Source organism: Rosa chinensis, chromosome 5 (assembly GCF_002994745.2).
Source record: "Rosa chinensis cultivar Old Blush chromosome 5, RchiOBHm-V2, whole genome shotgun sequence".
Classification (NCBI taxonomy): domain Eukaryota; kingdom Viridiplantae; phylum Streptophyta; class Magnoliopsida; order Rosales; family Rosaceae; genus Rosa; species Rosa chinensis.
The window spans coordinates 85,061,756-85,122,703 of NC_037092.1; the positions used below are offsets into that span (position 1 = coordinate 85,061,756).

The window sequence follows — 60,948 nt, forward strand, 5'->3', positions numbered from 1 at the left end:
CAAGGAAGAATGCTTCCAAAGGAACGTATCTGCCCGGTAAACACCGTACGGTAGCGGCCCTGAGCTACCAGCCGACCACTTACGACCCTTATTATCATCGCGGTACTGGAGAGGTGAGCCAGGACGATGAAGAGGACGAGGATAATGATATAGCAGCCTACGAACTGACTGGGAAGAAAAACTCGTCTTTGAAACAGTTGAAGATTTCCAAGGAGCCTGTTAAGCTCAAGTCGATGGCCTTCACTAAGCCGGAGTTCGCGGCATATACTTACTATGCCAACAAAGCTCACGAGATTCTCGACGAAATGATTGCTGCGAAGATGGTGAAGACTGATTTTGGGCCGTTTCCGCGGCCAGAGCAGTTGAAAGGAAAGAAATACTGCAAGTTCCATAACCTGTGGAACCACAACACTGCGGACTGCGTAAAGCTCAAGGACCAAATTCAGGTATGGCTTAATAACGGTAACTTGCAGGTCGAAGCTCCAGTCACCGCGACGGCACTGGTGGATGTGGACCCCTTCCCTGATACTGGGGTCAATATGGTCAACGTAGACTGGAACAGAAAGTAGCAACGGAAACCAACGCTGGATTTGGCCACAAGCAAACAGGGTCATAAATCCGCCACAGTTGAGGCATCTGGTAAGGATAGAATTGCGACGACCAACCAGGCCTCACCCGTGGTTCTGTGCTCGCGATGTAAGGAGGAATGTGGTATCCAAATACCGCATGAAGAAGTCGAGCAGACATTTCGCTTTGGTTCCCTGCCACCAGTCAAGTGGGCTTCCCCGTCGCGGAACTATCAGCCTACCAGCCCGAGAGAACGGGAGAAAGTGACATCACCACCATCCCCCAGAGACTCCAATTTATTCCTGAAATTAAAAGCAACCGCGAGCTAACCAAAGCAGGAAAAGGTTAGAAGCGGCTGCAAGGATGTTTTGACCAAGCCTTATATACCACCTGCAGCAGCTAATCCTATCAAAGAAGGCAGATGGTACACCAGGGAAAAGGGGAAGGCAGTGGAGATTAGCCCGTCCAGGAAGAGGAAGCTACAGCGCAGGTTCGGTGAAGCCAAGCGCACTCTAGAGGCCTTAGACCAAGGCCTAATCAGACCTTCCCAATTGATCAAGTCGCCTGAACAATACCAGAAGGAAATGGAGGCGCTGGCCGCCAAACCACTGAGACCTCCCCGTGGTCTTGACAAACAAACAGATTCGCTAATGGGGGCTGCGAAGCCCAGTGTGTTTTGCAGGATTACTAAAGAGATCTCACCACCGCCTACCCGAAGGAACAGCTCGCCAACTCAACGACCGCATGTCAGGCGCAGGCTCTCCCATGAAGCATCGGCGGCCAAGGTTTCAGTCTTCGACAGGCTGGGGGGCAAGGACAGAGTGGTTAGCACCTTGCAATGGCGACCTAAGAAAGTCCAAAGTGTGATCATTTCCGCCCCAAAAGAGCATAGGGAACCGGAAAACCCTAAGCCGTTGGTAGGAGAGCAAGAACTCTAGTCACGAGGGCCTGAACACTGCCAGGTAAAAGGTCTTACAGAAGAGTCGTTAGTAGATCGCTTGGCTCGGCAGTTCCAGACTGATATCCCGTTGGAAGAACCCAAGATTGATCTGGATGTCGACGTGGAGGGGACTGAGTCAGAGAATGTTTCTTGCAACATGGTTTACGTGCTCCCCGCGAAATATGCCTTGCCGGTCGCTGCTCAGGATTGCGTGGAGACAGAAGAAGAGGGTGCGCAACCATTGCAGGTCACTTCAACAGCCGCAACACCTGTAGAAGACGGGGCTTTACCAGAACCAGCGGGGGTTCCAGACAAGGCGTCACTCATGCACTTCTCTAAGCCAACGCCAGCCATGGTCCAACACATGCGACCGCTATACATTACGGCAGACATTGGTGGTATCAAAGTTAGCAAGATCATGATTGACACCGGAGCGGCCGTTAATGTTGTCACTAGTCGGACCATGCACTTGCTTGGAATCAAGCGGGAGAAAATCATGAATTTTTACGTTTTCGATCGATTTCGATAATCCAATTAATGTTTTGTGAAGATCGGACCGTCCGATGGACTTGTAGTTTTGATATGTTGATCGTATAACTGTCCCAGTGACCATGTGTGGTCATGGGAGAAGATCCGACCGTTGGATCTTCGTATAATTGCTAAATAGTGATTCGGAGTGTGATTCGTGAGAATCCGACCGTCGGATTTTCATGAAACTTTGTGGAGATGTTTATAAGGAAGATTCAGGAAGATCCGACCGTTGGATCTTCGTGATAAATTAGGAGGATGATCCTAATGGCGATCCGTGAGGATCCGACCGTTGGATCATCATATTATTTCGATCTGACCGTTGGATCGTCGTTTAAATTTGTTTTATAAGTTGTGGGCTAAGTTATGATCATGTTTGATTAGGTGATTGACGGTCTTCCTTGGTGAGCGGTTTTGGTGTGTATTGTGAAATTGAAGACGCAGCGGGATTAGAGGTGAGTAAACCTCCCGCGGTTCATATTACGAACCGAGTACTTTTAATTACTTTATTTTGTCGTAATTGTGTGAAAATATTTATGAAATAAATATTTGTTTTTAATCACATGGACTTGATCAACTACGGTCCATAGGTAAGTAAAATGATTTTATTTATACAAAATGAATTTCACGATTTTTATGCTTGAATTATAGTTGGTATTAGTGATTATCCCTACGCGGATGATTACGTATATATATATTTACGTGGATATATATATATGGAATGGTGTGACATTGAGGTGTGTGTGGAATTACGATAACTTGGTTATGATATGATATTGTCTTAGAAATTGCCATGATTATTTATGATAATGTTAATCGATAAATGTGTGTGATAATCATGTTGACCTTCTGAGTTGATTAGAGGGTAGAAATGTAGTGCTCTGAGGACGGGAGAGTCCGAAGAACGCCGGTTAAATAATAACCGAGATGTAGTGCTCTGAGGACGGAGAGTCCGAAGAACGCCGGTTAAATAATAACCGAGATGTAGTGCTCTGAGGACGGAAGAGTCTGAAGAACGCCGGTTAAATAATAACCGAGATGACAGATAACGATGTTGTTAGAAATCTAACGTGTCATTAGTGTTGGGTCCAAAACAGTTGGGATGGACTAAAGTGGGGATATTGTGGTTAGAGTATTGTGGAAATGTATTCGTTGTGGATTTTCCGTGTTTTGTTTGATGTTTCCTCACAGATGTTTTGATTGTTGGTTGTTTACTTGAGTTAAAATAAATATGAATTAAAATCAACAGTTCTTTCTTGTTTACTCATACGAGCTGTAAAGCTTACCGGGTTTGGTGTTGTTGCAATCCCGGTACACTATTCAAATTGTGTAGCGGGTAGTCCTGCAGGTCAGGAGAATCGAGAAGGTGATCAGGCTGCTTAGAGTAGTGAGATTGGAGTTACAGCTTTGTTGGGAGGTTGTTATGCTCATTGAGCTTACATTTAAATTTGGTGAGATTATGTTGTAATATTAAATTCTTGAGGATTTGGTTTATGTATTAGTGAGTGAGGCTAGGAGTGTTTATCTCTGAGAAAAAAATTCAGAACGTTTATTTGATTAAGTTGTTTATTTCATGTTTCGGATTTGAATTTATTATTCAAAATTCGGGGCGTGACAGAGGCAGTAGAGCTCTAGTCTGTCAGTCACCGTATTTGTATAAATATTCTTTCGGGGTTTTGGGAAGAAAGATGTGAGTTTAGATCCCGTATTAATCTTTGGTGATTTAGAGTGGTGATTTTAGTGACTGATTTTGGGGATTGTGGATTGCTTTGTGGATGTTGTGATTGTTGGTTGTTTTGCTTGAGTTAAAAGAAATATGATTTAATAAATCAACCGTTCATTTCTTGTTTACTCATACGAGCTGTCAAAAGCTTACCGGGTTTGGTGTTGTTGCAATCCCGGTACACTATTCAAATTGTGTAGCGGGTAATCCTGCAGGTCAGGAGAATCAGGGCGGTGATCGTGCGGGTTAGAGTATTCGTTATAGTTTTAAAGCAATTGTAATAGTGAGGTGAGTTAAGCTCATTTGAGCCTTACAATTTGATTTGGTGAGAGTGTGCTGTAATAAATAACTTGAGAATTTGGTTTATTGTAATATTGAGAGGTGTGAAGTGTGGTTGTTTGTGAGAAAAAAATTCATGACGTTATTTGTTATTGTTATTTTTTATGTTTCGGACTTTGAATTGATTATTCAAAATTCGGGGCGTGGCATCCACGCTGATAATGTGAGTGCAGTATTCTGTTCTCCGTCATATTGTGATTATTGTCAAATTGTGCATAGCTTGTGCTTTGTTATTGAACATGTCTACAGTAATCAATATTTATATTTCTTGATCTTGAGTAATCATAGTTTGCTGTGCCAACCGTAACGAGTTTGGTTGCTTCGGCTAGTCATGATGATAAGTGGGTTAAGCTCTGAAAGTGAAATGATCCAGTACTCTTTTTTGGTCAAGGAAATATCGTACACTGATTAACTGCACTCGGTATATAGGATTAGTTTTCTACTGATCATGATTCAATGCTCGTAGTTTGTGTTTTTTGATTGCTTGATTAATCACCGTCCTTTGCCTTTGTGGATCTTGAACGATTCCACATGACCACTGAAACCAGCTAGAAATTCTGATCATGGTGCAAAAGATAAGCCCTAAGCTAAAGAACAGCGGAAGAAGAAGAGGAACAGAGGAAAGAGAGACAACTGATATTGATTTTCTGTTGTAATTTTACGATTTGCTGCAACTGATTAAATATTGCTTCTCCACGAATCGAATCGGGAACAAAATTCCAAGCCCATACTTTTGTTTTTTCTTTTTCGTTTTTTTAATTCATTTCCAAACCGATACTTTTGGTTTGCATTGTATGACCCCCGTTATGTAAATTAATTAACCACGGTTTGTTTCCAATTCCGCCTTATCTTCTAGCTCCAGCTCATAATTCCAATTTGAACAGTTTGTTTAGGTTGGTACATCGATGCATCTCATCTCGTAATTGTCACTTGCATATTGGAAAAGTTTGTTTTGAATTAGAATCATAGACTTCTAATTCATGATAAGTGTATGGTTTTCTTTGAGTAATTTTAATATTTTTTATTATCAAATATATTTCGTAACGATTATCAATTGAATAGTTTTGATCAAAATAGATATTAAAATTTATGTAAGGGATTCACAGCAAAAACTATGATGGCGACATCATTTACTCGAACAATAATCACTTTACACCGTTGACAACCATAGCATTCAATCCACTATGCTAATCAACGGTATGAGATTAAACTGCTCAAGGCATATGTAATATACCCACAATTTAATTAGACAGAAAAATAAAAAGAAAAGGTTTCTGATCAAAAATTGGATACATGCATTGATCTATTGTACAAGAAGATGGTAAGAAAGAATCAGTGTACAAGTAAAACCAGGCCTCAACCTGTCAGGTTGTGTTCCTGAAGAAGTGAACTAACAAATACAATGATTTTGGGTGTCAAGGTAACTTAACATACATGCACACACTGTTCTACTTTCCATAGGGTACACCGTACACTGTTCATACATTTGCCCTGATAATTGTCCGCTTCCTGATCCAAGTCAGCTAAATTTGCCACAATGCTCATAAGCTTTTCAAAGGGCATACATCTTCCCATACCATTGCTCAATCACCCTAACTATAATTCTCAACCAACTATGGGAAAGTCAATCACAATCCAAGAAGTTCCGTTAACTTATCTATATTGACTAGGACAAGTTTGATCTACCGTGTAATGTAGTGTTAGCATTCCTGTGGAAACAGACATGGTGTGGTACATGTTTGAACCCAAAATTAACATTTTTTCCCGACAAGGGGGACTCGAAGAAAACCGGGCCAATATCCGTGGTCCAAGCTATATATTTTCGATAAACTCGGAATATATTGTTTGGAGGCTAAATAAAGCATACTTGGAGACCAAGTAATCTAAAAGCAGATATCGGTATTTATCGAATCATTATTCATTATTAGTTATCAAATATTTGATAATTAATAATGGTTGGTTTGCTATGAGTACTGCACAAGTTGGCATGAGATTGTCCAATCTGAAATTTGTAATCTGGGTCCTTCTGATGAAAGGTTCAGCCGCGAAGATGATGCACAGGCACTCTTTAAAGCGGAGCTTTCTTTGCAGCACACCATGCTTCGAGATAAATCTCGGGTAGGTGGCTCAAGGATGGTGATCGTAATACTGCATTTCTGCATAACTTGGTAAGGATTCGTCGCTCAAATAAATCCATCACCTCTCTTTTTGATGGGAGTGCCATTTTGCAAGATCATGATTCCATTGCCAGTTATATTGTTCAACACTATACAAATATGTTTACTAGAGACCGGAGCATCACTGATACGGGCCTTGTCGAAAGAACCATTCCTCATCTAGTTACTGCAGCGGACAATGAGATTCTTACTGCAATCCCTACAGATGAGGAGATTGTGTTAGCAGTTCAGTGTATGGATGGTAGTTGCTCCCCTGGCCCTGATGGGTTTGGAGGTGGCTTCTTTAAATTCTGTTGGGATATAATTTCCAAGGATGTGATTGATGCTGTTAGAAGCTTCTTTGCAACTGGGTTCATTCTTCCCCACTTTAACTCCAACCTTATAATTTTGGTTTCAAAAGTTCTTGAAGCAGAAGGCTTTAGTGACTATCGTCCGATTGCTCTGGCAAATTTCTCTTTCAAAATCATTACCAAAATTATAGCTGATCGTCTACGTCCAATTGCTTCAAGGATTGTCTCCAAGAATCAGAGTGCTTTCATCAAGGGAAGATCAATTGCGGACCCTATTATTCTTACCTCTGAATGCATGAATCTCCTTGACCATCAGTGTAAGTATGGGAATATTGCCATTAAATTTGATATAGCAAAGGCATTTGACACAATTGATTGGCATTTTCTATTAAGAGTTCTTAGTACCTTTGGGTTTGACTCGGTATTTGAGAGGTGGGTTCATTGCATTCTTCAGTCAGCACATCTATCCATCCTAGTCAATGGCCAGTCTTGTGGGTTTTTCACTTGTTCAAGAGGAGTGCGCCAAGGCGATCCTTTATCACCAATCCTTTTTTGCCTTGCGGAAGAGGTGTTAAGCAGGGGTTTGTCCTTCCTTGTTTCTCAAAGAGAGATTGATTGTATTGCTGCTCCTGGTGCTTGCAATCCTCCTTCACATGTGCTATTTGCAGATGACATAATGGTTTTTATGCAGGCTAGCCCCCTTGGCCTTAAGGCCATTACCGAGTTTATAGAGGAATATGCAGTTAATTCTGGCCAGGTTGTGAATAAAAACAAGTCATTGTTGTTCTTAGGGGCCTCAGCTCGTCCTCGACAGAGTATCATTATTCAATCATTGGGCATACAGTTAGGCACTCTTCCTTTCAGCTATCTTGGAGTCCCCATCTTTCAAGGCTGTCCTACTAATGCCTTTTTACGACCGATAGCGGATAAGGTCCGTTGTAAACTCAGCTCCTGGAAGGGTAAGTTGTTATCTCAAGCTGCTAGATTACAACTTATTGACTCTGTAATTCAAAGCTTACTCATCTATAGCTTTCATATCTATGCCTGGCACCGTTCTCTCTTGAAAGTGGTTCAAAGGTGGATTTGTAACTTCTTTTGGAATGGGGACTCATTGAAAGATGGAGGAGCTTTGGTTTCTTGGGATCAAGTATGTCAACGTAAGGATCGGGGTGGGTTGAACCTAAAGAACCTTTTCGTGTTAAACCAAGCCTTGCTTCTTAAACGTGGGTGGGAGGTTGTTTCTGACGTTTCACCTTCTGCGAAGTTTCTTCATGCTCGTTTTCTTTCGAATGGGTTTCAACCTTGTTCTTACTATAAAAAATCCTCAGTTTGGCTAGGTTTAAAAAGAGTTTGGCGAGTTCTACTCTCCAAGCTTCGTTGGATAATTGGAGATGGCAATTCGATTAGGTTGTGGAAAGATAATTGGATGGGTGACATATTAGGTGAGGCTTTTCATTTTGATTCCCAAACTTTGGGGCAACTTGACAATAAGATCAGTGACTTCATTATGCATGGAAGATGGGATTTGCCAGATATTTTCCTCCAGGCCTTTCCTGATGTTGCAGCTGCACTCACCTCTTATACCCTTCCTTTCGAGCCTATGAGGGATCAGGTTGTTTGGTCTGATACCTCATCGGGCGTTCCAACGGCTAAGGATGCGTATGGCACCCTATCCCATTCGCTTCCCAAGTTACATTGGGGTTCACTGATTTGGCATAAGGCAATACAACCACGGAAGAGCATTTGCACTTGGAAGATTCTTCACAGGAGGATTCTTACTGATGAGCGGCTACAAAGGAGGGGTGTGGCTCTTCCATCTAAATGCAGCTTTTGTGGGTCGGCTGGGGAATCATGGGAGCACCTTTTTTGGAGCTGCATCGTTTCGAGGGAGATTTGGAGGTGGTGTTTTAGCATGTTCAAGTTCCCTTCCATGCAACGACACTCTATTCATCATCCTTCATCTCTTCTCTCTCTCCCTCAGTGAAATTGCTTTGGCGCATCACTCTTTGCAATCTTCTTTGGTGCTTTTGGTCAGAAAGGAATTGGTTGAGACATGAGGGTAGCACTTTCAACCTCATCAGATTCATGCGCTTTTTCTTATTGTCATTGAAAGAGTCTGCAGGTATGGCTTTTGTCCATTCTCTCCCAACCTCAACTTATCCTATTTTTAATATCTTATCACTTTCATCTTTGAGAGCAACCGCTCCTCGTTTCATAAAAGTGACCTGGACGCTTCCCACTCCCCCTTGGGTCAAGGTTAACACCGACGGTTCTTTCCGAGATGCGGACAATGCTGGATATGGTGGTATAGCTCGTGATGCTGAATGTGCTTTTGTCCATGCTTTTGCTTCTAGGGTAAGAGTTCCTAGTGCCCTTGATGCTGAGGTTCTTGCTTTCTTGGAAGCAATTGGGGTGGCTAGGTCACGCAATTGGCGCCATTTGTGGATTGAGACGGACTCAGCGGTAGTGGTCAGATATTTTGCGTCCCCATCTCTTGTCTCTTGGAGGCTGCGCATTGAGTGGCTAAACAGTATGGTTCTAGCAAGACAATTGCAGTTACGTGTCACTCACATCTTTCGGAAAGGGAATGTTGTGGCAGATGTGCTAGCTAACTATGGTGCATCACATGAAGGTACTCACAGATGGGATTCGTTACCCCAGTTCTTGTCTTCTGCCTTTGGTCGAGACTTTGTTTCATGGCCGGCCTATAGATTTTCTTGTTGATTATTTGTTCAGTCCTTGTTTTCCTTTTTCTGGAGTTTGCTCTGATGTCCTTGTTTTACTGTTTCCTTTGCTTGTTTTCTCTTTGTTGCATGGGATGAAATATTTTGATGGTCATTGTTGTTGGTTAGTAACTTTGTGTATTGTTCCATGGCTGGCTTTGGTCTAGTCCTCCAGCCAGTTTGTATTCTCCTTTTTTCTTTAATAAACTTTCGAGAGGGGACGAGGAGTTAGTCCCTCTCTCGCTTTTCCAAAAAAAAAAAAAAAAAGTTGGCGTGAGATTGTATACATTTATATAATTACTTACAGGGGGCCAATTAAGGAAGGAATATTGGACATTGGGCTATGTAAGTTAATTATCAAGCTACACTCATATGGCAATTAAGACGGTGGACATAGACCAATCAGTAAGGATGTCCTCCATTGTTTTATATATGCAAGCGATTAAGGTGTCCCATGCAATTATTGCTGGATGTGGAATGTATGGAAGGAAGCAATCATCTTTAATTGCAAGGAATATATACATGATCTTATTATACATGCATGATTGTATGCTTACAGTAGTGTGCTACTGAGCTCCAGAATGATCGCGGCGGGCATATCCTACAGTTCGTTGAAGAGGAAGATTACGTCCAGGACTCCAAAAGGTAATTAACCTTTCTTAGAAGATTGCTACGACAGAGTTAATCTTTTATTGACTACGATATATATCTTAACTATTAAGAGTTTTGATTTGATTCAAGGCCAATAATTGTGGCCTAAAATATAGTATTTCATTCCTATTAGGAATGTGAATCTGCAACAGCCTATATATAGAGGCTACAGAAAGAAGACCTCTCTCAAATCAATCAATCCTAGCGATAACAAAGCCTCCCCCGAGCAAACCTTCAACCTCGTTGAAACCCGGTGACCGCGCGCCAGTCCTAGTCTCTCCAAGAGCCGACTGCCAGCATCACCAGATCAACCCGGTGACCGTACTCCCAGTCCTAGTCTCCCTAGGAGCCGACTGCTAGTGCTACTGCCACCGTTACTTCCAGCGAAGCAAGGGTAACGCCCTCGCAACCCAGCGAAGCTAAAGTCACGCTTTAGCAAACCCCGTGCTTTCTCAGAACTTCCCAGTGATTGATCTGCTCAACCTACAACGTTGAGTATCGATTCGGTGACGCGAAAAGATCACACCCAAAGTCCTTATCCGTAAGGCAAAAAGTCCTTTTCCGGAAGGCAGAGAAAAGAACCTTGTGGCGAGGTTGGTGCTCTCCTCGTCCACAACGCTTGAAGAAGAAGTCAGGTCAAGGGATTACCCCGATGACTGCACCCCACGGTGCTGGCACGCCTGCGCACACTATCAAAAGAGACAGTTTGCACGCCAACTAGTTTTGGAGCCAAACAATACATAAACCATACCTGACGGCAGAAAGTAACTTCCAAACAAATGGTTTTCAGCACCCTAGGGTCCTCAGTATACGGCTAAGGTTGTCAACAACAACTGACGAAGAGGCATACAAACCCCCAAGATTAATGGCATGATATTCCAAAACTTTCCATTGGCCAATTAAAGCCGTCTATATTGGCTGCTAATAGTCTCCAGAACCATGGTTTTCGGCGATGCAGATACTATATGCGTGAGACCTGCACCATGAGCACCAATAATAACAGAAGCATCTTGAATGGCCCGGACTTGTTCTTTCATCGACATGCATGTGTGCAAACAATCCATTCAGTAGGTTTAATTTGCATTCCTTGTGATTCGACACCCAGCTCTTTAAGGCATCAAAGAGTTCTTGTTCATTGCATAACCTTGATTCAACTCTACCACCGTGACGTGGATGTGGTAGATAATCTTCACGCAGAACAAAAAGGATATTGAGACCTGAGGCTTGCTTCTCAATATGCTTCCTATGCACTTGTCACGCCCCGAATTTTGAATAAAAAATTCAAAATCCGAAACATGAATAAACAACTTAAACAAATAAACGTTTCTGAATTTTTTTCTCACAAACAACCAAACTTCACACCTCTCAATAAAACAATAAAACAAATCCTCAAATTACTTAATATTACAACACACTCTCTCCAAATTTAAATGTAAGCTCAATGAGTATAACAACCTCACAATAAAGCTGTAACCTCAATCCCACTACTCTAAGCAGCCTAATCACCTTCTCGATTCACCTGACCTGTAGGATTTCCCGCTACACAATTTGAATAGTGTACCGGGATTGCAACAACACCAAACCCGGTAAGCCATGACAGCCCGTATGAGTAAACAAGAAGGAAATGTTGATTTTAATCAATTTTATTTTAACTCAAGTAAACAACCAACAATCTCAACATCTGCGAGGAAACATCAAAACAAAACACGGAAAATCCCCAACGAATACATTTCCACAATTCTCTACCCACAATACTACCACTTTGGTCCATCCCAACTGTTTGGACCCAACACGTTAGAGTTCTAACTACCTTGTTGCCTGTCATCTAGGTTATTATTTAATCGGCGGTCTTCAGACTCTCTCTGTCCTCAGAGCACTACATCTCGGTTATTATTTAACCGGCGTTCTTCGGACTCTTCCGTCCTCAGTGCACTACATCTCGGTTATTATTTAACCGGCGTTCTTCGGACTCTCCCGTCCTCAGAGCACTACATCTCGGTTATTATTTAACCGGCGTTCTTCGGACTCTCCCGTCCTCAGAGCACTACATTTCTACCCTCTAATCAACTCAGAAGGTCAACATGATTATCACACACATTTATCGGTTAACATTATCATAAATAATCATGGCAATTTCCAAGACAATATCACATCACAACCAAATTATCGTAATTCCACACACACCTCAATGTCACACCATTCCAAATATATATACACGTAATTATATATATATATATATATATATATAAGTAATCATCCGCTCAGGGATAATCACTAATACCAACTATAGTTCAAGCATAAAAATCGGGAAATTCATTTTACTTACCTATGGACCGTAGTCGATCAAGTCCATATGATTAAAAATAAATATTTAATCCATAAATATTTTTCACAAAATTACGACAAAATAAATAAATTAATTACGACATAATATGAACCACGTGAGGTTTACTCACCTCTAATCCCGCTGCGTCTTCAAATTCACAAAACACACCAAAACCGCTCACCAAGGAAGACCGTCAATCACCTAAATTCAATATGATCATAACTTAGCCAACAAGTCATAAACAAAATTAAACGATGATCCAACGGTCGGATCGAAAATAAAGGTGATCCAAAGGTCGGATCGAAAATAAAGGTGATCCAACGGTCGGATCCTCACAGATCGCAGTTAGGATCATCCCCCAAAATTATCACGAAGATCCGACGGTCGGATCTTCATATCGTCCTTATAAACATCTCTACAAAATTTCATGAAAATCCGACGGTCAGATTCTCACGAATCGCCTTCCGAATTACTATTTCACAATTATACGAAGATCCAACCGTCGGATCTTCGCCCGTGACCTCACAAAGTCACCGGGACAGTCATACGATCAACATATCAAAACTACAAGTCCATCGGACGGTCTGATCTTCAAAAAACAATAATTGGATTATCGAAATCGATCGAAACCGTAAAAATTAATAACTAAATCATACGATATCCAAAAAATGAGTATAATATATCGAAATGATCGTATTGAAATGTAGAATCTAAAAATGTAAAGAAATCACATTTTTGACCCCCGGAGGTGGCCTGAAAAGGGCCGCCGGAATTTGGACAGAGCCGCCGCCGACCACCGCCAATCGTGTCGGGGCCTGGCTGCTCCTCTTCATCTCATCAACCCCAACAATTTTCATAACTAGCATGAAGTTTTGGTGATCCTTCTAGTATGATGATGTAATACCCTGAAAATTCAATTTATTTTCCGAGGACATATTAGAATGATTTCGTGGTCATGGAAGGAAGTACGAAGCTTTGAGGGTTGTGAATTTAGCTCGAACAATTTTATTTCGAAAAGCATACGTTAATTAAGGGCACGCGAAATCGACTTTTTATACGTACAGAATTTGGGAAAACTTCCTTCATGAAAGTTGTAGAGCTCGTCGATACGATCGCGTGCATATGCGGAACGCAAAAATCGGAGTTCGTATGAATTAATTATGATTTTTTGAAAAAGTTTCCAGTTTTGTATAAAGCTTCCATTTTCGGAAACTTCCAAAATTATTTTTCATTTCTTACCCTTTTGGGAAACCACCGTCTCTCTCTTCCTCCCATGTCCGAGCTCGACCGGACGACTGCAAATTCTTCTCCGGCTTCGTTCTTGCTCCACAGACCACCAAATCACTCCAAACTTCTTCCATCGTGTTCGCCTCTTCCTTGCGCAGCCATTTGTGGCAACCTTGCACGGCGGCGCGGCCTGTAGAGGCGGTGGTGCGCCAAAAATTGATACGCCCAAAATAGGCGCTCAACTTAACCCTGCAAGATGTAGTCGTTAGCAATATAGAGTAAGCAGGGATCGTTCTAGCCGGGGATTGAGGGTAACTTTATAATTCACACAAAAGAAAACAAAACTAAGTTAAACTAACTAAAGTACAAAACAAATAAACAAAATCTGAAACTAAACAAAAACCAAAACGTCAAACACTAGAAAAGATAGAAAAAGATGACAGGAAACAGAAGGGGATAGAAAGGTGTGTTGCAATCCTAAGTTGAAACAGATTTGGGGTTTTTGGTTTTTAACGAAAATAAAAGATAATATAAAAGAAAAACGATTTTTATTTTAGGTTTTGAGAAAACAAGATGGAGAACATGTTAGAGACTTGGAAATCCACCACCAATTACTTTCAAACAATGTTAAGTTAACCTAGTTTCAATTACTAAGGTATGAACAGAAATCAACCAAGAAACAAGTCGGAGCAGATCATGTCCCTTATTAATGTTTCCCTAATTACTTAGTCTACGTGAACGCACAATAGCTAAGCCTATCAAACATGCAATCAAGGTATAGAACGCTATCCTATCAACAACACATATAGTGTCAACACATTTGAAGCATTAAGATCTCATGGAAACGATTGATTATAGAGTTGCAGTCTAGTGTGGAACGCCTACCTAGCATGCTCTTCTAGTTGTTTAAAACATCAACTTTTGTTCAAAGCCTTGCATACTTGTGGATTAGAAAACAAGACGATTAGGTGAATTATTTTCTAAACCTAGCTCCAATTACATGCATAAATCCTATGTTGGCCACCATAAAACAAACACATGTAAAAGTTTTCAATCAAGCAGAAATAAACAACCAACTCACACCAAAGATCAAGAAACTAGATTTAAACAAACATATGTTCTACATAATTGGGGCTTCAAACCTTGCCCCTAACAAAAAGATAGTTAGTTACACATTGTTTTAAAAACCAAAATAAAACAAATAGAGAAAAAGAAGAAAAAGATGATGGCGGATGAATGAGAATGAGAGATAGAAGAGAAGGTGAAAGGCGTGGTCCTCTTCAACGTGTGCAGAAGCTCAATATATATAGGAGAAGTTCAGCCCTAGTTTCCTTCTTCAACAATGCTTTTAAAACCTTCCCTTGTTGCTTGAGGATTCCTTTAATTGGTGCACAATTAAATGATTTTCAAGCTTTGGTAATCTTGTTGTAATCTTGTAGAATTATTCTAGGACTCTCCTTAATATTTTCAGCAGCAATAACCTTCCAAAAATTCCCTGGAAATCCGTCCAAAGAAGAATCTCGGCCAAAATGCCCTGTTTTGACTAGGATTCAATTTCTGACTCTGAAGCTTCCTTCTTGGACAAGGAACGACTTCGTCTTGACAAGTTTCTGGATGGTTCTTGACTCCCACGTGCTCACGACCTTTGGAGATGACAACAAAAGACCCCAACCTCAAGACCATAAGGTCTTGACTTCCTAACGTAAGCTCCATGCGAAGTCTTGTTGCATCTTTGGAAACCATAAGTTTGTGTCGGCAGCCCATGTTCCAGGTCCCATAATGTTTCTATGCAGCTTCAGATGACGATTATACCACTGGGAGGTGAAAGTGGACATTGCGAGCTCTCTTTCCCCACTCAAACCTTTATTCCGAGAGCATCACTGGTCCAATGGACGAGATTTTTGGCCTGAAGGTAGTATACATATAGAGCTTTGAGTCCATGTAAAGAACTCCTCATTTCATCCACGGAAATATGCCCAGTTTTTCTTTTTCTGTGACACAACTGCACAGTTTTCTGTTTTCCTGAGCTGACCTTGCTGCATTCAAACTGGAACTGGGAACACATATAAACTCCGAATCCAGTTCTGTAAAAACTTACAGAAAATAGACTCAAAGATATTTCCATTCATGTATGGTATATCTTCTGGTTCCATCTGAGCGAAAAACGGCAGCAGTCTAAAGTAGACTGACTGTATGGTCAGCACTCTGTTTTTACAGAAGGGACAATTTTCACACTTGTCTACAACCTTATGACCTGCACACAAACTAAAAACATAAAAAGAAACTAAATAGAAAATGAAGAAAGAAAGAAAACATCCTTTGGGTTGCCTCCCAAGAAGCGCTTGGCTTAAAGTCTTTCAGCCTGACATAGCAGCTCTTCATCTAGAGTAATCAGGAGGTGTAGGCCGCGGTTCGATCAAATGCTTAAGCCTCTTCAAAGATGTTTCATGATCCCTTGACAGCAACTTGGGTAACTTGGGAGCAACGGAAAGATAGGATTTGATGCTTCTCTTTTTCTTTCGCTTCTTCCATTGCCTCGTTCTTCTCTTAAGTTCAACAATCATTGCTATAATGATCTCCTTATGTGATTTGAGATGTTCACTTATGACCATCTCCACATGATCAACAAACTCAAAAGTTGCTTGGATGGGGAGAACATGTGTAGAGGTTGAATGAGGCATTGCAGGATCAGATGGTCTTCCATGTGCTAGCAATAACGGCCCAAATGTAGGAGCTTTGATGGACTCCTCTTTTAAGCAATCCTCCCTTGTGGTCTCATAACCTTTTGGATCTTCATGTGATACCATGATTGTTTCAGGCACTTGGGACACACTTGCATGAAGATCATCCTTACTTCCTTCATGATAGGATTCATCATCATCAAACGGATCTTCCATTTCCTACTTTTCAAGCTCGGTCATGTAGTGATCCTCAAAAATCTCAACGTTGAGTGGCTCTTTATAAGACTCCTCCAAATCCATTACTTCATCCTCATCAAATGTTGAATCATGGAATGCATCATGGGGTTGGCACAAATCTGTAGTTGTCGGGAGCTCCTCTAAAGTTTCCATCGGTTTAGAAGGGTGCTCCTGAGATATTAAGTTCTCCAAACGCTTTAGTTTTTCTGCCAAATCATCATCAAGAGCTTGCTTTTCCTGAATCCAAGCTTGAAAAGAAGCATCTGAAGCTTGTTGTCCCTGAATCAAAGCTTGAGTAGCAGCATTTAGTTCCTTAATAATCTCATCATCATTATTAGACATACCTGAGTTTTGAGGAGGTGGTGCTTGTGGACAATAGTCATGGTATGAATATGGGGAAGCTTCGAACTCATTGAAAGATCCTTGTTGCACGTTTGGATGGTCATTCCACGAAGAGTAAGGAGGATTATCCCATACCGGATTGTATGGAGGTGAATAATAATTATTCCAATGCCCTTGGTTGTCATGAAATCCTCCAAGCATGGTATTTTGATCATAGTATCCTTCATATTGGTTGCTTGGACATGTCTCCATTGAATGACCAACCATGGAGCATATGGAACACACCTCGTAAGATTGATGCCACATTGAAAAACAAAACAGAAATTTAAGTTAGTAATATATACAAAAAGAATGTGTAAAATCCTAAAAATCAAAATATAAACAAAAATAAACCAAACAATGTGAATGTGAAAAATAAGTATTTTTCAATCCCCGGCAACGGCGCCAAAAATTGATACGCCAAAAATAGACGCTCAACTTAACCCTGCAAGATGTAGTCGTTAGCAATATAGAGTAAGCAGGGATCGTTCAAGCCGGAGATTGAGGGTAACTTTATAATTCACACAAAAGAAAACTAAACTAAACTAAACTAACACATAAAAAAGAATAACAAAAATCTGAACTAAACTAAAGAAAATGTCAAACACTAGAAAAGAAGAAAGAAAGACGGAGGGTCAGAGAGGGGATAGAAGAGTGCGTTGCAATCCTAAGTTGAAACAGATTTGGGGTTTTTATGTTCCTACGAAAATAAAAGAGAAAACAAAAGGAAAACAAATTTGATTTTTGATTTTGAGAAAATAAGATGGAGAATATGTTAGAGACTCGGAAATCCACCACCAATTACTTTCGAACAATGTTAAGTTAACCTAGTTTCAATTACTAAGGTGTGAACAGAAATCAACCAAGAAACAAGTCGGAGCAGATCATGTCCCTTATTAATGTTTCCCTAATTACTTAGTCTACGTGAACGCACAATAGCTAAGCCTATCAAACATGCAATCAAGGTATAGAACACTATCCTATCAACAACACATATAGTGTCAACATATTTGAAGCATTAAGATCTCATGGAAACGATTGATTATAGAGTTGCAGTCTAGTGTGGAATGCCTACCTAGCATGCTCTTCTAGTTGTTTAAAACATCAACTTTTGTTCAAAGCCTTGCATACTTGTGGATTAGAAAACAAGACAATTAGGTGAATTATTTTCTAAACCTAGCTCCAATTACATGCATATATCCTAAGTGTCGACCCAAAGAACATAAACACATAAAAGTTTTCAATCAAGCAGAAATAAACAACCAATTCACACCAAAGATCAAGAAACTAAATTTAAACAAACATATGTTCTACATAATTGGGGCTTCAAACCTTGCCCCTAACAAAAAGATAGTTAGTTACACATTGTTTTAAAAACCAAAATAAAACAAATAGAGAAGAAGAAAAAGATGATGGCGGATGAATGAGAAAGAGAGATAGAAGAGAAGGTGAAAGGCGTGGTCCTCCTCAATGTGTGCAGAAGCTCAATATATATTGGAGAAGTTCAGCCCTAGTTTCCTTCTTCAACAATGCTTTTAAAACCTTCCCTTGTTGCTTAAGGATTCCTTTAATTGGTGCACAATTAAATGATTTTCAAGCCTTGGTAATCTTGTTGTAATCTTGTATAATTATTCTAGGACTCTCCTTCATATTTACAGCAGCAATAACCTTCCAAAAATGCCCTGAAAATCCGTCCAAAGAAGAATCTCGGCCAAAATGCCCTGTTTTGACTAGGATTCAATTTCTGTCTCTGAAGCTTCCTTCTTGGACAAGGAACAACTTTGTCTCGCCACGTTTCTGGATGGTTCTTGACTCCCACGTGCTCTATGACATCTTATCTTCTAGATTGATCAACAACCTTCTGGAAAAACTCCAAGTAAATCACCGGAAAAGATCTCCCAAAAAGCTTCGTGAAAAGCTGACAGTTTCTGCCTTATCGGGAAGCATACTTCGCGCTTGGTTTCCTACTGCCTTGTTGATGCTTATGACCAGTTCTTTGGCTTTAGTTGAAGTATGATATCATGTATTCATGGATCGCTGGCCCTTTCTTCAAAGTTGCAGCTGGAATGATGCAAGAATTGCTCCTCAAACCGTTCCAGAAAGCTGATTCTGAAACTGCAGTTTTCTGCTTTGCAGCAACTGTTTTGCACAACGATTTCCGTGGACTTCCCTTGTAATTTCTGGCCAAATGGTTGATCAAAATTGGTCCTCTGCATCATTACTTCATGATTCATGGCTCCATTGCTCTCTTTAAGCTCTTATTTCTCTTGAATCACTCCACGAACTACCTAAAAAGAAAACAAAGTTAAAACTGACTTTTTAAAGGAAATAGCTAAGAAAAGTATAAAGGTTTCACATTATATTTATCGCATTTTATGCTCCTATCAACCACCAAATCACTCCAAACTTCTTCCATCGTGTTCGCCTCTTCCTTGCGCAGCCATTTGTGGCAACCTTGCACGGCGGCGCGGCCTGTAGAGGCGGTGGTGAGCTCGTTTTGATTTGAGTTCGATTTTAGTCAACGTCGGTTTTCTCCTAGCTCCGGCCACCAAAACTTCTGATCCTTAGCTCCATGAACTCGCCTCAACTTGCTGATCATCATACTAGAAGGATCGCACCTGGAGTGACCGGTTTCACGTTCGTCGGAGCTCGACCGGTTTTCGATCCGAAACCAAAACCTTTCGATCGTGATATCTCGAGCTGTAGTGCATCGTTTTGATTGATTCTTGAACCAGTGAGTTCGCCTTGATGTTCTTAACATCAAGGCCTGAAATTGAAGTTTTTACGTCAAAAATCAAGCTCGCCGGTTTCTGGAAAAATTCTGGCCACCTTCATACTGTTCTAGGTAATTTTCGACCCCTTCCGGTCATTTTCAGACTTCATGCTAGCTATGAAAATTGTTGGGCTTGATGAGATGAAGAGGGGCAGCCAGGCCCCGACACCATTGGCGGTGGTCGGCGGCGGCTCTGTCCATTTTCCGGCAGCCCTTTTCCGGCCACCTCCGGGGGTCAAAAAAATTGATTTCTTTACATTTTTAGATTCTACATTTCAATACGATCATTTTGATATATTATACGCATTTTTTGGATGTCGTATGATTTAGCTATGAATTTTTACGGTTTCGATCGATTTCGATAATCCAATTAATGTTTTTTTAAGATCGGACCGTCTGATGGACTTGTAGTTTTGATATGTTGATCGTATGACTATCCCGGTGACTTTGTGAGGTCACGCGCGAAGATCCGACCGTTGGATCTTCGTATAATTGTGAATTAGTGATTTGGAAGGCGATTCGTGGAGATGTTTATAAGGACAATTCAGGAAGATCCGACCGTTGGATCTTCGTGATAATTTTGGGGGATAATCCTATGGGCGATCCGTGAGGATCCGACCGTTGGATCATAATATAATTTCGATCCGACCGATGGATTGTCTTTATTTTTATTTATGAGTTGTTGGCTAAGTTATGATCATATTGGATTTAGGTGATTGACGGTCTTCCTTGGTGAGCGGTTTTGGAGTGTTTTGTGAAATTGAAGACGCAGCGGGATTAGAGGTGAGTAAACCTCACGTGGTTCATATTACGAACCGAGCACTTTTAATTAATTTATTTTGTCGTAATTGTGTGAAAAATATTTATGGAATAAATATTTGTTTTTTTAATCATATGGACTTGATCAACTACGGTCCATAGGTAAGTAAAATGTTTTAATTATACAAAATGAATTTCCTGATTTTCTTGTGTGATTTATAATTGGTATTAGTGATTATCCATGTGCGGATGATTACGTATATATATATTTACGTGGATATATATATGGAATGGTGTGACATTGAGGTGTGTGTGGAATTACGATAATTTGGTTGAGATATGATATTGTATTGGAAATTGCCATGATTATTTATGATGATGTTAACCGATAAATGTGTGTGATAATCATGTTGACCTTCTGAGTTTATTAGAGGGTAGAATTGTAGTGCTCTAAGGACAGGGAGTCCGAAGAACGCCGGTTAAATAATGACCGTGATGTAGTGCTCTGAGGACGGGGAGTCCAAAGAACGCCGGTTAAATAATAATCGAAATGTAGTGCTCTGAGGACGGGGAGTCCGAAGAACGCCGGTTGAATAATAACCGAGATGTAGAGCTCTGAGGACAGAGAGTCCGAAGAACGCCGGTTAAATAATAACCGAGATGTATATCGTTTATTTAAGCCTTAACCGAGGTGACATATAACGATGTTGTTAGAAATCTAACGTGTTATTGGTGTTGGGTCCAAATAGTTGGGATGGACCAAAGTGGTGATATTGTGGTTAGAAGAGTGTGGAAAAGTATTCGTTGTGGATTTCCTGTGTTTTGTTTGATGTTTCATCACAAATGTTTGATTGTTGATTTTTACTTGAGTTAAAATAAATATGTTATAAAATCAACATTCCCTTCTTATTTACTCACGAGCTGTCAAAAGCTTACCGGGTTTGGTGTTGTTGCAATCCCGGTACACTATTCAAATTGTGTAGCGGGTAATCCTGCAGGTTAGGAGAATCAGGGCGGTGATCGTGCGGGTTAGAGTAATTGTTATAGTTTTACAGTGATTGTAATAGTGAGGTGAGTTATGCTCATTTGAGCCTTACAATTTGATTTGGTGAGAGTGTGCTGTAATAATTAACTTGAGAAATTGGTTTATTGTATTATTGAGAGGTGTGAAGTGTGGTTGTTTTGAGAAAAAAAATTTAGGACTTTTATTTGTAATAGTTATTATTCATGTTTCGGATTTGAATTGTTTATTCAAAATTCGGGGCGTGACAGATGATCAGCAGGTTGAGGCGAGTTCATGGAGCTAAGGATCGGAAGTTTTGGTGGCCGGAGCTAGGAGAAAACCGACGTTGACTAAAATCGAACTCAAATCGAAACAAGCTCACCACCGCCGCTACAGGCCTCGCCGCCGTGCAAGGCCACCACAGACGGGTGCGCAAGGACGAGGCGAAGCCAATGGAAGAAGTTTGGTGAGAATCGGTGGCCGGAGGAGGAAGAACTCGGCCGGCGAAATTTTTGCAGTGGTTCCGGCCGGGAAGAGAGAGAGGAAGCATCGGGCTTCCGGAAATGGAAAAATGATATTTTTTTGGAAATTTTCCAAAAAAGGAAGCTTTATACCAAACTGAAAACTTTTTCAAAAAATCATAACTAATTCATACGAACTCCGATTTTTACGTTCCACATATGCACGTGATCGTATCGACGAGCCCTACAACTTTCATGAAGGAAGTTTTCCCAAATTCTGTACATATAAAAAGTCGATTTTCACGTGCCCCTAAATAATAAACGTTTTCGAAATAAAATTGTTCGAACTAATTCCACACTTCTCCAAACTCCGTACTTCCTCCCATGACCACAAAAACAATACTAAAATTTCCTCAGAAAATAAATTGAATTTTCGGGGTATTACAATCTACCCTCCTTAAAGAAATTTCGTCCCGAAATTTAATCGTGAGTCCATGTCTCCCGATTAAGGTTTTCTGTAGTTCATACAGAAAACAATCAACCATCAAATCTCCATCTTTACTGACTGTAGTAATCGACAAAGCTATGACACTATGTATAAAATTACAGCCCAATAGCCACTAAATCAATTCAACACTAAGACATTCTTTCGCAATCCACTTTTCTCAAAATTTCAACACAACAATTGCCTCAAGCAACACACACCCAAATCACCACGTGGTATTGCACAAAAAGCTATTTTCACACTAATCGTCACCCTGTACTAGCATACAAGTATAGTGACCACTCTCACAAGGCAATGTGTAGAAACACAACGCTGCACTAAATCAAGAATTTAAAGAAGAGAAAAAAAAAATTATTTAGACACTTCCACCACGTCTTCTTATTCAATATGGGCCACTTGGGCCAAAGAAACCGAACCAATCACATTTCGAACCGGACCGGCCCAACCCAAATTGGGCCCAAAAAACTCGGCCCACTAACCTTCTACTCGGCTTGGCTATAGTATGAAGCTCTACATATTGTACATATACTATACTGATCGTATATACTTCCGTATATCGAGCATATACGATATCCAAAAAAATTATCTTTGTAAGGGGTAAGGTTCGAACTTCAGACCTCTTACACCAAGGTTTTGCTCCCAACCACTGAAGCAAGAGCTGCTTCCATTAATATATGCACATGTGTTATATTTATTATGTCAAAACGAACATAATAAAATAAACGAGAGGCGAGGTTCGAACCTCGGACCTCTGGTACACAAACTCAGCCTTCAACCACTCGAGCGCAAGCTGCTCACGTTATAATCCATACCAATCCTTCTATTTAAACTCAACCGTTTCGGCAATCAGGCCCAAAATACCCAAAACTGTTGCAGAAATCCGTCCCATGAATTTCGCCAAAACTATTTCAGAAACTCGGCCCATCGGGCCTCCACCCACAGCTACAATGAAGGCCTTGATCCGAGACAAGCCCAAGTACGGCCCACCTGCGCGGCTTATCCCTTCCGTGAATTACAGAAATCAGATCTACTTTCGGCTAAAGTTGTCTGCCACAGCGCCTCGAGATTCATCCTGTCCCCCTACGCGCTCTACAAGCGTCAACAACTTTTCCGGGTTTTAGGGCGACTTTAATCCAACGCGTAGATTTAATCTCAGAGATCGTCCATCCAACGGTGGAGATCTGCTCACCTTGCTCTATAAATAGGTACATTCTGAGGGAGCAACTGTTCACTCCAAGGGAAACGAAAAATTCCTCTCGAGTTCCAGCCCTTCTCTCTCAACTCTTCAGCTTTCTTCTTCTCAATCTCCAGTCTTTTCCTCTCAATCTTCAATCCTTCTCTCTCAGATCTTTTCTTCCATCTGAAAGATTCGATCTCTTCCTTCATCTGAGAATTTTGGATCCCCAACACCACTTCATCAACTTCAATCCTTCTAACAACAATCTCCCTCAAACACTCAACAACTTTAATCTTCGATTTTCACATCCTCTTAACCCATCACCATGGAACCACGAACTCTGCAACTAATGGAGCTTCAAACCCAGCAACAAATGGAACTACAAGCCCAGCAACAAGTCGAGGATGGAGGAAACAACCAAGCAGCCGGGAGTAGTGCCAACACGCCTATCAGGTCGACCAATAACCGGTGGACTCCCACACCAGCTCAACTAAGAATCCTTCAGGGGCTCTACTGTGACAAGGGTCACAAGTACCCAACCCCAGAGTAGATTCAAGAGATCTGTCTTCATCTGAAACCGTATGGGCAGATTGAGGACAAGAACGTCTTCTTTTGGTTCCAGAACCTCAAGGCTCGTGAGAGGCAGAAGTTGAAGGAATTACGGAACGTTCGGGTTGGTGGATCTCTCGATCTCAAATTTGGATCCACAAGTTCTATAGATGATGGTAGGTCCATTGATCTACACTTTGGTTCCACTGGTTCGACTGGTACAGACGGATCAATCGATCTAACCCTTGGGTCATGCATCGGCTATGGTGTTGACCCATATTCCTCCTCACCCTTCAACGCTAATATCAGTACTACCTCTTTTGGCCCAACAGGAGGACAATCTTCCATGGATCAACGAGGAGGAGATCACCAGGAGGTCGAAACTCTTCCTTTGTTCCCCGTGCACGGTGAAGACCTCCTTGGTAACTCGAAGACTACATTCGAGGAATGTAGCGCATTTGGTTACTATTCCGGTGGCTCAGGCGGTTACAACAGTGGCTCTCCTTGTTTCCCTTGAGCTCAGCCTCAATCCATCCGGAGCTACTGACTTGGCTTAGCATAATGTAGTTTTTTTTTTTTTTTGTAAACTAAATCAATAAGATTGAATGCATGTCGTCTTTTCCTTAAACAACCAACAACGTCACCAAGGGTCGAACCTTGGTCACTCCTTTGCTCTTTCAAGGCCTTAGCCAACTCTGCTGTACACGTCGTTCATAAAAATGTATCACAAACAATCAATTCAAAACCCAACAATCAATTCAGTCACACAATGGTCTAGCTAGCATCATTTGAGTCAAAACAAACACAAAAACAATTTCGTTGCTAAAATCAGGAATTACCAAAGCTAAACTCATCCTGAGTCAACTGGGAAAAACCTACATCTTATAAAATCTCAACCATTCCATCTATCAATTCCTTCATCAAAAACTTACCACTAGTTCCGTTCCTAACAACAATCCTGATTTCAAAACAATTATAGAACCCAGAGACCACCCAAAAATATTGTCTCATTCACTCAAACAAAACTTCGAACTTTGGTTTCCACACCTAAATCCCTGCCCCAACAACTTCTTGGTATAGAGGAAAAGACACTCACAACATTTTCCTCAAATCACATTTCGTAGTACAACTCAAAACTGTAGAATATGTTTATTCTACCATCACTAGGGATAGGCGCAAGACAGTTAACCAATCGAATACGTAAATAAAGTTCTAGGAGGCCAGTGTACAAAAGGCATAGCACTAGAAGAAACCAACTAGCTTGTACCATACACACTTAATGAATACCACAAGTCAAAGCCACTTTAAACATATACCACAAGTCAATTTCTAAACTCCACTAAGACATCTCGATACAAAACAAGATATCGAATCCTATATACGTACCTCACATCCAAACTTCTATACGTCCAACTTAAGAAAGCAAAATTTCTATCAATTTATACTCATAACCACACAAGGTACGTGCATAGGCCAACATCATGCCTCCAACCAAACACTTCAACATCCAAAAGAACCTCACATCCATAAAACAATTCACACTGACTCATCAGAGTTAAATCTAAAGGTTTCTATTCCTCAAAAATTACAACCTGCGGAAACTAAACTTATTCTAATACGAACCTACAAGACAACTCTACGGTCCTAAATACTACTCCTTCGAATATCCATCACCTAAGAAGTATAGTATGCTTGGCTAATACACATATAACACTTAAAACACAGTATAAGTCAAATACAAGTCCATATTAACCAAGTCAATACTACAGGGAAGGTATTCACGTTCCTAAAACGACTCCCAACACTCACACATACCCAATGACTTAGTCAATACCGAAGAGCACACGATGGGGATCCGCTGCAGACGGGCCATCACTCGGAAGGTATTGGCACGTCACCAAATATGTACCTTACGCTCTGATACCAAACTGTCACGCCCCGAATTTTGAATAAAAAATTCAAAATCCGAAACATGAATAAACAACTTAAACAAATAAACGTTCTGAATTTTTTTCTCACAAACAACCAAACTTCACACCTCTCAATAAAACAATAAAACAAATCCTCAAATTACTTAATATTACAACACACTCTCTCCAAATTTAAATGTAAGCTCAATGAGCATAACAACCTCACAATAAAGCTGTAACCTTAATCCCACTACTCTAAGCAGCCTGATCACCTTCTCGATTCACCTGACCTGTAGGATTTCCCGCTACACAATTTGAATAGTGTACTGGGATTGCAACAACACCAAACCCGGTAAGCCATGACAGCCCGTATGAGTAAACAAGAAGGAAATGTTGATTTTAATCAATTTTATTTTAACTCAAGTAAACAACCAACAATCTCAACATCTGCAAGGAAACATCAAAACAAAACACGGAAAATCCCCAACGAATACATTTCCACAATTCTCTACCCACAATACTACCACTTTGGTCCATCCCAACTGTTTGGACCCAACACGTTAGAGTTCTAACTACCTTGTTGCCTGTCATCTCGGTTATTATTTAACCGGCGGTCTTCGGACTCTCCCTGTCCTCAGAGCACTACATCTCGGTTATTATTTAACCGGCGTTCTTCGGACTCTCCCGTCCTCAGAGCACTACATTTCTACCCTCTAATCAACTCAGAAGGTCAACATGATTAACACACACATTTATCGGTTAACATTATCATAAATAATCATGGCAATTTACAAGACAATATCACATCATAACCAAATTATCGTAATTCCACACACACCTCAATGTCACACCATTCCAAATATATATACACGTAATTATATATATACGTAATCATCCGCTCAGGGATAATCACTAATACCAACTATAGTTCAAGCATAAAAATCGGGAAATTCATTTTGTATAATTAAAATCATTTTACTTACCTATGGACCGTAGTCGATCAAGTCCATATGATTAAAAACAAATATTTAATCCATAAATATTTTTCACACAATTACGACAAAATAAATTAATTAAAAGTGCTCGGTTCGTTATATGAACCACGTGAGGTTTACTCACCTCTAATCCCGTTGCGTCTTCAAATTCACAAAACAAACCAAAACCGCTCGCCAAGGAAGACCGTCAATCACCTAAATCCAATATGATCATAACTTAGCCAACAACTCATAAACAAAATTAAACGATGATCCAACGGTCGGATCGAAAATAAAGGTGATCCAACGGTCGGATGGAAATTATATGATGATCCAACGGTCAGATCCTCACGGATCGCCATTAGGATCATCCCCCAAAATTATCACGAAGATCCAACGGTCGGATATTCCTGAATCGTCCTTATAAACATCTCTATAAAATTTCATGAAAATCCGACGGTCGGATTCTCACGAATCGCCTTCCGAATTACTATTTCACAATTATACGAAGATCCAACCGTCGGATCTTCGCCTGTGACCTCACAAAGTCACCGGGACAGTCATACGATCAACATATCAAAACTACAAGTCCATCGGACGGTCCGATCTTCAAAAAAACAATAATTGGATTATCGAAATCGATCGAAACCGTAAAAATTAATAACTAAATCATACGATATCCAAAAAATGCGTATAATATATCAAAATGATCGTATTGAAATGTAGAATCTAAAAATGTAAAGAAATCACATTTTTGACCCCCGGAGGTGGCCTGAAAAGGGCCGCCGGAATTTGGACAGAGCCGCCGCCGACCACCTCCAATGGTGTCAGGGCCTGGCTGCTCCTCTTCATCTCATCAACCCCAACAATTTTCATAACTAGCATGAAGTCTGAAAATGACCAGAAGTGGTCGAAAATTACCTAGAACAGTTTGAAGGTGGCCGAAATTTTTCCAGAAACCGGCGAAGAAATGCAGAAACCGGCGAGCTTGATTTTCGACTTAAAAACTTCAATTTCAGGCCTCAATTCCTTATAGAGAGTTGTTAAGAACATCAAGGCGAACTCACTGGTTCAAGAATCAATCAAAACGATGCACTATAGCTCGAGATATCAAGATCGAAAGGTTTTGGTTTCGAATTGAAAACCGGTCGAGCTCCGACGAAAGTGAAACCGGTCACTCCAGGTGCTATCCTTCTAGTATGATTATCAGCAGGTTGAGGCGAGTTCATGGAGCTAAGGATCGGAAGTTTTGGTGGCCGGAGCTAGGAGAAAACCGACGTTGACTAAAATCGAACTCAAATCAAAACAAGCTCACCACCGCCGCTACAGGCCGCGCCGCCGTGCAAGGCCACCACAGACGGGTGCGAAAGGACGAGGCGAAGCCAATGGAAGAAGTTTGGTGAGAATTGGTGGCCGGAGGAGGAAGAACTCGGCCGGCGAAATTTTTGCAGTGGTTCTGGCCGGGAAGAGAGAGAGAGGAAGCATCGGGCTTCCGGAAATGGAAACGTTTTCAAAAAATCATAACTAATTCATTCGAACTCCGATTTTTGCGTTCCACATTTGTACACGATCGTATCGACGAGCCCTACAACTTTCATGAAGGAAGTTTTCCCAAATTCTGTACGTATAAAAAGTCGATTTTCACGTGCCCCTAAATAATAAACGTTTTCGAAATAAAATCGTTCGAACTAATTCCACACTTCTCCAAACTTCGTATTTCCTTCCATGACCACGAAAACAATACTAAAATTTCCTCGGAAAATAAATTGAATTTTCGGGGTATTTACAGCACTGGAATTCCAAAAGCAGCTCTAATCATTTCTCCAAACTCAGACAGTCGTGCAGTTTTCTGGTCATCAGGGTGCTGCCAAAGCTTCTGGTGCAGAAGCTCCCTCACACTTTATATCTTCAGTGAGCCCCTTAAACCATGCAGTCTCATATCCAAGAACTGAAATACTAGCATGACGAAAAACAAACTGGACCACTAAAGTTTTTCGCATACCTAAGGCTAGAGAACAACGCTTTCCATGTTTCTTCCAATTGTGTCTGAAAATGACAAATGCAAGAGAGATAAGAAACAGGAGATTGGACCAGCATTCAGACCATTTTAACTATAAACAATAAAAATAGACAAAGTATAGCTGCATTTTATACCCTAAAGTAGAGATCTACTAAGGAAGATGAAGAAGGAAAAAGAATAATATACAACAGAAGAACCAACAAAACATGTCATCCTATCCTTAAGAAGGCATCCTAAATTGCTTATGTTTTGGGGAAAACCCATTCTTGGAATGATATTTAGTAAGACTGTAAAACCAAAATCTAAAAAGAGTGTAAAATCCACTTGTAAAACCTTTTCTAAGGCCCACCAACAAAGTCCCTCCTATTATGGCCAATAATATTTAATTCATCTCAACTAACTGCAAGTATTAAGGCATCTCAGTCCTGATTATCATGGTTGATACAGGTCAATGTTGTTGGATCACCATATTGTCAGTTTTCCTCAATCAGTTCATGATATCTCCATGTAATTTGTTCATCATATCTCCATGTAATGTGTGGAAAACAATTGCATACTCAAACCCTCAATAAACTTCCAAACGCACCGTTTCGAAACTCAAACGCACCGTTTCGAAAGTCAGGCAACTCCTCCTCCTCCTCCCCTCTCCCAATCACATCCTCCAAAACTTCGCCGCCAATCGGCATCTTCACCCTTTTCGGCACCATCCGGATCCTCCGTCCCTCGCACACCGAGCTCCTCAGGGTCTCGTGGAACGCACACCGGAACCAGCTGCCGGAATCTTTAGTGGGCTTTAGGAGATTGACCCGGCGGGTGAAGCCGTTGCCAAAGTAGGCCTCGGAGGAGTGGAACTCCGCGTTTGGGGTTTGGGGGTCCGGAATCTGTGTTGCATATTTTAGTCTACCTATCGCTATCTGTTTTTTATTCATGCACTTCATCCAGAACCATCATTATCAAAGTTCTTATATTTATTCTGTAGTCTGAAGAGTCTTTGTCTATCAGAAAAAACCAGTTTTAAAAACTAAAATTAAGATAAGCAGCAGTGATTCCGCCTGTTAAAGTATCCGTTAGGCAGTGAGCCGTTAGGAGAAAAACTTGGGCATGTTGAAGGCTAGTCTTATTTTCGTTTTTGTTTTTTTTTATGAAGTTTTTAAAGAAAGACAAACACTCTAAGGCTCAGGATAGCATAGGAACTACCCCATTTTAGTCTTTTCACAAGAGAATAGTAAGATACATAAATACGTGTGCAATTGGAAAAAATACCTGAGAAATCTGGGTAAACGGGAAATAACCCTTTATGATTAGATCATTTTTGTAAATTTTTAGCTAAATTGAAAAACATTACAGCATTATTGTAATTTACCATTATCAATATAAATGGTTCTAGTTGGACAGGCGTGGTTGATTAATTGAAGTGATCTAGTTCAGTACCTTAACAATATTTCAATTTGATGGAATATTCACAAAAGTGATATACTCATGAAGATTTAACAAATGAAAAGTCGATTTGCCAAGTTGTGATAAATAAATGTGTCCCACTACCAATCCCTTAAGTTGGCGATTCGATTATGGACGAGCCCTATGTATATATATATACACATGGCTTCTTTGCTAATTGCTTTCTCAAAAGTACGAACACCCTCGATTAAATGTTAAACACTAGACAATTAAATGTGATATCCCCAAAATATAAGTCAAATTGATAACTATTTAGTAGAAGATCCCTCGCTTATATAAACCATCCACTTGAACAGTGGCCATTAAGTATATAAGCGAGGGTGTTTGCACTGATAAAAACGCCACAATTTTGCACTTTTAAACATTAATCGCACATATTAACGGTTGCCATCAATTTTTTTTTTCTCAGTTTAAACAAACATAGATAAAATCGATATGCTATTACATGCAATTCTCTCTCTCTCTCTCTCTCTCTCTCTCTCTCAAACACACACGTATATATACTATATTGCTATATATGCACCTCGTACAGTATACTTACAGAAAATGTAATTAAATCACACAAAGCCTGCTATATTATCTAGTTTTGGACACCACAATAAGTCTTCAAAGCAGATTGAGCTATCTGACCAGCCTCAGAATAGTAAAATCCAAGAAACTCGACATGATCGAATGGCTTGAAAAGCAGAGGATGCTCTTCATCCACAGCCTCCTCTGGGGCTTTTATTATGTAACCTGCTTTTGGGATAGAGAACAATCCAGTGGAGTACCTAGCCTCATTTCCGGTCATCATCACTCGATGATGTGGAGAATGTAGTCGACCATTTGTCCATGCCTGCAAATCAAATCAGAAGTTTTATTATAGTTAAACCAATTAAATACATAGCAATTAGTATAGTTCTGACTTTTATGGATCCAAGCATGTGTGTCACACGGAACTCACTGTTTCTGTTGAAATCAGAGTATTCAACCCAAACCAATAGGCAATGAGTGAAGACGCAGATGATGTATACATGGTTTGATCTCATATATAAGCATTTGGCAAGACCATATATATATGAAGCACTGATTGTGGAATTCTTTACGTTTAGAAAATTACTGTGATAGTATTTTCACAATCAAGAACATATAAAGAAACTCACATAGAGAGAATCGCCAATCATGGCGATAAATGACTCCGGCGAAGGTTTAACATTGATCCATTTCCCATCTTTGGTTTGCACCACTAGTCCTTCAACTTGGTCTTGGTGCAAAATGGTGACAATGTTCTTATCTGTGTGGGAGTTTAGGCCCAGCTTAGTCTCGTTGGTTAGAGGGCCCTTATATTTCATGACTCGAAGAAGGTAGTTTGTTGACCCTATGTGTTCCTCCAGGTATTTCTCAAGTCCCAAGCTCTCCAAAATCATTCTCCTTATAATTTGATCCAGCTCAGATAGTTTCTCCGAGAAGGAATGAACAGTTTTGCTGCCATGAAAACCAATATTTGCAAGATAAGCATTTGATAATCAACTATTAGCTAAGTCTCATGAGTTCAACGGCCGGAAATTAAGTATTAATCAATGGTATATGTACTAACCTAAGTATTTTTCTTTTTGGTATATGTATTAATCAATGGATTGTATGTATGATTAAAGGTAACAGTTACGGACAAGATAATATAGCAGATATATTTGTTGTTGCCACGATATACAGTCGGGGGCCTGAAAGAATGTACTAACCTAAAATTTGGGTTTTGTTGAGGCCAAAAAATGTTTGTGAAACTTTGAACTTGTCCATCGACGGTTGCTTCGTCAATACCCATGCTCTCATATAGGGGCACCATGGGGTATTGCCCGACATAGCCATCAAAGGGCTTTTGAGAAACGTTTCGCAATTTGGTTTGTAAAGGGAGGTCGAAAAGCTCTTCTGTTGCTTCAAATATGCCTTTTCGAACGTCTGAAGGAACTTTGTTAAACAAAGCCTCGAAGCAACCATACTCTTAGAGTGCAAAGTGGACTCGAGCTCTAACTGAGTCCCACTCGGTGGTGCCCGGCTTGAGGTTTTGCATGGAGAAATCTATGGTGGGAAGTTTGAGAGGTGTTTCTGATCCCATTGTTATAATTGGTTGGGTTTAGAGAGGAAGATAGAAAAGCTACCTTATTTGAGTGCGTTTTGGAAGAGATCTTCGACTTGTCCATCTATTTATACAACTCGATCTGACGATGTTATTATGAAGAGTGATTGAAGAAGTTGAAAAGAAAGGGAGTATACTTTAATTGGACGTAGAAAGAAGTCAAAGGTTATGAAGTATGAACTAACTAGGAGATAATTACAATTGGGTAAATGAATTCTACAATATGTTAACGGGTCCGGATCAAGGGACACCAAATTTTACACAAATTTTGACACACCTTGTGAGCCATTAGATTTTAAAATGTTCAATGGTTCAGATTTATTCTTTGAATGATGTCAACACAACACCAAGTGATGTGGAAATTATATGGCATTACATATTTCTTAAAATTAAACTTTTCATCATTAAAAGATAAAAACAAAATTAAAATTTAGAAAATCAAAATCAACAAAAACTAAAAAGAGAAAAAGAAGAAGAACGAGCAGAAGAACAAGAATTCCCAGTTCCCATCAAAATTCGGTTCAATTACATTCCTCCTTATTCCGATCCCAAGTCCCTTGTAACGTGTGCAGACCTTCAATTATATTCCTCCTTATTTCAATCCCAAGTCCCTTGTAACGTGAGCTGATTTGCTGAGGGGTTATACTGTGTGGTCATGCCCAGTAGACCCATGAGAAAAATGTCATAATTGGAAAGAGATAGCCATGGAACAAATAATAGAAAAAGCTTGTTGCAAACTTGCAAAGGCAAACAGGAAAATTTTCATCTGTGTCATGTCTTTTGCTGGCTTTGGTCAGCTTTATCTTTTGGAAGAAGAAAGAAACAACGAACAGCGATGAAGAACCTATTGGTGATGCCATTGACGATGAATTTGAACAAGGGACTGGCCCCATAAAGTTTTTGTACGGCGATCTAGTTAGGGCAACTAGTAACTTTCAAGAGGAAGAAAAGCTTGGCCAGGGAGGATTTGGTGGGGTTTATAAGGGATTCATAAAGGACTTGAACTCATATGTAGCTGCGAAGAGGATATCCAAAGGAGGAATATAATTGAAGGCCTGCAGAATTTTTCATGGGAACTGAGAATTCTTGTTCTTCTTCTTTTTCTCTTTTTAGTTTTTGTTGATTTTGATTTTTTAAATTTAAATTTTGTTTTTATCTTTTCATGAAGAAAAGTTTAATTTTAAGAAATATGTAATGCCATGTAATTTCCACATCACTTGGTGTTGTGTTGACATCATTCAAATAATAAATTTGAACCATTGAACATTTTAAAATCTAATGGCTCACAAGGTGTGTCAAAATTTGTGTAAAATTTGATGTCCCTTGATCCGGACCCATATGTTATACATATAATTATTACTTTTAGGACTTAATTGCTCAAATGAAAACCTACTATAATAACTACTTTTAGGACTTTATTACTCAAATAAAAACCTAGTTTACTCCAATGAGGACCTTAATTATTTACCTTAACAAGATTTTTTTTTTTAGTTACCTATTTTACTCTAACGAGAATCTTATTTATCTTAATGAAAACTTTTTTCTAGTTATCACATGTATCCTCAAAGTAGTAATATAAGTCCTCAAAATGGTAAATATTATATGAAACATGGCTTGTATGAAAATATTAATATACCTTAGCTTTACGCTCCTTGGGTGGATATATTTTTCTAAGAATATCTTGAACGTACCAACTCTATTTCATACCTAATATTTGGTCTATATATTTGTTCGTTTGTTCTTTTGTCAAATGATTCAATGCGTGGTCCTCATTTTTGTTTTATCTTTGTTGCTAAATTTATTTATTTGTGTTCTAAGGTACAATTATTACAACTTCACAACCTAGCCGCATAATGAATCTATTCTCTTCGCTGATAAGTGCTTCTGCATAATCTACTTCTGGTAGTACTTAATCAATATAAAAGCACTGGGGATTTGTACAAATGTTCTAAATGGTAGCAGGTACTGACTACTACCAATCACATAATATGTTTTTTTGCAATTGCTAAAGTTTTAAGTAATCAAATAAGGGACGTATAGAAAAACGCTCTCGTTCTCTCTCATAGCTAGGGTTTCCCTCGACAAAAATCTTCCTCGTCCGGCGGCGCACCCGCGTCGGCGTGGGCCTCTGGTCTCGTCGGCGTTTGGCGCGTGCAGCCGGACGGGCACTTTCCTCCTCGGAATTCTCAGATTTCTGGCAACTTTGGCAGGTTTCAATCTCAAGCGTGGTCTAGGAGAGATGGAAGGGAGGTGGATGTCAGGGTGGGTAGATCGATTTCGATCTGACCTTCTATGGTCGTGGGCGATCGTAGGTGCAGAGTGGTACTGGAGTGGGGTTGATCGGCGGCGGGATTGGGGTTCTCCTATCAGTGGTGATTCCAAAAGGGATATGCTGCTCTTTTGGGTTCGATCACTGATTTGGGCGGAGGTCTATGAAGGTTGGTGGTGTGGTTGGATGGCACCGGATCGTTCGCGGCGCGGCTGGCGGAGGAATGAGCGATCTGCAGCTCTGACGGTCTTGGCTTGGAAGATTGGTGGTTGGGCCGAGCTTGGCGGGAGGGATCTTGGTAATTCGCTGGAGGTTCTTCTAGGCAATTCTATGGATTCCGATGGTATTTTTTTGTTTTTTAGTGCTATTTCAGTTTTTAGTTTAGGTTTGTGGCTTAGTCTAATAAGTCCCTACTCCTTTGAGCTAGGGTTTTGGAGTATTGTTATGGTAGGTGTGTCGTGTTATTCCCAGGAATTCAATTTACCTTTTTGTGGTCAAAGTAATGGGGAGAAGCTCCTGCACATGGTCTGGCGGTTTTGGGCCATGGTGTTGAAGGGAGTATCTTTCCTCTTGAGATTGGCTGTGAGGATGTACTTTGTCTCTTGGGTTAGTATGGATGAAGTGCCGTTGATATGGCGTTATGTCCGGGGACTACATGTTTTACTCTCGGTGTTTTCTTGTTGTCAATGTGGTAGTGACTTGCTCTTGCACGTGGTCTGGTTGGATTGGGACACGGTGTGGATGAAGGGGAAGTGGCTGTTTGTTATGTTGGCTGCAGGGATTTATCGTGACTCTCGGAAATTGTCTTATGCTGTAGCCCGAGTTGAGGGGCGATTGGTTTGGTTAGGGGTTGGGCCCTTTCGGCTCATGGAGGTCATTTTTGATGACGGACCCGTAACTGGTTTAGGTTTTAGGGAGGAGAGTGGGGAGTTTATGTCCACCACCGGTCATTCCCGTATGATGTAATTTTGGTTATTATCAATAAAGGTTTCTTATTCTCAAAAAAAAAAAGTAATCAAATAAGGGACCCTTCATTTTTAAACTATTAAATAGAAGATCTTTTCTGATTAATTAAGACCATTTTAAGTATTAATATTAATGGTCCATGCATGACACATGAAGTTAGAGCTTTGTTTACTAGCTAAAATATATAATTCTCAAATGTGATACACCGTACCATTTCAATTAATTAATATTGGTGGTCCATGCATGACACATGAAGTTCGAGCTTTGTTAACTAGCTAAAATATATAATTCTCAATTGTGATACACCATTTCAACTTTCAAGTATTAATATTGATGGTCCATGCATGACACATGAAGTTCGAGCTTTGCTAGCCCGCTAAAATATATAGTTCTCAAATGTGATACATGACTGCTTAAAATATAGGGCTTATATATTATAATTGAGAGGAATTCGTACAATAAGTCTCTAAATTAATTTGAACGCTTTATGGTAGTACATATGTACTTTGTTTAAAAGGGAGGGGATCGAGTAAAAAATACAAAAGGCTCCCAGAGGAACCCTAAGGCCGCGTTCGTCGTTGTTGCAAAGTTGATCTCGTCCGGCGGCGCCCGGACGTCCGGGGTGGCCTCCGGCCTCACCGCTGTCTTGGGATGTTGCCGGACGGGAGATCGATAACTACTGCCCTTGGAAATCTGTCGGAGAAGGTTTTTCCCGGTTTTGTCCGTTTGGTTCGGCTGGGCTGGAAGCAGAGGCAGTGGGTTGTGTTGTTACAGACCGGTTGTCAATCCCGTGGAGTTTCTTGAACCGACGGCGCCGACATGGATTTCTATCGGTGGCGGGGCGGGGCTGTGAGTGTCACGCCCCGAATTTTGAAATAAGGATTCAAATCCGGAACATGACTAATAACATTACAAATAACGTTCTGAATTTTTCTCTCAGAAACAACCACTAGTTACACCTCTTGATATTACATAAACCAAATCCTCAAGCTACTTATTACAGCACACTCTCACCAAATCAAATTGTAGAACTAAAGTGAGTATAATTCTCCTCACAAAAACAAATGCTGCAAATCTAATACTACTACTCTAAACCGCACGATCACTACCCTGATTCTCCTAACCTGTGAGATTACCCGCTACACAATTTGAATTGTGTACCGGGATTGCAACAACACGAACCCGGTGAGCTTGACAGCCCGTATGAGTAAACAAGAAAGAACTGTTGATTGATTAAATTACAATTATTATAACTCAAGTAAACAATCAACACACTCACAAGGTAACTCCAAAAATCACATAAACATAAAAGTAATTATTTTTCGATACTCTCTTTTAAAACTCAACCAACAAATATTGCATCAATAATATGCGAAATAACATTAAAACAATGCATGCTTGATTTTCTTTTTCACATATTCAAAATATATCATAGATAGATATTTGATCAATTTCACTAACACCTTCACATATTCAAAATATATCATATATAGATATTTGATCAATTTCACTAACACCTTCACATATTCAAAATATATCATAGATAGATATTTGATCAAAATAACATAAGTCTTTTTAGTGAATTTTCAGATTAACTGGTAACAAATCACAAATCCACGTGTTAGGGTCCGACGTACTATACCCAAAACACGGGAAAACCAGGTTGACTGGTATCAAATCATAAATCCACGTACTAGGGACCGACGTACTATTCCCAAAGTACGGGTAAGCCGCAGCATACCAAGGACACTTCCAAGGCATGTATACTCAAAGTAAGCACCCTTCCTAAGAGTATAATAGTGCACTATCTGAAGGGACTAGGGCCCACAGCTTAACAACCACGAAGCATAACCACGAAGCACCAAAACACATTTACCAGTAATTTTGTAACGTCCCGAACCCAAATTCACCGGTTTACTAGTCATTTGGATAGTAAACGGTAATTTGTTTTACTTTTACTTATTTTCAGCAACTTTAGTGGCCCTAAAAGTTGATTTTTTGGTCGGGTCAAAATTTGGGAAAATGTTCTTCATGGAAGTCGTAGAGGACGTTAAACCGAGCGCGTGCATATGTGGTGCGTAAAAATCGGAGTTCGTATGCGAAAGTTACAAGCGAAATAGTAAAGTTACTGTTCATTGGTAGAAAATATAAATTTGAAAATTTACTGTTGCTGGGTAATTTTCCTCTCTCCCCTTTCCCCGCGTTTTCTCTCTCTCTCCCCGAGCTATCGCTCTCTCTCTCTCTCGCTCGCCTGCAACTCCGGCCTTCTCCCTCCTCCAGCCACCTGGTGGCATAAAGCCGACATCTTTGGACTCGCCTCCGCCCCCTCTTGGCACCGGTGGTGGTAGCTCATGGCGGTTTGGCCGGAAAACGAGGCATCGGCCCGTGAAACTTTACTGTAGCAGTTTTGGATTTTCGTCGATTTCCGGCGATTCCGGCCATCTCCTGCCACCAAACCGGCGTCGAAGGAGCGGTTTTTCCCAAGGATCATGTTGCCCCTAGCCTTGAGCCACGATTTGCAGTGTGGAGGTCGAATCGAAGGTTTGAAATTCTGAGTTACTATTCACAATTCGGGTTCAATCTTCTCTTTAATTGTTGAGGTACTTCCGCTCATTTTCTAACTTGGTCACATTTGAAAGAATTAATGGGTGTGTTGAGAAGGTGCTACTGCCAAATTTTGGTGGCCATCAGAGATGGTGGCGGTGGCGGCGGCGCCGCCACTGTGGGAGGCTGTAGCGGCGGCTAGGGTAGCTTTTTAATTTAAATTTCTGGCTAGTTAAATTCTATAATTATCATAGAGCTTGTATGTGAAATTTGGTGAATTTTGGAGAAGCTTGGAATTAATTATGAATTTTTTAAGGTTAGGGTTTCGATTATCGAATTACGAGAATTCGACCGTCGGATATCTCTCGGTTCTGCCTTGGAACCTTTAAATTAACGAATTGGTATTAGTGGTATAATTTGGGCTGAATCCGAGGAGAATGGGAGATGTAATTTATGAGGAATTGAGTTTAGGAATCATATTAAATTGTTGAATAATTATTCACGGAATATAATTGTGTACAGGATGTCGTACCGAGCTCTGGCTCGATGAAGGAACTCGTATACGTGTTCGTCGGAATAGTACTGTGAGTGGACTTTTATTTTTCAAAGAATGCTGCATGCATTCATTTAAACAGTTCCGAAGTTATAATTTATTTATCGTATTACTTTCCCGAGCATATGGTTATTTTCGGAAATGGTTTTGGATATTTGGTTATTTGAAAGTTTTATGCGTGCGGGGTCACGTCATTGGATTACGCTTATCTTCTTTTATTTATTTATTTCCGATATGATTTCCGGATTTATACTATTTATATTATACTTATATTTGACGATTTGAGATTTCTATGAGATTCGATGAAGATAATCTTTATACTTATTTATATCCTATTTATTTTATTGATGAGATTATCTTGGCGTGTGGGACACGTCGTGGGAAATTCGTTTACGAGAGTTGGGGAAGTTTTATGGATTTTTACAGTTTTCGGATTTTCTTTGCCATACTTGGGTGACTTATCATTGCTAGCATTGATTTTCCGCCTTTGTGGCGCGGTGATGGGATCACCGTAGCCCTCCGCCTTTGTGGCGCAGGTTACTGTCTATGTGATAGCAATTCTGTAGCCCGGTATCTTATCGCTACACTTAGTGGCGTAAGAGTATATTACGGGAGTTATGGGAGTATTTTAGCCTGGGAGGCTCACTTGTATGGCTATCGCCTTCCCCTACTCACTTTACTACTTAAGCTAGCGGGGCTAGCTCGATTTTCGTTTAACCAGCGGGGCTGGTCTTATTTTTCCTTGAGTATCAGAGTTCCAGCTTTTTCTTTTAAATCATTTGGACTAGCGGGGCTAGTTGGTTTTTATGAGTGGAACTCCTCTTGTTTTATTTTCGTTAATCCTTGCATGCATTGGGATTTTTAAAGAAATAAATGTGGGAAAGTATAAAATACATTTGGTTTTAAATTGTTTATTTTTGTCCACTCACGCTAACGTTTTTATGTACTTTCCCCTGGGCCCTTCGGTTTCAAATGCCCAGTGTGCAGGAGAAATTAGTTGAGGTCGGGCGTACATAGAGTCGAGGCATAGTCAACAGTATGGCTTCCGCGATTGCCTTTGAATTAGGTTTTCCTCATTTACCTTTCTATTAGAATTGCTCTGATTACCTGCGGAATTAAGGTTATTAAGTTGAGATTTGTGTGTTGTGATTTTGGTTGATGTTGTTTGGGGGAGCAGGGTGGCTCCAGGAGAATAAGGATGGGTGATTTAGAAGTGTAAATTCTCTTTCTACAGGTTTTGGGTTGTCCACTTTAGAGGAAGTTCTGCCTAATTTTTGGCAAAATTTCTTCTAAGGTGGGCCCCGCATGTCCACTTCGGATTTCAGGATGAAATTCGGGGCAGGTCCTGTCAAATTCACTTAAGCACGGGGTTGTTGTAATCACCCGGCTTCATAATTGTACTTTTCAGACATGATCAAATTCACAACATACAATCTTTATAAATTTTAGATTGTATAAATATATATGTACACCCATTTAAAGAGACATATTATTTCAAGACAAATCTTTACTTCTTAAAATAATTTCCACATATTCACAATTGGCCATATAAAATAGCTTTCACATCACATGATCAACATTTCATTATTCAACAACTAAATGGGAGATTAATAGCTTGAATAATATCCAATCAATTCTCAATCATTTCATCATACCAATCACACGCCAATCAACATATATATTTCACGTAAATATATATATATATATATATATATATATATACGTAATTATCCGCTCAGGAATGACCACTAATACCAACTATAGTTCAAGTATAAAAACCGTGAAATTCATTTGTATAATAAAATCATTTTACTTACCTATGGACCGTAGTTGATCAAGTCCATATGATTTAAAACAAATATTTATTCCATAAATATTTTCACACAATTACGACAAAAATAAAGTAATTAAATTTATTCAGTTCGTAATATGAAACATGTGAGGTTTACTCACCTCTAATCCAGCTGTGTCTTCTAAAAAGTCAAATATAACGATATTCCAAAGGCTCGTCAACTCAAACCGTCAAGTACCTAATCAAGTACGGTCTTTGCTTAGTAAACGAAACACGAAATAAACTTAAACGACGATCCAACGGTCGGATTCTAAAATAAAGACGATCCAACGGTCGGATTCAAAAATAAAGATGATCCAACGGTCGGATTCCAAAATAAAGATGATCCAACGGTCGGATCGAAATTATATGATGATCCAACGGTCGGATCGAAATTATATCATGATCCAACGGTCGGATCCTCACGGATCGCCCTTAGGATCATCCTCCAAAATTATCACGAAGATCCAACGGTCGGATCTTCCTGAATCGTCCTTATAAACATCTCCACAAAATTTTATGAAAATCCGACGGTCGGATTCTCACGAATCGCCTTCCGAATCACTATTTCACAATTATACGAAGATCCAACGGTCGGATCTTCGCCCGTGACCTCACAAAGTCATCGGGACAGTCATACGATCAACATATTAAAATTTGAAGTAAAACCGATGGTCTGATCTTCACAGATCGTAAACCGAAGATAAAACGTAAAAACGTTAAATAGTAACATCAAAACGTAAATCCACTATTTATCCACTTTTTCTAAAATAACCTTGTGATATATCAAAACGCTAGTATGGATGCGTAGATCACCGTCCAGATAATGAAAACTCAAAAAAAGGTCCGACGCGCCGCCACAAGCGGAGGTCAGACGGCGGTCAACGCGGCTATCAACACGGCGGTCAACCACCTCCGATACAAAATTCGTCAACTACAAACTTCTTCAGAATAAAAGGGCACAATGGCTGAAACGGGGAAGGTGAAGAGAGTTTTCTCAATTAGCTCTTGCTCTGTGACAGGTTGTCCACAAAATCTCAACATGGATTGTAAGTGAAGAGCTTCTAAATTATATTCAGCAACAGACATGAAGTCAGCAAAGCGCAGAATATTGTTCCATTGAACCTTTAAGTCAGGGAGGCGGGAATCTTGGACATTGCCAAAGCGCTCTTCTAGCGCTACCCATAGCTCTCTTGCATCCTTGATCGGCATATACTCCAATCTGAGTGCTTTATCCATATGATGTCGCATCAAGATAACTGCTTGAGCATGCTTTGTAGGTGTTTGGACGAACACAAGATCCGTGTTAGGTGCCTAGATTATGGGTAATATTCCCTTTGAAGTGAGATGGTTCTCAACATCGGTTACCCAGCTATGGTAATCCGAGTCTGTTGAGTCAAGCATGGGAAAGTCGAGTTTAGGTTCATTCGACATCCTGAAAATAAGAAGAGAAGATATATTAGTTTCGGAGTTAAACTGTAATACCCCGAAAATCCAAATTAATTTTCCGAGGACATTTTAGAATGATTTCGTGGTCATGGGTGATTGTACGAAGCTTGGAGAAGTGTGAAATTTGTTCGATCGATTTTATTTCGAAATCGTACGTATTTAGGGGCGTCTCAAAAATCGACTTTTTATACGTACCGAATTTGGGAAAACTTCCTTCATGAAAGTTGTAGAGCTCGTCGATACGAGTCCGTGCGTATGTAGAATGCAATTTTCTGAACTCGTATGATTAAGTGTTGATTATTCGAAAATGGGGATTTCTTTAATTAAAAATCTTTATTTGTTTTTCTTTTTCTCTTGTTTCTCGTTCCTTTCTATTTTTTTTCTATTCCTCCTGATTGTTTATTGGTGATGCCGGCAAAACAAGGGCCACTAGGCCAACACATGACTCATTCTTTTTCTTAAAAGAAGAGTGCACTACTCTTGTCGTCCATTCTCACCCTCACAGAATCATCATCATCTAGCATCTTCTTCTTCTTCTTCTTCTTCTTCTTCTTCTTCCTCCTCGCCCCAGTCCTCAGTTACAGTCTCTCTCTCTCTCTCTCTCTCTCTCTCTCTCTCTCTCTCCCCCCTCAGTTTCTCAGCAACATGACGAAGAAGAGCGTCAAGAGGCTCATGATCCAACCGGTGCGTTTAAACGAGTACAGCATACCCAGAATGCCGGCGCCGATGATGGCGATGAAGACATTGGCGAAGGTCTTGGCTTGGGACGACAGCGGCTTCGGGACTCCGATCAGCAGCGTCTTCTAGGTCACCGGCGGTGATCGGAGACAGGCGGAGGACGAGGTTGCTTCTTTCTCGAACCCTATTTTTTTTGGATGGATTATCTAAACTTGACCCTGAAATCAACAAGATTAAGAACAAGAGCATTGGATATTGGTTTTGTTTGATTTTGGGAGATTTGAGTGAAATGGTGAGAGGGGTGGATGGGAAAAATTTATATCGTTATGGAATTAGAAAAGAAAATGAGAAGAGAGAGGGAGAGTTTGAATTGACATCAATGTGCTTAGTTTGCTTCTTTGAACCTTGACACCTGAATTTGATTTTTGGACCAGATTAGAAATGAAAGGAAAGCTTTTTGGCACCAGAAATAACTATCCAATTAAGGTGATCAATTGTTAAAACTTTGGGAATATACACCTATATCTTTCTCTGGTAATTGATTGGATGAGGTTGTCCTTCACCACCTGAGATTGGGTAAGAAAGCTGTGTCCTTTCTGGCTTTCTCCTTTTCCTTGGGAAAATGGTTGCTCTGCAAAGAAATTTAAGCAAGTTTGGGATTAGAGGAATTGCCAGAACCGGAAAGATAGCTTTGAAGAGAGAAAAGTTGGGTGCTTCCGCTCCATTTTGGCGCTTTTGGACACTTGCATTATGCGAATGTTTCTGTTGGGACTCCAAGGACTTCGTATCTTGTGGCTTTGAAATACATGGATATACTCTTATCTATGGCAACATTACCACCACAGAATTGGTAACCTTGTCTCGACCACTGTGCTTGCAACAAATGAGTCAAGTAACTGCTTTTGACGAATGCAAACAACTGTACAGATGCTGCAATAACTTGCCAAGGAAACACAATTTCTGGATAAACAAACAGCTTCATTTTTGTACATTGAAGCAGGAGCTCTTGAGGAGAAGTTAATGTCGTTGCTTGGTGTTGAAGGACATGTAGGAAAATGGAGTGGAGCCTGATCTTGTAACATATAATCCTCTGATTTTTGGGTTGTCCAAGTGTGGCACGGTTATGGAGGCGCAGAAGTATTTGCGGATCATGGTGGGCATGGGGCTTTTCCCAACGAGGTGATTGACGGTCTTCCTTGGTGAGCGGTTTTGGCGTGTTTTGTGAGATTGAAGACGCAGCGGGATTAGAGGTGAGTAAATCTCACGTGGTTCATATTACGAACCATGCACTTTTAATTAATTTATTTTATGTGGTAATTGTGTGCAAATATTTATGGAATAAATATTTGTTTTAAATCATATGGACTTGATCAACTACGGTCCATAGGTAAGTAAAATGATTTTAAGTATACAAAATGATTTTCACGATTTTTGTGCTTGATTTATAGTTGATATTTGTGGTCATTCTTGAGTGGGTGATTACGTATATATATAATTACGTGATTATATGTGGAATGGTGTGACATTGAAGAGTGTGGAATTGTGATGATTTATTTATTATGGTTTGAGATGTGACTTACCATATTTATATGTGCTTTATACGTGACTTATCATATTTATACGTGCTTTATACGTGACTTATCATATTTATACGTGATGATTATGATCTCTGAGTCATGTAGATTTTATGATGGACATTGGGGAATGTATAGAGGGTAGAATTGTAGTGCTCTGAGGACTGGGAGTCCGAAGACCGCCGGTTAGATAATAACCGAGATTTAGTTGTAGTGCTCTGAGGACTGGGAGTCCGAAGACCGCCGGTTAGATAAGAACCGAGATGTAGTTGTAGTGCTCTGAGGACTGGGAGTCCGAAGACCGCCGGTTAAATATTAACCGAGATATAGTTGGATCCAAACAGTTGGGATGGACCAAAGTAGTGATATTGTGGATTAGAGGATTGTGGAAATGTATTCGTTGTGGATTTTCCGTGTTTTGGTTTGATGTTTCCTTATGAATGTTGAGATTGTTGATTTTTACTTGAGTTAAAATAAATGCGTTATAAAATCAATATTCCCTTCTTATTTACTCACGAGCTGTCAAAAGCTTACCGGGTTTGGTGTTGTTGCAATCCCGGTACACTATTCAAATTGTGTAGCGGGAAATCTTGCAGGTTAGGAGATTCAGGGCGGTGATCGTACGGGTTAGAGTAATAGTTATAGTTTTACAGTGATTGTAATAGCGAGGTGAGTGATGCTCAATTTGAGCTTTACATATTTACTTTGTATAAGTGAGTTGTAATAATAAATTTGAGATTCGAAATTTGAGTGATTTGTGTTTTAGTTGATTTTTCATGTTTCGGAAATTTGAGTGATTTGTGTTTTAGTTGATTTTTCATGTTTCGGATTTTGAATTAGTTATTCAAAATTCGGGGCGTGACATAAACTTCCACGAAAACTAAAATAATAAGATTTCCGAGCTATGCTACCAAGAAATCAATTTCCAAGAAATTTGGATTAGACCAAACAATGATGTTTTAATATGGTCACAAATTTGATGCTTGCGGACGCTCTTAGTCCGAATGAACACTCTTAGTTCATTGATTACGAACGCTCTTAGTTCGTTTATTATGAACACTCTTAGTTCATTGGTTACAAACGCTCTTAGTTCGTTAAGCGTGAATCCCCATAATTCCGTTTATTAAATACTCAAAATCATATTCATATATTTCAAAATTCTGCAGCAAATAAAAGAATTTAAAATACATGAAAGCAGCAACTTTAATTCACAAAAACTTAGGTGATGGTTTGGGGCTTGAGAACACGCGCGTGTTGATGCAGGAGTGTTAGAGAGAAGCTTGCAACGGGTCTGATGTGCGGGGCAGTAGGGGGTGCAGCGTTACGGGGCCGCTGGTACGTTGCGGGGCTGCAGATGCAAGGGCAGCAGTGAGGCTAGCTGCTGCAGGGGTGTTGCGCAAGGGTTGCAGGCGCACGGGCGCGCTGGGTGTGCAGGGACGCAAGCAGCAGTGGGTTGGCGGGCTGGTGCAGGGTCGCGGTAGGCTGGCAGGGACTTGCGGCAGAGAGCAGCGCGGGCTGGTGAGCAATTTGCAGCGGGCAGCAGCTGCGCGGTGGCAGGGAGGCTACGGTGTGTGTGCGGCAGGAAGGCTGTGGTGTGTGGCTAGGGAGGCTGCGGTGGGCTGGCAGGTGCGCTACGGGGCAGCAGGGGCTGCAAGTCTTGCAGTTAGGGCTTTCGGCTAGGGTTGAGAGCTGCGGCAGTTTAGGGTTTTTTTTTTTCTCTTTTTTTTTCTTAGGCTAGGTTAAAACTCGTGCTTATAACGTATTGTAGAGAATTGTAATTGTGTATTTATTATTAATAATAGGAGCCCTTTATATAGGGAGTTACAAAGTACACAAAAAGTAATAGAATCCGAATATATTGAATACCTAGAACCTTCTCCTATTACAACTCTAAACTCTAGTTTGTAGAGGCACACATGATGTCGACATCTTTCAACATTCAATTAGTACTAGTGCATTTTTGTTACATCCATATCTAGAATTACTTGTTTGGGTGGTCATTTGAATGGTAAACGTTTAAAATTTTTACTTTTACTTTCATTTCAAATTTTTAGGAGACTCTAAGTTTGACTTTTTGACGATTCACTTTTTGAAGAAACTTCCTTCATGAAATATGTAGAGCACCTTGGATTAGTTATCCGAGGCTAATATGTGAAAGTCAAGCAATGCATTAGCATAGGAGCTAGATGTCAACAAGATATACAAGCGAAAAGTGACATCAATCACTGCTAATTCTGATTCTTTCTGATCAAATAGAAAAGGCTAATAGAAGCCCACCAAGAATAGAAACTGTAAGAGCTGCTCCGCTGGAATACGCAGGCTGTAACCTACAGCCACTGGGGAAGTTGACGTGGCGCGGGGAGAGCCACTCATTGGATCAATGTAGGGGTTCAACGTAATTTCATAGTTGACGGTGCCGTTAGAGTAAAATGTTTTACAGCCCTTGTCGTCAGCCACCGCAATCGAACTGGAGTTTCCTCAGAGGCTCAGACCCAAAATCACTTCCCTTTCCGCAAGAAGCCGCAGAAGCAGCCATCAAAGAGCATAAGCGCGAAGGGCGGCTCTTACGAGATGGAGGAGAGAGGAAACCCAGAGCGAGAGGAAAGGGAATAAAGGGTTGTTGCTTTTAATGGAGCCCCGTTTCATTTATAGCCTCTGCAGAAACCGTACCAATATCGGGGGTTGAGGAAATGCTCTCTGGTTAGCGTCTCATGCCGTCCTATCTCCCATCATCTTGGCCGGTAAGTGGTTTTTAAAATTTCAAATATTTTTTGTATCTCATATTGGGTAGAGGATGGTTATTGAGTTTGGGCTCTAATTGAAACTTAAAAGACATCGGATTGAACTGGTATATAGTAATCAACCAGGTTTCTATGAGTGGAGTATGCATTAATTTTTGATGTATTTACTTTTGGGGGGTTTCCTTTTGCCTTTACTTTGGTACCCAGTTACTATTTTCATGCCAACTTCACTTTTGTTTTCGGTTTCAACTAAATTTCTGCTTTATGTATTTGTTTTTGTTTTCAAATGGTGGTCTTTGCAGGTTACTTTAGATTAAAGCATTGTTTCCTTTCATAATGTTGTGATAGTTTTATCCTTTTGTATTTATGTCTTCTGTAACTTCATTTTAACTAATGTTATGGCTTATGGGAGCTGGCACTCCCGGCAGGAGTAGAATCAATTGTAATTGAAATGTATTAGAGTATGTGATTGAAATTGTTTATCCTTGATAAGTTGTATGCTCGGCAAGAGACTATGCATTCTATTGTTTATCTGTTGGGTAGGAGTCTTTGGAGGGAATTGTTTGTGCATGCAGTGGAATCAAAGTCTGGGAATAAGGAGTGATTGATAGAGACATTTAACTAATCCACTTATAGTAAAGTCTTCTTTGGTTCGATCAAGGCGTGTAAAAGAGGGTTTTCTCTACATGCCTTGATCGAGCTAAAGAAGACTTTGGTATAGGTTGCAGTAGTGTGATTTATGTTTGTTATCATTTACTAAAGTATGATTTTTTTCTAATGCAGGTTCTGTTGTGTGTCTTGGACTATTTGGTTGTGGTCAAAGACTCAAAGGAGTTTTGTGATATTGAAAACAGGTGAGAACGTTACTGTATTTGTCATTTTTGTAGATCAATTGTAATCATTAAGTAATTTTTGATTTCTTTTGATTGACTGATAGTATTAGGTAGGAACATGACTTGTATGGTCTTCAAAGTTTGTTACCATAAATCGGTATTTAGCTTTCTGTCAGTTTTCTAGTTGAAGTTAGAATTTTTAACAATCTGATATAATGGTTTGAGTTTGATAACGAAATTGTTTTAGTTGTCTTTATTGAATTTTACCCTTTGATAAAATGAATGCAGCAATAATCATAGCAGTAATCGAATTGAGATTGAACTCTCAAATGTTCTTATTCTTTATCTGAATAATTTTCTCTTTTCTTCTTTATTATATATTCTTTGAAAAAATAGTTATATGATCCTTTTAAATAGATAGGTTGTTGTGTTTAGATTCATTAACTGTAGGTTATTTTGGAGTGAAACAGAGCCGGCTAAGCTCTCAACACAGTTAATAGAACTATGTTTTGAAGTTGGAGAAAACTTCAGCAAGCTTCAAGTTAACAATGATGCAATCAATGTCATCAAAGTAATTGAGAGTCATAATTAGGATCTAAGCCAACAAGGTCCGATCTTTGATAACATCTAATTAACAGCAACCAAAAAGGCCATACATAGTAAAGATTCAGTATTTTATAAAGAAACTCACGTACTGTAGCTAGAAGATTTTAAACCAAAAATGGGTAGTTAGCAGTGGTAAAAGTTACTGAAGACTTTTTGTCAGTAATGATCTAATCATGTTGAACTCTGAGAGACGCCTTCCAATCTCAGCAGAAATTTGAGCTGTACTTCAACAATTCAAGAAATTTACTTTTACAGCATAAACCTTTCATTTAGGGTGATATGGGTATGTATTTGAAATTTGCATTGCAGTTCTCTACATGCCTTTCAAAATGAAAGAATATGTGCTCTTCCCAGTTCAGCTAACCTTAGAATTCCGTTCCTTTGTTCCCTCCATGCCTTTCTTCAACCTTGCTATCTCATATATTAGACGTTGTATTATATACAGTCCGCATAATCTGAAGGATTGAATCCACTGTTAGTATTTCAAAGCTTTACTAACAAGTGTCTTTGACTGAAAGGCCATCGAGGACATCACTTTCCAGATCAACCTGAAGCTCTTTAAACATAGCCATAACCTGAATCATTACATTATCATAAAATGTTAGTATCTTATAAAGCTTCCAGATAGAGCAGCAAATAGATTAGTTTAACTGCATTTAAGTTTGGTCATATGAATATAGTTTGTTTTTCCTTCCCTTGAATCGTAATCTGATATTCCTTCATGATTTACATAGTGAATAAGCATGAGAATATATGCCTGAAGAAATATGTGTTTACCTTTTTCACACTCACAGCCTGCATCAGTAAACAACATTTTGTCTGTTTGTGAGAATGCAATTAACTGTTGTTTTAATGGAATGTCTTAACAGAATTGAGATTTTGTAGATAAGGTATTGATTTGAAATGACTCCAAAGTTTTGGTATTTTTTGTACTTTTCCCTTACATGGTTCATGCTTAGTTTTGGGCCCATTTCATTTTTCCTTTGATCTGTGTAGCTTTAACAATGTTGTAGCTCCCTTTTTATCATCAATTGTACTGTTAACCTTTGTGTGATATACCTTATGCAAACCCCATCTTGATGAGCCCACACCCATAAAATTTATAATGCTGCAACATGTTCTGTCCATTTGTTGTTGGTATATTATTGCTGTAAATTATTTCTGATATTGTAGCTGCAAATTATATTGTTATTATTGATTTGAAACTGAAATGCAAGGCAATCTAGGTTAATATGGAGAATAATGAAGGAGGTGTATGCTACACTGACCATCTGTACCACAGCTCATTCCCATCGGACGAAGAAGTATCTGATGATGATGGGTTATTACAAATTGGTGAAGATGAGGAAGGGTTCTTTTATGATGGAGGAGAGAAAGGGCTTGGTCATACATCAGAAAATGGTAATGGTAAATGTCATTTGATGGATATGGAGACATTAGATGGAACGAATGTCGGTGGGTGTGTAGACTTAAATGGCAAGGATTACAGTAATTTGAACATGGATGATATGAAGGATGTTGTGTTCAGCAGCGTATGTGAAACTGAAAAGTTCTATCATTTATACTCTCGTGTTATTGGATTCAGCACAAGGAAGGACAGGAAGGTTAGAGCATATCGTTCTGAATTTGTCATAAGAAGAGAGTGGGTATGTTCAAAACAGGGAAAAGCAACGATTAACGCCAAGAGACAGGGACTGAAAGAAAAGGGGAAGACTCTGCTCCAAGCTGAGAAAAAGAAGATGAAGAGGAATCAATGTCCAAGGGGTAAGAGATATAGCCGAGTTGGATGCATGGCCGGATTTGGAATTCGATACTGCAAGGAAAGGAAGAAGTATTTTGTATCAAAGTTCATAACCAATCACAATCATGATGTTGCTGTTTCAGAAGAGGTTCAATTCCTTCATTCTCACCGAGGAGTGACTGACAGCGTCATTGCCCAGGTTGAGGCTCTACAGAAAGCACAAGTGCACATAAGCCGGATATATGAAAATTTTGGTTCCATGTTAGTTTTTTCTCATTCAAAGAATCACAGTTGGGTTATCAATGAAAAAGTTTCCAAGTTTAGCTGCAGTATAGCACCTAAGTTTTTGATCAGCAATGCTGACACTGATATTTTGTTACTTAGCAATGGGACCTCTGGGGTGGAGTGGTTGTATCCAATGGTTTCGAACCTAACAGTTCAAACTCTTTGGGAGAGCATTACTTTGTTTTAGTTACTTCAATACTTGATTTTTATGTATTGGTTTTATTATTTAAGAGGAGTGACTTCTTTAAATGTGACCTATTTAGACAAGCTGAGGAGATCTCACCAAAACCTCCAAAATGCTTTGTTTGTGATAAAAGCCTTCAATTCCAGATCATTTACATGCACCAACATTATAGTAAGAAGGCCCCTCATGAAGGTTTATGGAATGTGATATTTTTCGTTGGTATTAATCTTTTGATAGAATCACCTTACACTGTAGATACAAATGCGTATCACTATAGATAGAAACCTGTTTTACTTTAGATATAAACGTGTATCTCTAGATACAAACCCGTTGCAGTAGGAGTAGTGATACTCTTAATCCCTTATGTTGGAACTTTATGTTGGTGGTCAATGTGCAGTAGTAGCTAGTCATTAAGCCTCTATCTCAAAATCACAACACAGCAAGAACCCCCAACACCGAGGTTCTCCAGGAATGCAAAATCCCCGAAGTGGCATGTTTTTTAATGGAGCGCTCCCTCATAATGTCTTGTATGGTTCTGGGTACCCACACATGCATGGACCAAGTTGGTTCAATCCAAGGTAGATCAAGACTTTGATTTGTTCTTTCGTTCATTGTTTTCGATCAATGAGTTCTTTGATTAAGCTCATTCAAATGAGATTGTTGATGCTTGTTGTTAACCTAATGACCCTTTTTGTGTAATGGATCAGAATGCATTTCTAATTGGAAACATTTCATAGTGCTAGTGCCTAGTTGACTGTAATTGCATGTTGAAACTGCACCAGCAAGAAAGAGTTTGGGACTATATCAGTCAGATGAGTTTCTGGGATGATGGTTAATGATCATTTGCTTTGCACTAGTCTTCAACCTATTTCATAACATAATTGCAGCGGTAATGCATGCTTTCTGGACTAGCTTTTCATTTGTATGTTTTCATATTCTGTAGACCTGCATAGTCTACTGCATTCCTTATCTTGAAGTCAACAAAAACATGTGTCGAATCTAGTATGGAGACATTTAGAATAAGATAAACTTAACAGAATATATTCCCGTTCTGCTATATTGCCATTCTGCTGCAGAATCTATTCAAGATTTCAACAGCAGATACGCTAAGGCACTACGACTTCTTAGCTGACGATTTAAGGCACAAATGAAGCACTAGCAGTTTTCCATAACACAAGCTAGTGCCGTAATTCTGAATCAGATTCTACCTGTTATATACAGCCGAAAAGGCAAATGGATACAACACAATACCTATATATGAGAAAATAGTACACAAGTATTCCATTTATACAAAGAACCTTCAATCCAACCACAATATGGGTCATTAGAAACTAATATTATGTTCAACTCCAGCACAGGAACTTCAGTGCAAAGCTACAAGCAAAGAACATATGGCTAATGTGACATGAGATACGTAACATACCATCTACATCAATTTGAAAAATAGTATGTAACTCCTCAGCTGCATCTTCCCCAATATAGTATTCGCTCAACCCATGCTATCTCTCTATTATGTAACTCCTCAGCTGCAAATGAGAAATACTTAGTTTAAATTGTCAATCAGTGTCACCTAAAGTTGCCTATTAACCAACAATCAAAGAGGGTCCTATCTATCTCTCATTAGGCGACATATGTTGCCGGTGATATACAACCAAATACCTCTTACACTAGTCTTCTTGATTAATTTGCATACTAATAATGCCCTTATTTATGGATCAGAAGTATAGTAGAAATCTCTCAAATCCGTCAAATATTCAAATGGTTTGAAAAACAGTAGTCTTCTCATAATGTAGCTCTTGACCATTGAATGTTAATAGAATATTAATGAGAAAATAAGCATGGAGCTGGACCAAAGTCGCACACAACATATATCTTTGCTCTCTCTCCACCCCATAGTTTTTCTCTCTCAAATTGAGAAGCAAGAAGCAAATCGAAATGAGTGTGCTAGATTATCTGCAAGACAATTTAACAATACGCTCCAATCCCAAAAAGAAATGCAAGGCAATGCAGGCATCATCCAAACCTCTCAATAAACAACTTACCTTCAAAGCAGAGAAAGACAGAGGTAGCTACTACACTTGCAACACAGAAAAGAAGAAGAGAAGAACCTCTATCTGCAATCAATCAAAATAGTGGACACCCAAAACCTAATCAACCCCCACTCTTCTTAGGAATACCCATCTTCTTTTCTGTCAGTTCCCCTTGCATATATTTAAACATAAAGAAAGACGGCAAATTTTAGTTTAACTACCGTAAACCCGAAACAAAATGCAGAAGCATTTTAATTCTGTATTAATAAAATGCATATACGTCCCAAATTCAGTCAATCTAATGCTTTTATACATCAATTCCATATATTCATCTCCACCACAAAATTACAAATTTAATTAATCTCAATATCCCAACAGAAAACATTCACAACTCAAAAGCTTGGAATTCTTACCATGTACCATTTCTGCCCAGACATTTCCCTTTTAATGACCTGCTGGTTCCCGCAGCCTTCCTTAGTTCCTCATAACCCCTTGCTTCATGGTTACATAGATCGAAGCATCGGATGAGTTGAACCCGGCTGTTGTGCTCAGCGGACCTGCAAATTCTTCAAAATAGACAAAGATAGACAAAGACAGTGAAGCATTTTACCCAGAAACCAAGGCCACCTCAGAGGAGGGTCAGGAGCTTCTTAGGTCAAGTACCTAAACCGCTCCGGCATAGTTCTCTCCAACTACTCTGCTCCTCAGCTTCATCAACGCCATCCTCTTTTGCATTCACAAAACCCTTAACTTCCTTTCAAACAAAAACCCAATTGCTTTCCCGGAAAACCCACGAATTGGTTTGTGTTCAAGATTGGATTTTGGTTAAATAGCGGAAAAGGAATGGTTTGGTTATAAAGTCGAGTGGTGAGAGGAGAGAAAGAACAGAAGTGATTTTGGGTCTGAGAAGAGTGGGGGTTTGGAGGCGAAAGGATGGGATAATGTTGTGGTTGCTGATACCTCCTCGGCTGTAAAACTTGTTTTACCCTAACGGCACCGTTAACTGCGAAATGACCTTCAGCCCTACTTTGAATTATTTAGTGGCTCTCCTCGCGCCACGTCGCCCCTCACAATGGTCGTAAGTTACAGCCAGCGCATTCCAGCCTCCTCCAAGAGCTGCTGCAAGTTTTTATTTCTTGATGAATGTTTCAACTTGTGCTGACAGGGATACTTTTGCAACAGCTGATAAACAGAAAGAGATACCAATTATAGCAATATAGCATAACACCACCTATGCTAGTAAAAATTCAACCTGTAGCTCAACGCCAGAGATGGTGTAAGAAAATTTTAGCACTTGCTGTTCTTACTACAGTTTCCATAGTTGTCATGATTAAATTTAACAAATTTTCGTCTTTTGGAATAAAAAAAAAGTGTAGAGGAAAGCCTTCAGCTAGTACACAAACATATGCAACACCATCAGTTTCCTATACATGTATCATTTTCCTCAACTTTCTCAGCATTAAAGCAAAAGAAAATAGATAAACACTACCAATAACGAACTAAAACCCAATCATAAGCTGTGGATACAGGCTATGAGGAAGTTCTTGCCAATGAACACTAGATATTGTTACCAAGTTCTTGAACACGAACATAATTATAATTTTGGAGAACCACGTACATGTCACAAAATGAAAGCTAGCTTAAGCTAATCTAAAACAGACAAACAAGATATATTGAGCGAGACTTGCATGACTAATGCAGGTGTGTTAATAGGGAAGCACAAGACCCACACCATCTAAGATAATACACAGAATTTTTATCAGTACCGGCCGGTATGCTACTGGGTAAGATATAAGAAACACCTTCAAGGTCATGAGTCTGGCCTTTGAATGGAAACTCAGAAATGTTGTAGAACAACTACCATAATACAAGCACAATGAGAGCATAAATCACTTGACTGGTGTTGCTACAATTTCAGCATGGATATATATTACAGTATTCTTGAATTTTTTAACAATTTTATTTACAAATACCCGTGGCAAGAATCAACTGTCATCCTGATTGAGCATGTCAACTAATCTCTTCACTCTCCAAGGTTCCTAGAATGGCTATTACAATCTCTTTGGCTGTTTTGAAAGTCACGATCCAGCAAAGCTTCAAGTGTATCAATTGGATATGCAGCCTCAGCTAGATGACCAACCCTGAACATAATGAAAAACAAGTGAAAGGGTGAACTACTTTGAAAAAAATCTTTCTTTTAAGTAGCAAAACACTACTTCTTGCAGTTACAATTATCATATGAGCTGCTTATCCTAAAGGTCGATTAACTGCTTCTCTTGAATGAATTAATGATACGAGAAATCTTTGTATATTCTGTTTTTTAAGTGAAAATCAACCATCTCTTCTAGTGTATTAACTGAGAATTCATCTTGTAAGTTCATCAATCTGCACCCACATTCCCACATGTTAATATGTAAAAACAGAGCTTAATTTGGTTTACAGGGACGGGACTCAATTAGCTATGCATTGTGGTAGCATGACTCCAAACTTTAGATAAGGATCTTGATGCACATGACAGAAGTTATTAAGAATTTAATTCAAAATGCTAACACTACTCCTTCGATCATCCCCATCCTAGTTGTAAACACATATATTGATGACTACAGAATCATCACTCGAAGGACTAATTTCAAAATGCTAACACAATTTTTCTTCATCCCCATGGCTAGCTGCAATAACATTGATGACTAACTCTTGCCACACAAAGACTAATTTCTACAGAGATAATATATTTTATGTGTGTGTGTGTGTTAATAGTACCCATTCATAGGTTGCAAATTTCTGCTTCATATGCAGATTATATTTCCCCTTACAACCTTCATGCCAAATAAGACACAATCTCTTAGATAAAATGACTAAATACATGATGTCTGCAATTATCCTGACTCAAATTTGTTTCAAACTAGACATTATCATATACCAGTAAATCAGTAATTTTTATTAGTAAGTAGTGAAAACAAAACAATCCTCATGGATACAAAGTTTTCGGTGTGATATTGTTATTGTTTCACAAATTTATTATCTTCCATCAATTAATCATCAAATTTTTTTTTTTAAATTGATTGATAATGACAAATGATAACAAAGAAAATAAGTATATAAGAGCGAAAAAGAAAATTGTAGTTAAAATTTGCTTGTTGCACTGATACACAGAACATTGGGAAAGCAAATGAATTATAAGAACTCCATATATTTTAGGAAAAATAACATATATAGTTTTTATGGCATCGCAAGAAATCATAGAAAAGAAAAGAATTCAGTTCAGTTGATGACACAGCATCATACCTGGGCAAAGCAATAGGGTTGAACTTGGTTACTTCCTGCCCTGGAAGTCAGAAGCTGAGGGACCATTGCAAGTCAGCGGGACCATTCCGTGTACTCCCCTATGAAAGGAGATGTTCTGTTGCATCGAATTGGGAAAAGAAATCTATATTAAATTTTAACATAAAAACAACATTCTGAGAGTGGCTATAACATTGTGTGTAATTTGCATTGTTAGAGTAAAACAATCATCATCGACCTGAAGTATTCTGTATAATTTTGCCTTATTATTATTATTTTTTTTTTTTAAGAATATGAATGATAACAAAGAAAAATAAGAATGAAAATAAAAAGGCTATATTAAATTTGCTTGATGTTCTGTCATGGAGAACTCATTTGTATTAAAAGACTGGAAAGAATAAAAATTGAATCACAGATATCAATTGATCAAACCATCTTTGCGCAATTGCTACCCTACAAAATATAGAAGAAAAAGATAAATTAAGTAAATATTTCACACAGAGACGTACCCGTCACGCAGCAAATCGTACAGTTGTGAATCATTGAGTTGGACTGGTTTCGTGCTGCCAAAGTAGGCAGAAGCAGAGGTTGAAAATGAAATGTGGGGGCAATTCACCACAAACAAGCGTTCCAATAAAGGACACTCAATATCAACAGTACAACTTGCACTATACAACATAGGAAGGTCCTTCAAAACCATGTTCTTCAAATTTCGAAGAACCGTAATCTGCTTGTTGTTCACTGCTTCAATTACTCTATACAACCAACGGCACCGCTCTACAAAAAGGTCTTCCAATTGAACAAGACACTCAGCTACATCAGATGCGAACAGACTTACCAGCTCCTCACAGTTGTAAAAGATCAAACTTTTAAGACTCTGGAACATTACGCGTGGGGCAGGACCACTACAAATGCTCTTCACATAATTTTCACCCAACAAATGCATCTCTCTCAGTTTGGATTGTTCTGGCTCGAACCCTTCGCATTTAAACACATATTCCAATTGGCGCATATTGTTTAAATCTAGTTTCTCCAGATTTGGTAGTCTCTGTACGAATTTTGATACATTCTTTATGCGATCACAACAATACACCTGCAATACCTTGAGATTCGAGAAAGACCCAGGTGGTAACTCACCAACACACAACGCCTCCAGGTGGTCCAGAAATGTCAGATGCAACTCTTTCAACTTCTCAAACACTGGTCCTTCTTGAACTCGTCTTGTTGTATTCATCAACACGTACGCATCGTAATGAGAACACCAATCATGATCTACACGGAGATACTCGAGTTCGTGTAACCTCCCATGGTCATATTCCATAAGAATGTCACTCGTCATCCCTTCCCAGTTTTCATACTTTAGCTTCTCTGTTTTCTCTGTCACCACGTTGATAAACCAATCAGGCAAGGTACTTATGGTATAACCCCTAAGATACAAGGATCTTGAATTATGATCTTGTTGATTGAATGAATATTCCTCCCATTCGCCAATATGTATGTCAAAGTAAACCCATTTCGGTTCGGCCTCAACATTTTTAGGGATGTATGAAGCATAAGATATGGAAACCTGCAAAACTTTCAAACATGATAAACCAGCTAACTCATCAAACCCAATATTGGTTTCTCCTCCTTGTCCCTCAATTTTACGCCGCCAGTCCTCATCTGTACACTGCCAGTGCCCAAGTCCACACCCATCAATTTTACACCCCCAGCGCACAATTCCACACCCCAGCATGTACAATTCTTCTAATTTATGCAACTTTGATATCACTTTAGATGGAATTGTGACTAAAGCTTCTCCAAATGGCGTTGCACTGACTTCCAAAATCCTTAGATTGGTCAAATTTCCTATTTCTCTCGGCAATCTCCCCCCAGGATACTCCCTCATAGTAAGAATTTCAAGCTTCGTCAGTTTTCCCACTATAGAAATGTCAATCAAGTTTTCGCAAGAATCTAAAAACAAAGCTTGGAGGTTGGTAAGGAGACTGAAAGATTGGGGTAGAGAGGAAATACTAGTGTCGCCAAGATCCAAGAGCATTAATTCATTGGAACTCGGGAAAAAGGTCTCTGGGATCTCATTTAATTCAGTATTGAATTGTAGTGATAAAATCTGGAGTTTTGGACTTACCGACTCTTCGGGTGGACCGCGAATGTTATTACCCATTAGTGAGATTGCAGAGTAGTCTTCATGTGATCGAAATGACCAATGATCTAAACCCCATCCAGCTTTCACCAAAAACCCATGCCCATCTTCACGTTTTGCAATTTTCATGGCTGTATCCCGGACGGCATCATGCATCTTTACACTTTCACATCTGAATACTGCACCGAACTCACCCTCCAAAAGCAAGCTAGAATCTTTCAGGTGCTTGACCACTGAATGTGCGATTCCTCTGGCTTCATATATTGTGTCGTAATCACGAAACAATCCTTTCCCAATTGCATACCGGAACAATTCTTCTATTGGGATGTCATAGTCTTCTGGAAATAGGCAACACAGCAAGAAACATGACTTGTAGTCCTCATCTTTCAAGTAATCATAGCTTAATTTTATACATTTGAAAGCATCTTCGTCATGGTCAGGGTTGGCAAATTGCGACTTCTCTAGTCGTTTAGCTGCTCTTTTCCATTCCACCAGTTCTTTATCTCCGAGTGCCCTTGCAACTGCTATCAGTGCAATGGGTAGACCCCCGCATTCTCCAGCTACCTTCCTCGCTACATTATAAAAATCGGGGGATTCAAAAGACCTACTTGTGTTTCTCACAAACAAGGTCCAAGAATCTTGTTCTGATAAGATATTGAGAGGAATGCTTGCTTGGCACTTCATGACATAACAGACATTCCCTTTCCGTGTGGTGAGAACGACTTTGGAATTGCACTCTTGAAGCTCCTTGAAGCTGGGAATCCCTATCTTTGACAAGTCTGTTATCATCCAAACATCGTCCAAGATTATAAGGATCTTTTCTCTTCTCATTATCTCCGTATGCAATCTAGCAGCTCTTCCAAATTCTGTCTCTCCCGCCAATGTAATGCCCAATGTATCTGCCAATGTGCCTTGAATCTTTGTCAAGTCAGGGCTCTGGGATACCACACCAATAATCACATAATCAAAAATCCCACCTATTTTGGATTGTGCAGCAACATGTTTTACCATGGTTGTCTTGCCGACACCGCCCATTCCGTAGACCCCAATGGCAGTGACCTTGTCATCTTTAAGCGCCTTCACAACATCATCCATGGCTTTTTTTGTTGCTTCAAACTCTTCAAAATCTCCGGTAGACATTGGAATATCCAGTTGTATTTTACTGCACACAAAATCCACAATTTCCACCACAAGTTCTCTATCAGTCCTGCAAGGAAGGAAGAAACAAGGTTAAATAATAAATTGAAAAGCTGTGCGCATAACTCTTGATAATTGAAATAGATAATCTCATCATGACACTTACTTGTAATCCTTTGTATGCCACCCAGAGAAACTAGCCACTTTGTATAAAGCATCATTCCACCGCTGCACCTTCTCTGATGCGTGTCGCCCAGAGCTTCCATGCTTATTTAAAGCTTCTCCGAAACTCCTCTTCCGGTGCCGAACATCAGAGGGGTCCACATTATAGAAAAGTGGAAAAATTCCTTTGCTTTCTTCCTTGCACTCACAAATCTTTGTAAGTTCCTCCAAACACCAAGCAGAATCAGCATAGTTTTCCGACAGAACAACGATTGCAAACCTTGATTTTTCAATTGCTGCTATGAGAGTGGAAGAAATCCCATCCCCTACTTGAAGATCTTGGTCATCCATGAATGTTTTAATTCCTCTCTTTTGCAGCCGATCGTATAGATCGGATGTAATACTCCTTCGAGTGTCAGGACCCCTGAAACTCAAAAACAAATCATACATCCACGGACGAGCTGCTGATGATGAAGGAACAGATGAAGAGGCATCCATGTCAACCAATTCTTGATTATCCTGCGACTTTCCGACTATATAACTGAACCAACGCTTCACTCCAAGTCTATATTCACTAATGGCCTGGCATGTCACAATTACCACAATTATCGCCAATGACATATTTTTGTAATATGCAGACACAGAGAAGAAGAAAAAAGGAGTAAAAACCAACGAACAAAAAAGATAAACAAATATTGGAGGACACAACTTATAAAATATCTATGTTTCTAACCTCGAACAACTCCGTTAGCTTCAGCTATTACAGATCCACAAGAAAGCTAGGCTTGGAGAGGAGACAAGTAGTGAACAAATCTCTGTAAGCCTTGTGATCAAACAAGAGAGCCTGATAAAATGGAAGACAGAGAGAGTTTGAACGGAGAAAAGAGAGACTGAGAGGTTGGGACCACTGATTTTTTTGGGGGTTGGGACCAGTCTCTACTTTCTACTTTCTACTTTCTACTCTTTTTATGACCCGAAAAAAAAAAAAAAAAAAAGTCTATTTTTCATCGTCAAATAATTCGTACCATTGCCTATGAGAATGTCTGGTTTTTCTTTAGTTAATCACATTTTGGGATTCGGCTGAAGACATGGCTGTGTGTTTATATTATAATTATACAGAATTACACATGAATTATTTGCTTTTAATTTCAGAAACTTCCCACCGACATGTACTCATCCAGATTTACAGCAACTTTTCCGACTCAATTCACTGGAACCAACCAGAGAGCCAATAATTTCTACTATGGCAGGTCTATGGACCGCACAAAAGGTCAAAGCTTGGGGAAATTATTGGTGCTTATGGGTCCTATGACATCTTGACCTAAAAACATTGACCCTGGGTTTGGAGGACTCTGCTTTTTTTTTTTGACCAAAACCATTTTACGTTCTTCCCATCAAGCTTAGCTAGCCATTACACTTGATATCACATCCTTGTAATAAGAACATTT

The 60,948-nt window shown here is 39.6% G+C and overlaps 3 protein-coding genes, 1 long non-coding RNA gene and 1 pseudogene across 9 annotated transcripts; 1 reads left to right on the plus strand and 4 right to left on the minus strand.

Annotated features, from left to right (window-relative positions):
• Nucleotides 1-10,699: 10,699 nt before the first annotated feature.
• Nucleotides 10,700-29,850, minus strand: LOC112164796 (annotated as a pseudogene).
• A 1,065-nt stretch (nucleotides 29,851-30,915) lies between these two features.
• Nucleotides 30,916-32,502, minus strand: LOC112164797 (probable 2-oxoglutarate-dependent dioxygenase AOP1.2). Its single transcript, XM_024301113.2, has 3 exons — nucleotides 32,098-32,502; nucleotides 31,522-31,843; nucleotides 30,916-31,214 (listed from the first exon to the last, which is right to left on the minus strand). Exons 1-3 carry the CDS (start codon nucleotides 32,199-32,201, stop codon nucleotides 30,960-30,962), a joined length of 681 nt encoding a protein of 226 aa, XP_024156881.1. The 5' UTR covers nucleotides 32,202-32,502; the 3' UTR covers nucleotides 30,916-30,959.
• Nucleotides 32,503-42,531: 10,029 nt separating this feature from the next.
• LOC112164795 lies at nucleotides 42,532-50,921 on the plus strand. Of its 5 annotated transcripts, XM_040505529.1 has the most exons (5): nucleotides 42,533-42,947; nucleotides 43,061-44,032; nucleotides 46,613-47,097; nucleotides 47,881-47,951; nucleotides 49,763-50,921. In XM_040505529.1, the coding sequence occupies exon 5, from the start codon at nucleotides 49,769-49,771 to the stop codon at nucleotides 50,747-50,749; it is 981 nt and encodes a 326-aa protein (XP_040361463.1). In that variant the 5' UTR covers nucleotides 42,533-42,947; nucleotides 43,061-44,032; nucleotides 46,613-47,097; nucleotides 47,881-47,951; nucleotides 49,763-49,768; the 3' UTR covers nucleotides 50,750-50,921. The 5 variants fall into 5 exon arrangements, with proteins under 5 accessions (XP_024156878.1, XP_024156880.1, XP_024156879.1 ...); XM_024301110.2 differs by having other exon boundaries at nucleotides 42,532-44,032; nucleotides 49,754-50,921; XM_024301109.2 differs by having other exon boundaries at nucleotides 42,533-44,032.
• Nucleotides 50,922-51,980: 1,059 nt separating this feature from the next.
• On the minus strand, nucleotides 51,981-53,886 carry LOC121049068. Of its 2 annotated transcripts, none has more exons than XR_005799244.1 (2): nucleotides 52,406-53,886; nucleotides 51,981-52,272 (listed from the first exon to the last, which is right to left on the minus strand). It is a non-coding gene; the product is annotated as an uncharacterized LOC121049068 (long non-coding RNA). The 2 variants fall into 2 exon arrangements; XR_005799245.1 differs by having other exon boundaries at nucleotides 53,190-53,847.
• Nucleotides 53,887-54,561: 675 nt separating this feature from the next.
• Nucleotides 54,562-60,406, minus strand: LOC112165681 (disease resistance protein At4g27190). Its single transcript, XM_024302284.2, has 5 exons — nucleotides 60,234-60,406; nucleotides 59,505-60,082; nucleotides 56,568-59,408; nucleotides 56,062-56,176; nucleotides 54,562-54,917 (listed from the first exon to the last, which is right to left on the minus strand). The coding sequence occupies exons 2-4, from the start codon at nucleotides 59,996-59,998 to the stop codon at nucleotides 56,134-56,136; spliced, it is 3,378 nt and encodes a 1,125-aa protein (XP_024158052.1). The 5' UTR covers nucleotides 59,999-60,082; nucleotides 60,234-60,406; the 3' UTR covers nucleotides 54,562-54,917; nucleotides 56,062-56,133.
• Nucleotides 60,407-60,948: the final 542 nt, after the last annotated feature.

Bases quoted from the DNA above. Each gene is read 5' to 3' on its own strand.
- LOC112164797 (XM_024301113.2), bottom strand. From the start codon at position 32,201: ATGGTGCCCCTATATGAGAGCATGGGTATTGACGAAGCAACCGTCGAT. The intron at 31,844-32,097 runs GTTAGTACATTC...TTTTCATGGCAG, and splicing joins CAACAAAACCCAAATTTTAG to CAAAACTGTTCATTCCTTCT. The intron at 31,215-31,521 runs GTGAGTTTCTTT...TTTGATTTGCAG, and splicing joins TGATTGGCGATTCTCTCTAT to GCATGGACAAATGGTCGACT.
- LOC112164795 (XM_024301110.2), top strand. From the start codon at position 49,769: ATGGAGAATAATGAAGGAGGTGTATGCTACACTGACCATCTGTACCAC.
- LOC112165681 (XM_024302284.2), bottom strand. From the start codon at position 59,998: ATGGATGCCTCTTCATCTGTTCCTTCATCATCAGCAGCTCGTCCGTGG. The intron at 59,409-59,504 runs GTAAGTGTCATG...CCTTCCTTGCAG, and splicing joins TGGCATACAAAGGATTACAA to GACTGATAGAGAACTTGTGG. The intron at 56,177-56,567 runs GTACGTCTCTGT...TCGATGCAACAG, and splicing joins TACGATTTGCTGCGTGACGG to AACATCTCCTTTCATAGGGG.